Here is a 70889-nt window from a genome sequence, read left to right as displayed (position 1 = left end):
TTTCCAGATTATTGTTGCATGCTTCAAGCATATGTTTGCCCACACTTTCACTGGCACCTGGGATACAAGGAAAAACAAGAGAAGTTCAGAAACATATTTAACATGACAATAAATATAACTTTTCTAAATGAGCTTTATTTTGCATTTTATGCTTTTAAAAACACTTAAAATAATAGCTTAAAGATATTGATTGCCTTTCCTTTCTCTGAACAGTATCGAGGAATATGAGAATGAGAATACATAAATCCTAATGACAAGTAACACTACAGTACACTTCCTCTCCCCATTTGTAACCTATAGTCACATGAGGAAATGACCAGTCTTCCACAAATCCCTTTACCTGGGTGCCAGAGTCATAGTTATCCTGACACTCTTTCCTGCTTCTGGGTTGATCAGGATACATAATAGTGCAAACAGACAAATTCACATTAACTATGAATTACACATTACAAAGAATCCATGGAAGTTTCTTTATGTTGTAGCACAATATGGAGCTTCTAACTATATTAAGATTTAACAAACATTTTAATCTACATGTAAGCTGAAAATGGATTAGATGAAGGCTTTATATTTGCACTGTCTTTCATGTATACCTGCACTCTCTTTCCATCCCCACGTTCAAATTATGTATGATGAACATCAAATATGGCTAAATTTACCTAATTTTTAAAAAATCAAAAACTTTAAGCTGAATGAACATTGTGTACTTCTCTTAGCAGAAGTCTGGATAGACATGATATGTTGGATGGATACATTTACACAACTCAATTGCTAACTCTTCCTAGACAGGCTTTCCCTGACAATCTGAAGACAGGACATATGCTTCCTAAATGCTGAGAGAAAGCTCAGAGTCAATATTAAAGTATTTCCTAGCTGTGATTCAACTTTCATTAACAGATTTTATATCTTTAGTAAAAAAGAAAAGATGTAGAATTGTCTTCTGCCTTAATACCTGATAGAGATCAGCGGATTGTTTGGTATTAATTCAGGTATACCATGACTAATTGACCAGAAAGAGAAACCAAGCCTCAGGTCTATATGAAACTAGGAAAACCCTAGACTATGTAAAGAATTTTAGGATCAAATTGATCAACATGACTGATGGTAGCAGCATATAACTCATGATTTCCATGCTGAGAACCTAAGAGGTCTGTTGAAAAATGGCTAAAACTGTATCAGAGAGAAATGACACACTTTAACAGAGCAATCTGACAAAATTCAAAATGTGACATTTAAAAACTCTTTATTCTCCAACAGTGCTATCACAAGGTGATATGGGCATTTGCAGAGATTAAAACCAGGCAGAGAGCATGTGTGGTGTGGTAGTTAGGGTGCTGGACTGGGGACCTGCAAGATTGCTCATGGTTGCTGGTGTAAAGATAAAAGGGAACAGATAAAAACTTAGAAGAAAAGACAGGCAAAACAAAAGGAAGACAAATAAATATGCAACAAAAACAAAGGTAGTCACAAACTTTCATGAGAAAAAAGAATCTAAAATCTACATTTGTTATACCATTATTAGGACCAAGCAAAACTTTACAAGAAGCTCAAAAAAAAGCAGGCAATCAAGAAAACATAGAAGAACCAGTGTGGTGAACTGTGCACCTGGGACATCCAAATTATAGTCCCCACTCAATCATGAAGTTTGCTAGGTGACTTTGAGTTAGTGATTCTCAGCCTAGCCTATTTCACAGGAGTTTCTGTGAGGATAAAATAGAATAGGGGAATGTTATGGAAGCCAATGGAAAAGGGGGAAAAGAAGATTATAGATGAAGGGTAATAACAATAAAAGTCCAAACATTTGAACAGGTGTTGTGGGCAAGAGATCTGTAGCTAAGACAGACCCAGTCTCAAAATGGAGAATTTCCATCTGAATTAGTCATGGTAGATCTTTCATGGGGAGTCCTGCATATATCAGATTGTATTTAGCAATAGAGAAGCAACAGTTGCATTTAGAATTATTACAGCTCTGTCAAATCTCTGTACAAACTGAGATAAGACAGACATGAATTCACTAGATGTTCATAAGTAATCTTTCATTGGGGTCAAAATAAATTAAAGCCTTCTTTGTTATAATGAGGACACTCATTTTTAAAAATATTAGTGGTTGACAGACACATCAGAAAATTCTTTAAATGTGGCAGTATTAAGGCATCTGAATATGGCTTCTGAGACAATCTTCAGAGTCTGCAAACACCTTAAGCCATACCTTTTCTTTTCCTGTCTATAACCTTTAAAAATAAAGATTACAGAGTTAATGAAGCCACAAAGTAAAATGCAAAATAATTTCAATTAGACAATATCATTACACTGATTTTTTTTGTATGAACTTGACAACAAAATAATTTCATTTATTTATTTTTAGGTCACTTTTGAGGGTAGAACTCTTAAAGTTACAAAAGTATAGCCAATGGATGGAGATAATCAGAAATTTTAATTATATCAATTGAGCCAATGAAAGAGAATGAGTAAGTTATATTGATAAAGGGAATGCTCATTATGGTCTCTTAGGAGTTCTATCACCACTTTTCAAGGGAACATTGGCTTTGCTGGGGTAAATTGCAATGGCATTAAGAATTCAATCACTGGATTCACAAGATCAGCTAAGGAAGAAGTCACAGTGGCTTCTTTTCCCCACCCCATGCATGCCAGTAGTGTGCCATCTCATGCCTATGATTATCCATGCCAGGCCCTGGTTACTGGGTCATCCAAACCCTAAGAGGGTGGAGGGGGGGGGCTGTTTCCAAACCACTTCAGACCCCTAGAATAAGCCATGATTAGCAGGGTGGCTTGGAAGCCATTCCCACCACCCTCCTTGCTGAATTAAGACAACATGACTTGTACATGGCATGGGCATTTATGGAAATGAGGTGGTGCATGACCAGCATAGAAAAGGTGGGGAATTGTGCTAACTTAACTAACAACCCTATTTACATAACATATCAACCCATCTTGAGTAGCTAGCATGGGAGGTTGTTGTGTCTGCCAAAACTAGCAGCTTTTCTAGCTGTTATGTTTCAGTAACAGCTCATTAAACAATGGCTTTTTCTAGAAGCTGTTTGATCTATAATGAGTTGTTGAACCTGGGGAAACAATTTCATCATGGCTTCCAGGGAGCTGCTAGTAAGCCATGCTGCAAGAGTGGTGAAAACCTCTGCTGCTCACTGTGCCACTGCTGGTGACAGCCCCTCCAGTGATTCTCAAGCAGCATTTGAGTGATTGTCACTGCTCATTATTTATTTAACTCTTTCAATCCAGAAAATTGTGGAAATGGTGTTGCAGTTCTGGTTCCCTGACAGTTCTAACTCCCCTCACCACCAACCCCATTTACATTTACAAAACTATCAGGGAAACATAGTAACTATAGTAGTAAATGTTCAAACAAGGAACTGTGAAAAGGTGGGGAGTGGGGTTTTTTTCCTTACACTGCTAAATGGATAATACTGCCCTCCATTTTGTTTATCTACTTTCACCACTTTTTTCCCTTTACTAGTTCATTTAACTGACAACTAGTCAATTGCTCTCACACAATTGTGCATAAATTAACCAATATACCATCTCACCTTGTCAATTTCAATACAGGCTACCATTCCCAGTTCCATTTGACTGCTAAAAAGTCAAGGAAATTGACCAAGCAAGACCACACATATTGGACAACTGTATGAGTGCACTTGTGAAAGACAAAATAATTGTTGAATATTATGAACACATTTGTGCAATTTTCTTGGGTTGGAAAAAAAACCTGCCCAATCACATATATTTGAAGTTCCACATTTTGGGATTTAAGTGGTGAATGAAAAAAGGAAGTGATTGTGACAAAGAGGAGGAAAAAGGATAAAGTGAACAAAGCCACACTGGCCTGGATTGTCACTTAGGTGCACCATGGGTTGTTCCATGAACAATCCATGCTGAATAATTTACCTGCAGTGTGGCTTAGCATGTTATGCAAACCTGTCCAAAGCACAGACCAATTGAACTAGGGTGGGTTAACCTGTGTAATAAATTATTAAAATGAAAACAACTGTTAGTAACACCTACCACATGGTCAACAATTCATGTTTTGTGAATGGGATTCCTGGCTGGCTAGTTACCCCTGCTGCAATAAACAACCCAGGGCCTATGGGAATGGGGTGGTATATAGATTGTCATATAGTTTTAGCAATGGACTCATAATCTGGTTTGTTTGTTCCCCAACAAGCTAGAGCTCCCTATTCAGATATCATGATAAATAACCCAGGAATTAAATGTCCCAGGGTTGTTTATCACAGCAACACACTACTCATCTTCTCAACAAGCCACCATGTGTTAACCATGGTTGCATGAAGCAGGTCTATGCCTCCTTTAGCTGTTATCTGTGTGGAAAAGTCCCTAATATAGCCTCTTGTGGAAAAGACTTTAGATGCCATTTGTAAAAAGAGTAATCTGTTTCAGAACAGAAATGAATTGAATGAAAGTTAACAGGAAGAAAAATGGCATGGAAAAGGGGTTCTAAAATCTAGAATATAACAGCTTCTATTAGGAATAATTTCTCATAATACAAATTAAACTGCTCATTAATGCTTTACAGTGCAATTCAATCCATGTCTTTTCAGAAGTGGGTCCTTTAGAGATTGCTGGAATTTATTCCCAGATAAGTATGTATAGAACTGTAGCCTTAGTGAGTTAGGATTTTTTAAGAATAAGTAAAATCAAAGAACATTTTTAACACAAGAAAGAACTAAAAAGATTGTCTAGTTCAGGGTGGGGGACAGCTACAAATATGTTGTAATCTAAGAGAAATTTATGAAAGTATGAATTACATGGAAAGTGTTAATAGAGATAAATACTGTTCTCTCAAAAGCATGGTACTCAAGGTCATTCAACAAACTCACTTGGAATAGGTTTAGTAAGAACAGACTAAAATTAGCAGCTTTTCACATAATTAACTTATGAAATGCATTACAGAATAGTAACTAATAGTATGTGTAAATCATATATTAGTCTGTCTTTATTATCCAGGTTGCTCAGTTCATTCCATTATTTCACATTCCAGCATCAGCAGCCATTAGCAGATTCCCAGGAAGCCTTTATATCAAGTCAGACCTTTTGCTCACTGACTGGCAACAACTCACCAAGGTTTCAGATAGGGGTCTTTCCTAACTTTACCTGGATATGCTAGGAATTGAACTTGGAAATTTTTGTATCTGCTACACCACTGAAATCCATGTGACTGCAGCATATAAACATTACTCATACAAAACAGGCCAAAATCCAGTTTACCAACAGAAGAAATATTGCTGTGTTAGGAGAGATCCATGACCTTTTCCCATTGTGCAACCACAAGTAGACCACTTTAGAAACTGAAGACCTGCCACTTTCTCTGCAAGTGGAGCTTCTGTTGAATTCTCTCTTTGCATATACAGTAGATTCTGTAGAAACTAGTTTGTATTAACATTTATATTAACAGAATAATACTGCTAGAGACAACCTGTGGAGCCAACCTGAGTGAAGCATTTAAGAACTATTATACTGCACCATTAACAAGACATATTTTCACTAACGTTTAAAACAGAACAGTTAGATCCTCCATGAATGTGTTTATTAAGGACTAGTACTAATACATGAATCAAACTGTATTCAGAAACAATACACTTCAGAAAGAAGAAACAATGCATGGCCACCAACATTATAGTTTGCTTCTAAACTTCTGAATGGACTAAAGACCTTGCATGGAGCTGGTTACTGCTAGTGACAGGATGCTGGATTAGGTGGGCTTTGTCCTGTTCCAGCAAGAAAACCTTAGGCTAAGGAATTTTCTCTTTCAAGTACCCCAGTATGAAACACAGTTTTACACAAGTCTGCTAATTATAAATACTTCAGGAATACCTTCCTCCTTTATCTATCAATGATCTGTTCAATTAAAGTTGATCTTTGCTCTATTAAAGACTTTTCAAACGCTGTGCTCTCTGGATATGGAAATATATTCATATGTTCAACTTCATCCCCCATCGGTTGCAGCCAGCATAGCCAATAGGCAAGAATGCTGGGAGCTGCAGTCTAAAATACCTGGAGGGCATGGGAGTGGAAAAGGCTGTTTTACACATTAGTCAAAAGCTATTCAAGCTAGAACTTAAATTTGCATTACAGCAAACAAAGAGGGGTTAGGAAAGCTTTCCCCTCACATGTTTTTTAGAAGAAATGATAAGGATTTGCACTGACAGTTCCTGTACATCACTCCCACAGTCAACAATGCAGCCTCAAGCCCAACTCCTTCAGGATGTCACACTGCAGTCAGCTCAGCGTTCTTTCTCATTGTTTCTGCATACTGCGTGCCCATGTCACCCGCATCGCCCCGACCGCAACTCCACAAAGCAATTTCCCCTCAACTCTTCCTATACATCATACTTTCCCTTACCAGGTGTCCAGCAGTCACCCTCCACAAGCGACTCATTTTCAGCAAGGCACCCTCATGCACCCTTCCATCGACTCACCTAACGCTGCCTGCCGGAGCCTTCTCCTTTCTGCCTTCTGCCAACTCACTCACAGACATGACTCCTTCCTCCCTCTCCCTTCCCTTCCCCCCACCCTGGCCCCGATACCCCGCTTCACCCCCCTTTTCCATATGATTGAAACGGTCTCTCAGCCTCCTGAGCTTATTCCGGGTTTTCGCGCGCCTCACCCGTGATGGCGATGAATTGCTGGATTAACCCCTTCAACGCTGAGGCGGCAGCGGAGCCCCCGGGCGCCGCCATCTTGCCGCCTCTATCACCGAACAACAACACCCGCCACCTGCCGGTCCCAGTGCGCAGGCGCACAACCACCGCGCCCCAATTCCCCCTGCTCGCTTCCAATTTCAATATCAAGCTTTATTGAGAGCCCGACGTGAAAGAGGCCGGGAAGGGAAGAGGAAGTAGCGTAAGTCATCCTTCCTTTCCACATGACATCAGGAATGTCAGTAGCGCCCTCTAGCTGTCGGAGGAGGTTCTCCTAAGTTTGGTACAGAGGGGTGGCTGTTCATCTTACCTTTTGGGACTCCCGTGAGAGAGGAACCTGTTGTAATGTACGTATCTCCCAGTTCTGACACCACCTGTGGAACCTGTCTCCAGAAAAGACTAGAAGAAGTACAGCGGCATTGTTTGCCTCCCACAACTGGGAGATGTTCTTGAAAGCATTGCTCCATGGCGCCCATTAGGACCGTACAGGGTAGTAGGAATATAGGGAACTGCGTTATACTGAGTAGGACTACAGATCCATCCATCTCAGTATTGTGAATACCGATTGGCAGTGGCTCGCCAGACTTTCAAGCAGTGTTGCCAGTCCTACTAGGAGATGCAGGTAATGGAACCTGGCAGCCTCTCTGAGCTGTGGCTGCTTCTGGCAGATGGAAGCACCACCACCCCTGCTTCTATCAAGAAAGCTAATACATCAGGCCTTGCTTCTAACGTTATAGGACTAAAATGCAATGTCTACATGCATGAACATTGGACAACATTACAGGGAGGGAGGATGGATCCCAAATGGAACAAGCTAGGCGTAGTCACCATGGTGCTCTCCAGAGGTTTTAAACAACTCCCATAAGCCTCAGCAACCATGGCCAATAGAGATAAAAAGACTGATAAAACGTTTGCTAAAACCATGTTGCCTATCCCAGAATGATATATACTTAGAGTAATTTAGTATGGAACTTTCAAGTGTAGGAATCCTGTTAAGTAGATCAGTATTATTATCTATATGTTGCAGCTGAGGGAACTGAGGCTGATGAAAAGTGACTTACCTAAGATTTGAAAACTGGTTTTCCTAATTTTAGCTCAATCTCTTTAGCACACTGCACACAGTTTTCTTCTCTCTCCCCTTCCCTGCATTGCTCTTTAGAAAACGCCAATTGTATTTAGGGCTGCTGGCTTTCCTCCTAGCTGGATAATTTATCTGCCTCTTCACTATTATGCGACACACATACACGTGCACATTTTACTCTGGTTTTACTGCCCTGCTGAGAAAGAAGCACCAGTAGAATATCTGCCTCTCATAACAATTTACAACGCAGCTTCACAGAGCAAAAAGACTACAACTATCATTTGTCATAGCAGTTTACAATAAAATAGATATAATACAAATGGGAAATGTTCAGTACAACACGACAGCACCTTCCCAGCAAATAAACTAAGTATTCTATTTCTCTGTAATTAATTTTGAGAAAGACATAAAAATTATAAAAAACCCAAAGTTAGACTGGACAACCCTATTATGTTAGGAAAACCTCTCCAGGGAGCGCATTCCATAATCTGGGCGCCTCCGCAGAGAAGGCCCTACTTCAAGTAGATGCCTTGTTTACCTCCTTCAGGGAGGGTTCTTGGAGCAGGGCCTCCCTCACTGATTGTGAGGGGTGTGAGGGCATATATGGATATAAGCCACATCTGCTGTTCCCAGCTCTCATGGTGATAAGCTCCGTTTGTTTACTTTTCTGCATTCCAATGCTGTACCATCCTAATTAGCAAGCGGCTAGCCGGAGGGCCTGAGTATCCAAAGGTGAGGCCATAGTTAAGGTAGGAATCAAAGGGCAATTGTGTTACACCATGTATCTCCTCAGTATACAATAGTCTTCCGGCAACTTTCCTCTACAGTCCCCTCCATTTGTGCCATAAATTATGCTGTTTTGGTCCTAATTTCAGATATCCCACTTGTTCTCCAATCGGAATCGTAACCTTTTCTGCTTCCACTGCAGATTTCAGCTTATTAATATTTTTCATTTCCTCCCTAATGCTCTTCCAGTATTGTTCCTTTTCCTTCAATACCCCAAACAAGTTCATATTGTGTTCAATGTGAACATTGAAGTCATCTGGAAACCCTAAATTCATTTTGTCTCCAATATTCATGTGGGGCTATTCCTTATAGCCATTAGAACTTGTGGCAATTCTCCTGTCCAATCTTTCCCATTTTCCTTATATAATTTCCTCAACATATTTGGATTGTACCATGCCCACGTGGTTATTCTTACTCCATGAACTCCCATCTGTGAAGTACATGTTGTCACTGTCTTTATTAATGTCCTGATATTGTAAGTACTTCATCTTTTTCTTTTCACACAGGTTGTTACACACACGTGTATATCTGGAATCTTGTAGAATCCCCACCATTACATGTCTGGGTTCTTAATTGTTTGGAAATCTATTCCCTTCTGATTCAGCCACACTGTCCATTGTGCTAATTTTACAAAACTTACTGTGCGCAAATTCCCTGTCAGAATGTATTTTAACACTCCATGCGACAACTGTATCACCACTTTACTTAATCCTATCCAGTATTTCCACTCATATAAAGCCCACATGGTTGTTACAGTGGCTTTTTCACAATCATCGTTTTCTTCTTCTACAGATGTTAAATTCCTACTTGCATAGGCTATTGGTCTCAATTTACCTTCCTCATCCTTTTGATATAACCTCGCTGCTATAGTTTGATTTGTCCATTGAGAACAAATATAAAATAGCTCCCCTTTGCTTAGGCTGCCATAATTTTATAGCTCTCTGAATCCAGTTTTAACTGTTCCAAATTATTTTGATGTTCTTCGGTATGCTGCCACTGGTTTAACCTTTTTTAGCTTTTATTATGGCACGACTAGGTCTTGTCCCTAATGGAGAACCATCTGGGTTCTCTGGTCAAGTATAGAAATATATATTTGAGAAATATAGCCAAATACTTCTTGGAAAACAAACACCAGCACTTTAAGATCGTATTTTCCACCAAAGAACAAGAGTGCAGATACAGAATATAGTTCTATTAAGGAATAACAGGAAAAGCAAATGTCTATATTGTTGTTGTCACAAAGTCGTGCCCGACCCATCACAAACCCATGGACAACATTCCTCCAGGCCTTCCTGTTCTCCACCATCCCCCGGAGTCCACTTAAGCTCATGCCAACTGTTACAGTGACTCCATCTAGCCACCTCATTCTCTGCCATCCCCTTCTTCTTTTCCCATCAATTGTTCCCAGCATTAGGCTCTTCTCCAGGGAGTCCTTCCTTCTCATTAGGTGGCCAAAGTATTTGAGTTGCATCTTCACTATCTGGCTTTCTAAAGAGCAGTCAGGGTTGACCTCCTCTAGGATGGACTGGTTTGATCACCTTGCAGTCCAAGGCACTCACAGGAGTCTTCTCATGGACAGTGCCAAAAGGCAAAAAAAAAAAAAAAAAAAGTCTATATACAAATGCACTATAGTTTGGGATAGGTTTTTATAACCCAACTCTGGGTTATAAAAACTTTATCTCAGAATTGTTTTGAGAGCTTCTTCATGATGCTGTTGATGCTATGGACCTTCCAGAAACAGGTATAATTAAACAGGTATATTTAATCTCAAGTCTACAATAGCTGAGCAGGGCTGTCAAGGACAGGGCATTCTGGAGGGGATTTCTTGACAAGGTTGTCCTAAGTCAGAGGCAATTGAATAGCACATAACTACCACAACAGCAAACATTTCATCTCACATCATGTGGCACTGGAACTACCCACAAGTAGATTTCATTCAAATATTCACACTGTCTTTGGAGCCAGTGGGTTGCATGAGAGCTAATTTAGGCATATCACAGTGAAGGAGTTAAATGCTTATACAGCTAACAAGTACCAATTTGTTTTTGTATCACTTTTTTGCCACAATGAAAGTATTTTACGCCTTCACAATTTTGAGTATCTTGTGTATATCAAATGACAATGCCAAATTAAATTCATTTGAACTCCACATTGTAAGGCAACAAAACATGGAAATGTGTGTGATACTTTTGCAAGGCATTGTAGTTATAAAAGATGTCCAAGTGATGTACAGGATTCACCTTATATTTATGCACCACTACAGTATAACATTATCATATATACTAATTAATATGCAAAGGGTATGGGTATGAGTCTTTCTAGAACAATTTTATTTTTAGGCCACAGTTTTTGCCTAGCAAGATTAGGCGCTATAGGGCTTGTATCCGATCATTTGAAGAATTGAATGAAAAATTCAGGCATGCAATTGAGAAATGTGTATCTTGAAAAAATGCTTACTATAATTTTTGATAGTTCTTGTGGTTGGTGTTTAGAATTGTTCTCCCACATAATCTGTATTGTTATCCACTCTAGCATGGACATTGGCTGGAATCCAAAGGATGATGTGGGGAATGATAGGTGAGTTTCCCACACTGCTCCACAACTTGATTCTGGAGAGGTCTATGAGTAGTTAAACTGACCACGTTATTCAAATTCACAAGTTTTGGCAGAAGCACGCTGGTTAATAGACCAACCAAACATTATTAACTGGAGGGAGCAGAAATTCAGTTGTTAATTTCACAATACAAAACAACTGAATATAAATACAGAACAATCAATGGAAACTGGATTAGTGTTAAACTGGATTAAATTTATTCCCAGAGTAAAATCCTATTGCCCTTGTGGCAGATACACACATATAAACTTCTTAATTCAGAAGTATGAGCATCCAATAGGACTGAGGAATATGCCACTGCCACACCTTGCATTTTCTCTGGACAGCAATTTCCAGTACCTAGATTTAGTACTTGGGAGGGAAGGATGCTGGGGCTTGATTGGATGTTGAGAGGTCACTGGATTGTGTCCTAAAGTAACTTTTCATGGGAAAACTCATTCCAATTAAGAATATACAAGTGTAGAAACTCAGCTTTTATTTCAGCAATGACTTTTTTTAGTAATGAAAAACTATTGAAAAGATATTAAAATGATAAAAGGACTATGCTCAAAAATATATTATATTTCCAATGTTCATGTTTTGAGTCTTGTTATACATGTAGCCAAAATGGCACAAGAATCAATAGGCTTGGGGGACCCCGAGGTTGACATAAGTAAAAATTACATGCACGCACACTAAGAAGAAACCTCGCAAAGTAGCCCAGTGAGGACCAAGCTGTCTACAGAACACAAAACAAAATGGACTATCCTGGAAGAGCAGGTGCTTTGCTTGAACAGTTAATAGAAAGGCTCCACATGGCAACATTTTGTTTGTTGCAGGATCCATTTGCAAAGTAAGAAGTAAATGAGGCAAAGATTAAAAATGTTAGACATAGTATCATAAAAATATTTATGAATTGGTTTTTTTACTCTAAATCTTTTAAAAAATTTTTTATAAACTACACCAAAGCAGATAATCTGGATAAATGCAATATGGGACATGTTGGCATTGTTCTAAGCAAAAAGTAGACTTTATTTGGTGGCATTGCTGTGTAATATTTAAATATTCCAGAAGAGGGGAGTTTTTTGTGAATGAACCCTTCAAATACAAATTATTTCCCTGCAAATTGACATGAACATCTGATTAATATACCAGTTTCAGCAAAGCCTGCAAGAAAGCAGAAAACAATCAAGAGGCCTTCCTTAGAAGATTGAGAGGAAACATGAAGTAATTTTGATCTAGTTAAACTGACCTGTCAGGCTTAGTGAAGGCGTTCAAGCTGAAATTTTAATGTAATTGGAGCTAATGGATTGTTTGTATCAAACATTTTGCTCAAGAGAAAGCTGTTAAAAATATTACATTTTATATTATCTTATTCAATAAGCATATAGGTGATTTTAACAGGAACATTTTTTCTATGAAGTTTATTATTGTAATAGTGAATCGTGTACAGCTAATGAAAATGAAACCAATATATAGGCTCCATCTTCCAGCTGTGTCTTCAAATATTATTTCAAAATGTATCAAATTAATTTCCCTAGAGAACTGCAGAAAAAAATCCATTCAAGATAGGCTGGTTCACTCGTAACAGCTTTTTTAATTGACTGTTCTAAACAAATGCAAAATGTCAAGAAACAGAAAAACCTATTGACTTGGAAACAGTTTGATCTATCCTTACAATAGTCCAAATAGATTTTAAGGGAGGTATGAAAGATGTCACTTATTGTGCAATCCAGCTCAGAGTATAATCAACATTGTGGCATGATCATATCAATTTCTCTAGTATGATGGTCCAATTCAACTCAAAATCATCTGTCAACTTCTCATTCATACTTCTGCTGAGATAAGAGGAGAGAACCAGAAGGGAAGTAACTGAGAGCAGCTTTGATGACACTTTCTAACAAAATCATGAGGTGGAGTACATGATGATTTTAAAGAAATCTTTTTTGACAATGAATGACCCAAGAATTAAGATACAATGAGAAATGAAAGTAGAGGCATTTAGCAGGCATTTTTGGTCGCCAATCAAAAAGGACATTAATACTGAAAGCAACTGATCCCTGAACAGATAAATGTTTAACTCAGTCAACTTTTCAAGAATGTCCATTCTTTAATTGCCAGTTTCTTCACAAGGATTGTTAATCCACTAGTTTCTAGCCGACCTCTTAAACATCTGTAGGATTGTTTTTTGCTTCTTTGGCATCGATTCTCCATCCTTTGGATCGGAGCTATTGAGGACACAGTTCAAAACATTCCCTCCTTTTACAGATGCCTTTGTTTGGAGTTTATTACTGGGTTTACAGTTCTCATTGTAGGACCCTCTGCGTAGTTTTTGTTGGTCTATTTCAGTCTGGTGGTTTGGTGGCTTCAAGTTCTCTGACAGTCTGCAACGTTTCCTAACAGCTGGCGATTCTTTTGCTGACTGAGATGTTGAAGGTCGCAAATGATATTCATCTGGAGAACCTTTTTTGCGATTTAGTGTTTTCTGCTCTTTGTCTATTTCCCTTTGTAACTTCAAAGCTAGACGTCTGTCTTCCTCTTCTTGCTTATACCTTTCATACAGTTGCTTCTCTAAACTTATTTGCTTTTCTAGATCATTCATCTCCTCTTCTTCAGTTTGTGAGAAAGTTCTCTTTTTATCAGACAAATATGAATCTGCTGCTTCTTCAGATGTTTGAGATACTTTGTCTGGGATCTCTTTAGCAATCAAAAAGCCACTGTGGGGGGCTATTCCTATGGCACTGCTGCTTGTTATTTTTACTGGGTCACAGGCTGTAATGCTGCTCTCCTGCTGGTTACCAGGTGTAACAGAAATAAGTGTTTCTGGAGGAGTACTAATTTTTGCATATTTTGTCAAATGAATGTTTCCTGTAAAATTGTCATTTTTATAGTCATAAGAAGTTGTAGTTTTATTTGAAAAAGAACACTCGGGCTCACAATCTTCCCTTTGTGTCATGTCAGAAAGCTCATCAGCTAGTTCATTTACCAGATATCTGGAGGAACATGACATATCCAGGGTGAGTAGGCTGGACTTAGTTGGAGTACATATATCTAAATGTGGAATGGATGGCTCTAAAGTAGAATCTTTGGTATTTTTCACCTCATTGTTTGTCTGTGGTGACAGTGTGGGCATTTCATCTCTTTCTTCTTCTCCCAAGGAAAAGCTATTTTTAGTATTGTTACTTTCCTGCAAAAATCAGAACACAAAATAGTCAAACAGAGTTTATTCTTCCTATGAGATTTTGTATTTATTTACATTTATTAGAATTATTACTGGATACATGGATCATGCAAATGTACAAGACCTTAAAAATTAGGTAGCACGCATATACAACCAGGAGTCAACATTTTCAAACATATGGGTTTAGAAGTTTGTTCTAGATGTTAGAATTTAATCAGGTAAGATTCCATACATAATACAAAAACATTAAAATTCTTAACTTCTTTTCTTTTATACTATATAGGAATCCAAATATGTTTATATTACCCTGGAAAACAAGTCAATGCTTTCTTCCTCTAAGTTTCCAAAGAGCAACTTTGTAGGCAAGACACTGCAGGTCTTTGGAGACAAATACCTTAAGAGGGACAAAAACACAGTTTTATACTCTGTGAAGAACTAAGACTTAGAATGTACATTTAAACAAGGCCTACATATTTCTTAACTATGTCTTTTATTTCTGAGTAGACTGTGAAATAAAATGCTTCAAGCCTCAACTTGGTTTATCTTGGACAACTGCAAATGTTGAATATGACAAAACAAATAAAATATAAGGTTAAATGTAGATTTAAGGTGACGGTCTTAGACACACTGATGTGATCGGTACCAGACTTAACAGTTCTTACTTCTAAGCAGCTACCCTTTCCCTATCTCTCAGTGCTGCCATGAAGAGAAAATTAGATGCTTTTGCTTCCATTTTTGACAAACCAGTTTATCATTTATTAAATCCAGACAAATTGTAATTACAGTGGTACCTTGGCTCATGAACGCCTCAGTTCATAACCAAATTGGGTCGTGAACAAAAATTTCATAAAAATTTTGACTCAGGTCACAAACTCTGCATTGGGTGGCAACCGTGATTGGGGCCATCTCCCCACCCACCCAAGTGGGAGATGGCCACGATCATGCTGGGGGTGGGGGAGGAGATGGCCGGGGTGGGGGAGGAGATGGCTGATGGCCCGTCTTTCCTGCAGGAGTGTGCCTGTGATTGCACCCATCTTTCCTGCAGGAGGACAACCCACGATCTTGGCCATCTCCCCCACCCCCAGCACGATCATGCCCATCTGTCCTCCCCCAGCGCGCCCATGTTTGTGCCCATCTCTCCCCCCAGCACGCCCACAATTGCACCCCTCTCCCCCAAGTGCCCACGATCACACCCCTCTCTCCTCCCCAGCATGCTGGGATAATGGGTGAGTGCAGGATGACGGGTGCAATTGCGGTTGTGCTGGGAGATGGCTGCGCTCGTGCTCGGGGTGGGGTGGGGTGGGGGGAGATGGCTGCGATCTTTGTTGTTGTCACTTTGAATCACATTTTTCTGATTAAAAAAATAGTTACAGAATGGATTAACCTTAATTACACTGAACCTTATGGGGAAATTTAACTTGGCTCACAACCAATTTGGGTCATGACCAGAGTCCTGGAATGGATTAAGTTCTTGAGCCAAGGTACTACTGTAGTCTGATGTAATTTAGGGTTCAGATGCAAAGCTAAACTGCAATCAAAAAGCAAAGTAAAAGTTCCTAATCTCTCCCTTGTAGCTATACTCACGAGTAGAGGGTGCATTGATGAGAACAAGGCTTGCATGTGTTTGTTAGATTTACATCCCATCTTTTTTTCCTTTCAAGGAACTTCAAGTCAGCTTACAGAGTTCTCCTCTCAAACTTATCCTCACAACAACCCTGGGCAAAGAGTCTGTGATTTGCCCAAAGTCACCCAGGTGAATGGGGCCTAGAATCCAGATTTCCTGAGTCCCACTCTATATGTAACGCTAAACCTAGGATGATGAGCATAGATTGGTCCAGAGACCAGACTGCCACCCCCACACCAAGACAGCAGGCACATGGTATTAATGGACAAGCTTCTGTCCAAAATTCTTGCCCCTCCAAATATGTCATGCATGCCCCTGATTTAGTTTCCCTTCTCTGCACAAATGGACTTGGCAGGTGTTCATTGGGAAAGAATTTAGGAAGTGCACTGACTTCTTTGTGCACTGACCACAACCAAAGGAATTGGCAAGCAACTGTGGGGCCAACTACAGCAATTGCCTGCCAAGTCAATTTCCTTTGTGCACTGCTCACACTCTAATTGGGATAAGAATGAAATGCAAAGGAGGGATTCACTTTGCTATCTCCAATTTCATAGAATCATGGAATAGTGGGATCAGAAAGGGCCAAGAAGGATGCCAGTTACACCACTCAGATAACTGTCTATCTTCTTCTTGAATGTCTCTAGTGTGGAAGAGCACACAACTTCTCTTGGCAACTGGTTCTACTGTCGTATTGCTCTTACAGTTAGGAAATTCATCCTAGCGTCTTGCTCTGAATCCTCTCCAGATTATCAGCATCCTTCTTTAACCTGGGTACCCAAAACTGAACACTGTATTCCAGGTGAGGTCTGACTAATGCAGAGTAGAGGGGAATGAGCACTTCTTCTTCTGTAAGTGTTACTTCTATTTATGTAACTCAAAACAGAGTTTGTCTTTTTTGCAGCTGCATCACACTGCTGGCTCAAAGCTTGTTGTCTACAAAAACTCAAAGGTCCCTTCCACTTTCAGTACTGTTGGGCCAAATGTTCCCCATCTTTTATCATTATTTCTTTTTGCCTAGGTAGAGAACTTGGCATTTGCCCTAATCAATTACATTCAGGTGTTTTTTGCCCAACATTCAAGCTTATCTATGTCCCCCTGGATCTTCTTTTTGTCTTCCAGGTTGTTAGCTATTCCACCTAGTTTAGTATCATCCGCAAATGTTCTGCTACTGTTGATGATCACTCCCTGTGATCTATTTTGAATCCAGTTGTGGATCTGCCTAATAATAGTTCTCTCAAGCCTACATTTTGCTAATTTATTTATTAGGTGGTCGGGGGGGGTACTTTGTTAAAAACTTTGCTAAAATCTAAGTAAATCATGCCCACTGCATTTCCTCTGTCCATCTGGGTGGTGACCCAGTCAAAGAATGAGATTAGGTTGGTTTGGCAGGACTAATTTTTAAGAAATCTGTGTTGACTTCTGTTTATCCCTACATTTTCTTCAAGCTACACACAGACTGTTTTTAATTATTTCCTCCAGTAATTTCCCAGGGACTGCAGTTAGACTGACTGATCTGTAGTTCCCCAGTTCATCTTTCTTCCTTTTCTTGTAGATGGGGACATCAGCTCCTCTCCAGTCATTTGGCACTTCCCCTGTTCTCAAAGATTTCTCAATTATATGTACTGGCTCAGAAAGCTCTCGTGCCAGTTCCATTAATATGCTAGGATGGAGCCCCATCAGGTCCTGGAGATTTGAATGAATCTAGTTCTTCAAGGTGCTCCATGACCATTTGTCTGTTGATCTGTCATCCTTCCCTTTCACTTTGTATTTTCTCCTCTGTAGGCAGGTCACATTTTCTTTTGTGGGAAGAGACTGAGCTGAAGAAGGAGTTGAGCTCCTCTACCTTTTCCTTGTCATGTTATCTTTTTGTCATCCTTTATTTATTTAAAAAAATTGTAGGCCATCCATTACTGTTGTCTCTGGACGGCTTACAACTTTATTTCAATCTTCAATAAAATAAGTTAACTTTCACACTGAGCATTATTTAAAATAAATTAAATAAATCTTACACAATTAAAATTACTATATATTAAAATACTGGCCTTAAAAAAACATATAAGGATGGCGCCAGGTGGACCTCTCTAGGGAGCGCATTCCAAAATCGGGGCGCCACCTCAGAGAAGGCCCTCCTCCGAATACTCTGTCCCCTGACCTCTTTCAAAGAGGGTTCTCGGAGGAGGGCCTCTGCTGCCGATCTTAGGGGGTGAGAGGGCATGTAGGGATGAGCTGCTGTATGTAACTCTCTTTTGTTTGTCTTTTATTTTGAGCATAGCTATAGAGGACTTTCTTATTATTTTTAGTGTGCCTTGTGAGTCTCAGTTCATAACTCGCTTTAGCCTTCCTGATTCCATCCCTATAAGTCTTTGCTGTTGATACTCCTCCTTTGAGGCTTCACCTCCTTTATACTTCCTGTACATGTTCTTCTTAGCATTTGTCTCCTAACTTTTTGCAGAGCCATGAAGGGTTTTTTTGTAGTTTTCTATTCTTTTTCTTTATTGTGATTAGTTGCTGTGCTTTATGTATTTCTTTCCTTTTTTTAAGATTTCCCATCCCTCTTGGACTCCTCTGTACTTTAGGGTGAGTTGCCAAAGGATTTTACTTATCACTGCCTTGAATTTCTTAAAATTGGCCCTTCTGAAGTCAAGGATGCATGTTTGACTGCAGCAGCTACCTGCCATCCTCTTAATGGAGAATTCGGGAATGGTAGGGTCACTTTCCTCCAAGGAACCAGTGGTTGTTAATCTATCTCCACATCTTCTTTGTTGGTTAATATTAAGTCTAGTGTAGATATTTCCCTCATTCTTTCCTCCACTTTCTGTTGGAACTAGTTGTAGACTACACATGTGAGGAATCTCTTGGAGGGGCTATGTTTGACAGAATGTGTCTCCCAGAAAATAGCAGAGAAATTGCAATCACCCATGATTACCAAGTTTTGGCTTGTTGCCACACTGGCTACTTGTTTTTTGTCTTTGTCTTCTCTTAAATTTGGTGGGCTGTAGTAGATAAGAAATACAGTGCTTCCCCTGTGTATCACTTAAAGGGATTTTTCTTCCTACTTCCTTCTCAAGCCTCTGATGGTCACAAGGTCAGGGAGCTAGGCCTTGGGGAAGGGACCATGGCCAGTCCTCCACCATCTGGATAAAGAACCTTTCCAATGCACTTAGCATTACATCTGAACCAGGCCAATTTTTCCAAAACCTAAGGCAGCAGTAGCCCTGCTCAGGGGTTCATCCTGATAAAATCATTCAAGAGTTTTTTATGTTAGCACAAAACCCCCAAAGCTTTCATTTATGATTTCCAAACAAAGTACACTCTGAAGATGATAAACTCATTAGTGCTGGGATAAGTTTTTGAAAAGAAAAATTGTCGAAATAAATACATATTGCAAAACTTCTATCAGATTGGGAAACCATTCCCCCTGAACAGCATATTCAGTGTTGCACATTGTATTAATAAATCTTGAGTTGGGATCAATGGATTTTACTTACTTTTTAATGTCTCCAGAATTATTCGATTTGTTTTTTGATGTTTTACCAGAATCAGAAGGGGTTAGGGCAGGTGACAGATTGCTGTTTATGTTCTCCTCAGTAGAGCTGTTCTTCAGTGTCACCAAAAAAAAAGAAGCAAGCATGACTTTATTTCATTGATTAAGTGGCACTGAATTAACGGGTATCTCACCACAGAACTAAACTACCCAAGTGATTTAGCTAATTATTATTCAGGTATGATATATCCATACCATCTCCAGTACTAAGCATTTGTTAGTATTATGCATCACTCCCCAAAGTTTGAAACAAAATGTTATGATGATACAACCTCATCAAGAGGAAATAGATTCTAATCTTTACCTAATTTAATACAAGTGCCATTTTAACCAGACACACTTTTAGGTTAAATAAAATTCATAACAGCTATTAAATTCTTAGTTGTAAGCAATAATGTTAAAGAAAAGCACTCACATGGTATCCACAAATTTCCCCCCAAATTTATGGGCAGTAATTTATTGTAGTAATGCTAGAAATGCATATGCTACAATAATTTCAGAAGCTAGAACTCTGCCACAGAACAAGCTTAAGCTTTATTTTTAAATGCTTTCTATGTATTCCATTTTAACCAAACTTATTTTAAATGTAATAATTTGTTCAAATAATGTAAAAGGTATTGGTTCTGAATATAAGGAAAAAAGGATGCACTGAGAAGGTAGACCATGAAGGTAGACTACATTTCAATCACTAATTTTCAATATGTTAAAGCAATATCCCCATTATAGTGTTTTCCATTTGTGTTGGACTGCAGCCTTCTTAGTTCCTACCTAGCATGGACACTGGAAATACTGGTTGGGTGTTATGGCAGTTGCAGTCCAACACATCTGGACTGCACCATGTTGAGGAAATGTACCATATGTGCCCTACTGTTGTTTATACAACAGATATAACTTCTTTACATTGTAAGTAACATTGAGAAAGCATCTGATTATTTATACAATAGTTCTCAAATATCATTTTCAATGTTTCAAAGCATCATTTCAAAAAATGATTGATGAATGCAAGTTAAAAGACTATTTAAGTCTCACCTTGATCAAACTTACCAGACTGAAACTCAGTTCCCGTGCTAACATTTCATCTCGCAATAATTGTTCTTCCATCTGCCTTTTCCTCTCTTCTTCCTTCTTCTGCTGTTCTTCCTCTTCTGCTAGCAGTCTTTGAATATATTCTTCACTAGCTTTACTCTCTTCTTGTTCATGAGCACGTCGTTCTGCTTCTGCCTAATCAAGAATTCATCTTTTTAACTTTCTTGCCACATTATGGATTGTATACTTCAGCCCTTTACTGTAAAAGATGTGTTTCCTGGAGAGGAGTCCATATATTTTGGCATGGTCTACTAGCCAACTATTTTGTAGCAACCAGTAACCCTTGCTTTTCCTAGACCCATAGTTGATTGTAAGTATTTGTGCTCCCTTGGAAAAGTATTCATGTCCCCCACTCAACTTTCTAGATTTACCTTGGTTATCTCAGCCTCATATTCCTGTCTTAATTCTCCAGGCTTACTTAAGCGGTGTAGTGGTCTAGATATGCTTGCTATTCCAGAAAAAAAGAGATGGGAGAAAATAGTTATTATGAGGCAATTATGTTAAGATTGCAGTATTCATCTGAAAAGATATCAAGTTGTAATTCAATTTAATTAATATGTGACAGAATATTCTTAATGCTATGGTTAACCATTTTAAGTTGTTTCTTACTTTGCTAATATTGTAGGATTAAAGTAAAATGTCAATATAATCAAGGAAAAGGTTCTTTTTAATGCAATTCCTTGTTTCACCTTTAGATAGGATTTTCACTTTTTGATTTGACATCTCCAGTAATGAAACATTATTTGGACAGGATCCAAAAATGATACAACCACCTCTTTGAAATCTAAAGGACTTTACCTGCTATTAATACAGGAAAGATTAAAAAAGAATCGTGACATGGCATGAATGTCAAATGTTCAAAGTGAAAAGAATCATTTTTTAATCCATTGGGCTAGTGAAAGCCTTGTATATAAACTATTTCTGACCCTTTGGTTTTCTAATATCTTCAGCAAAGAATAAGCAGAGTATTTCAACTCTTAATGACTTAAATCTAACATTGCTCTAATGGAAACGTACTAGCACAAAAGCACTTTCTTCATGCTCTCCCTGCAAAACCCTGTGCCGCCTGAAAATCTGCTCTGAAGCAGATTCAGAGACAATGTGGGATGAGTAATCCCTCCCCTCCCAGTTCCACAGATGGAACTGGAACTGTTTCCATCAGTGGAACACCACAATTAATTCAATGATTAGTGTGCTTGAACTCTTATATTCCTTTGCAACTAAGCAAAAGGACAAATTACTATTCTTGTTCAAGACATAAAAGGACTGTAGCTTAAATAATTTTTCATTATTTTATTTTAAATCACACTGTTTTCTTTAGAAAAAGACAACAATTCAGGAGGAAAATGACAAAGGAAAAATGAATCCACAGCTGAACATCAGGAAAAACAAAAACGTAAAGGTCTCACTTTCAGGAATTGTTGCTGTTATACATTTTATTACTGTAATTTTGCAAATAATTCAGCATATTTGGTACCAACAAGTATTTATTTGATCACCTTTACTATTTGTAGCACATCAGTTGAAGTAAAAAATAAAAACCCTTTCTAAACCCTTTCCTCTTTGAACCTAGAAATTCATCCCTATTTAATCACTTAGAGCATGGGTCCTCAGACTATGGTCCGGGGGCCGGATCTGGCCCACCATGCCCATTTGGACCTGCTGCGTGCATGCCCACATGCGAGCCCGCTGCCACCCACCTCGCCCCACATGTGGGGAGGCAGCGGTTTGCTCGGAGGCAAGCTGCTGCCTTGTGCCCCCACCTGCCCCCCCCTTGCTGGACGCGTGTGCCTGCTCCTCCCCTCCCCTCACTTGCCCGCCCACGCCTCACCTCACTTTGCCTCACCATGCACCCTGCCCCCGCAATGGCCCACGCCACCTACACCACCTTTCTGGCCCATGCCCAGCACCTTTCAACTGGCCCCCTGGTGGAAAAGTTTGAGGACCCCTGCCTTAGAGGACATTCTTATTTATCAAAGACCATCTGATGGGTGCTGAATACAGGAATAGAGCATATTTGCTTTTTCTCCCTAGAACATTATACAAATGTTCTAAACATCACTGGCATACTTATACATGTAATGTCGACAGAGATACTATTTTACTCACTATCTTCTTCTAGGTCCTGTCCATTAATTCTGCGTTGGCATTCTGCTGGGAAATGTTTTTTTATCTTTTCCCATAATTCCCAATTAACAAGAGTGTTCTTGCGGACGTTGTATCGTGCCCAAGAAGAAACACGGCGGCGACAGAAAGGACAGCACAGGCTGGCCTTTTCTACTGTAAGCTGGAAACATGAGTTGCAGAGTGTGTGGTGGCATGGTAATGTGACTGGTTCCAGAAAGATGTCCATGCAAATATTGCAACGATAGTCAGACAAGGAAAGGACAGCCCCTGATTCTTTTGACATGTTCAGTCCGAGAAGATGGCTAGTACATCTGCAACCATAACATATTGTTTGCTCAGAATCATCAAAAATGCAGTATGAAACATATGTCTATTGGATCAGCTCTTTGGCTCACTTTACTCACGCATTTTAAAGTGAGCCAGTTAAAAAATATGTTGTAGTAGCATGTACAATAAAACCTTTTCAGTTAGAAGCCAGAGAAAATAAGTACATTTTAGCGCTCTCTTTAAAAACTGATAGAGGGATCCAGCTGTATATCTCTTGGAAGAGTGTTCCATAGTCACCACAGGCAAGGTCTTCTTCTCTAGCAGCTGTCAAACTTCTTTATCTTAGTGATTGGTCAGTGAAGACCACCTTCAAAAATGATACTTAAACATGGGCAAGTTCATACAGGTGTATGTGATTCTTCAAGTAACCTGGATCCAAACCTTATACAACTTTAAAGGTCAACATCCACACTTTGAATTTGGCCTGGAAATGCACTGGCAAACAGTGCCAGGGGGTCAGAATTGGTGTAATATAATCTGATCATCTAGTCCCAACAATGCTGATGACCGCATTTTGTACCAGCTAGTGTTTTCAAAGGCAGCACCACATACAATGGTCCAGTCTGAGTATTACTAGTGCACACATAATTGAGGTGAGGTCTGCATTCCCTAAATGTAGTAGGCATACATACCTACTACTGCTACCTCTACTTCCAGTCAGTACTGAATCCAAACTAGCAAATGAATGGCAGGTTTATCATTCCTGTATAGAGTAGCCCTATTGACTATGAGCTGGATTCTATATACCTAACTCTTATTATTATTATAGACTATCCACTGTCAATCTCCAGGCTTTCAGTTTTATAGATCTGCTGAAGTCTATTGCCAAAAATAAGCAAGGGAGCACAAAGGTAGCAAACTGGAAGGGTGGACACCAATTTTTATGTCCAAAAAATATAACTGGGAATGGGCAGTTTGTATAGCAGTAGAGTTACAGAATGGGCAGAGCAGACCTATTTGGAGTTTGAAATGTTACCATAGCAGCAGAAAAGGAACTACATTTAATGGTAAAATCAATACATGTATGAATTTTTTAAAAATGTCTAAACAAGCATAAGATTGTGCTCTTAAATCAAGGAAGACTTTGTTTATGCCACAAAACGATTAACGCAAGATGGAAAACATAGTATAACAATACTTGTTTAATTTTATTATTTTATTAACTTTTCTTGTTAGGCTAGGCTACAAAGTATAAGAAATGCCACCAGGTTGCAAGTTACTGATCAGAAGTGGCCAGAAATACTTCTTGCCACCCAGTTCAAAGATACACAGTGGACTGGTTCACATGATGACATCCCACTGTGAGTTATTTAACCTATGGTGAAGCTGTGATACAAACACAGCTTATCAATTCCCACTTAACAGTGTGTCATGTGAACCCAAAGAGCATGGATTATGCAAAAGTTAAATAGTCCTCATATAATCACAGCACAGATCATACTTGATGAGTTTGTTGGATAGGTAATGTGGTGTCTGCAGGGGTTGAGAGCTAGTATGGTGTAGTGGTTAAGAGTGTGAGACCGGGACTCAGCCAATCTGGGTTCTAGTCCCTACTTGGCCACGGAGCTAACAGAGTGACTTTGGACCAATCACAGACTCTCAGCCCAACCTACCTCATAGGATTGTTGTTATGAGGATAAGACTGAGAACAGGAGAATGATCTAAGCAGTTTTGAGTTCTTTGTAAGTAAAAAGTGGGATATAAATCTAATAGAAGTATAAATCACAAGTTTAATTACCCAGCACCAAACCAGGTCAGAGGTAAATCTTTAACACACACACCTCTTAAGTCTCTATATATGGAATTCCTCAGAACTGTCATTTATATGGAGTATAGCTTAGTGTTTAGATAACTTAGAAATGTAATTCCATAAAGAAATCTAGTTTGAAAAGCATTTGGCCTTACCTCCCTACATGTAAGGCAGCCTATCAGTTTAGTTACTGAAACAAACAGAACACCCTTAGACATAGTATATTGTTGACATACCAATTAAATGTTCCAATTAGCAGCATGTTCTGGATAAAAATTGTGTATGGAGGCTGGTGAAACTAACATAGCATAACCCGTTTATCTAAAACCTTAAACTCACCTGCATTCAATCACCCCAAATTTCTGTTCCTGGACTTTTTACATTATTTTTACACATCTAAGGAGTATGCCAGTTCGCTTGTGTGTGGGTCTGCGTGCATGCTCAGGAAGTAGTTTAGAAAAGTAGCATTCTTTGCGATCAATTTCTCTCCAAAAACAAGCGAAGAAACGGGGGGGGAGGGGGGGCAAGGGAAGAGGCCGACCGTTGTAGCAGTTGGCTCTGCTTCTTACATACTCCTTCGAGTGAAAAAGCCACCAAAGCCCTGTGACCTTTCCCGACAAGAATGAAGCTTCTCGACTTTCCAACCTCACAGCCCAAGAAAGCGGCAGGCCAGACAGCACACAAATATCCGTTTCAGGGGCCGCATTCGAATGGGAAAAGCGCAGCCCGGTTCTACATCATGAGACGGACGGAACCAGAGGATTGCCACGAGGTTTCCGTTATTGTGTAGTCCCCGCTCGCGACGTTGTTAGTGAGCACCAAATTCAGCACTCGGTTCCCTACCTTGCCCTGCCTGGCCCACTCCGAGGGGGATAAGGCGCGAAACGCCAATAGACCTGCCGACCTCCCCCTCCTCACGCGCGCAATAACTAACTACAACCAATCCCACAGCGCAGTACTGAGTAGCCACGCCTACTTCCGTCTCTGTGGCTCCGATCGCCCTTAAAGGCGTTCTGCTATAGGGTAGAAACGTTCGAGAATTGAAACGCATAGTGTTGCCTTTTCCAACCCGGCGCCCTCCCGCAACTGGGGTTGCTGGGAGTTGTAGTTTAATGCAGCTGGAGAGCACTAGATTGTAGGAAAGGCAGATAAAATGGTACAAGAAGTGGCGCTCGATGCAGATAATTTTAGTTACGACAATATACCCGTTGGCTGTTGTAATGGCACAGTATTGTATTTATTGGTGTTAATGGTTTGTAATATTACTACGTCTGCTTATTATTGAAAAGATAGTTCCAAATAGTAGCAATTGTACAGGATTGATTCCTTTCAGGCTTCCTTTATTTAGACGTGTGCGCTTCTGGGAAGATGCTCCCTATTTGCTAATTGTTTTATTATTTGTAATTTCTAATGTGCCTAAAATGAATGTTGAACCTGTTTCAGCCCTAGGGTCAAATCAAATTTAAAAGAAACTCTCAGAGCTTGAATTCCAGTGTGTATGGGATGGGATTTACATACCAACAAATTTTGCTTAAAAGCTCTTACTACCAGTGAGTCAGCCTTAGAAGCGGCATTTCAACCTTTAGAATGAGGAAAGAACACTCAAAAGCTGGGAAAGAGGGTCTGGCCGTTTGTCAAACCCTGGAGGATCATACTGGGATTCCAGGTTAACATCTGAACTTCCTTCGAGTGCTGCTGCTGAAAATATTCTTTCTTTTGTCAATCCCAAGCTTCCTGACTATAATGGAACACAGAGCAGGGCTTTGGATAATCATCAAAACTGATTGGTATGTTTACACAGAGAAGAAGATGATCCTTTAGTTATTGTGGCCCCAAGCAGTTTATTATAAGTAATACCAGCACCTTGAATTGGCTTTTTCTTAAAATCAGAACAGTACAGATGGCTTGGCATAATGTGTTCCAAATAACAGGAACAGAAAGTATTCCATTTTTCTCTAGTGTCAGTTTCTGGACATTCTTCAATGACAGCCCTATGTAGAACATATTACAAGAATCTAATATGGTTGTGATCAAGGCATGTATAATTATGCCAAATCCATCTTCAAGATGGGACATAACTTGGTGCACCAGCCAAAGCTGTGAAAAGGCATCCCTGTCTACAAGAGCTACTTGGATTTTCAGGTGAATTTGGTCCTACAGGGATTGCAATCTTACCCAGAACAGGACAAATCAGTTTCTCTGATGACCATTAGTACATATGTTCTTGTTGGGATAAATCTCAGGTTTAGCCCACATCCAAGCCATTCAAGACTGTCATGGACTCCTTAGTATTGACTAGAATGATATGGGATCTTATATACTAATGATCACTGAATCAAACTATAATCCTCCAACCACTGGAACACAGTTCCTCCTAAACAGACATTTCAGAAGGGTATCATTGTTGGCATTGCCAGTCACAGGGACATCCAGTGGAACCAACAGAGACACATTCACCCATTGATTCTGGTAAAGGTCATGTACCAAGGCCATTTCAGTCCCCCAACCAGGCCTGAACTCAAGAGTGGAAAGCTCAGAGCTCATTACCCACCACTCACTCTTAACATTTTGTTCAAAAAAGACTGGTCAATCATTACCCAAATTAATAGAACCAAGTGAGTACTGCCTTCTTCAGTATAGCAAGGATACAACCCTCCTCTAAGGAATATTTGCAATCTTCATCATCCACATCATTCATATTGTCATCACCCAAGGTGGACCTGGATCTAATGGTTGGCCTCAATCCTCCAAGCAATTTGTTCACATCTCAACCAAGCTGAAGAAGGAAAAGCAAAATCTTGTTTGCAGCCACCGATCTTGCTTTTAATATGGAGTCCAAGTCAGAATAAATATAAGTAACTTCATCAACAAAGTGCCCACAATCTGGCAACATGTGTTCCTTCCCACTGCCTTGGGGACTATGTTATAATCCCTTACCCTCAGAATAACTTTGCTGACTATGACTTTGCTCATGAAACAGTATTTATTTATTAGTTTTATATCCTGCCTTTTCTTCTTACAAAGAACTTAAAGCAGCTCAAGTCATTATCTTCCTTCTATTCTCATTCTTATCTTGACAACAACAAGCCTGTGAGGTAGGTTGGACTGAGAGTCTATGAGTGGCTCAAAGTCACCCAGCTGGCTCCATGGCTGAGCAGGGACTAGAACTCAGATTGCCTGACTCCCATGTTGCTAATCATTACACCACACTGGATCTCAGTGTAGTAGTAGAGCAATAATATTTCTTCTCCACCATCACTGCTATGGAAAACTCTAAAATGGGCTGTACCTATGTTCAGTTGCTTTTGCCTTGAGTTATCTTCTGCCTTCATTCTAGCTATCAAGTAGCTTAGGTGCTTCAAGCTACTTCGAAAAACAAGGAGTCCAGGTTCTACCAACTGGCAGTGATTCTTGTCAACCTGGCCCATTTGCTCATTCTAGAGATCAGCCAGAATCACCAGCTCTGATAGCAGGAAATGCCCCTGAGCATTCAAGAAACCTGCAGAAAAGGAAGGAAGACCATTTGAATAAGTTCTCCATTCCTGCAGACGTTAGGAACACAAGGAAATCAAAACCTTGTCAGAGAACTCCTCTACCCTCTGATCAGTCCTGCAAATGCAAAATTCAGAATAGTCTCTGAAACGTGCAGAGAAGATCCCACGGCTGTTATAGAAGGCATAGTGAAGTGTAACCAATGAGGAGGGCACAACATGCACACTGTAAATCCCCTAGTACATTCAGTCTGTGGGAGTCCAAGACATTCTCAGCCAGTTCATGTAGGGAGATGCTTGGGCCACAGGGAGAACAATACACTAGTCCTGTCTCTTGTCATCTCACTAGGTACACACACTCAAAAGTAGGAGATTGCTATGTAATAGGCATGCACATTCGGGAGCTTGCTGCTTCAGGCAAACTTTGATAGAGAAATCTGTGGCACAAGCCTTATCTTTGTTTGAGAAATGACAGAGTAAAACGAGCTGGCCCAGTGAGCTGTAGCCATTGCACAAACACCAAGACATGTGTTTGTAATAATACAATAATGTCTGCTATGCAAGCACTGGACCTATATTTCATATGAGAAACCCAACTAAGGACTTACAATTATAATTACTATACATCTATCTACTGTAGCAACTGAGGTAGGAATTCAAAGAGCATTATGAGATTATGAGCAACATGGAAATTGTCTAGCATGTGGGCTTGTTAAATAAAATTCAAAGAATCTCACATGAAATATTTTCATAATCTGTGCAACAGTTTTGTAAAGTAGGCCAGTACTATTCCAGTTACATAAGTGCAAGTCTCTTTCTACACTGGTTCCTGGGCTATAGTAAGGATAGTTTCTTGGAGTAAACTTCCCAGGAAAATTTGAATCAAAATTTTTCCATTGACAAGCAGCTTTAAACAACTTGGTTCTTGAGGAAAGGTATAATATGATGAAGTGTGCTTTTCGTTCTCTGAACACATTTTCAAGCGTTGCTATTTTCCACTACATGAACGGCACACAGCAGGCTGTGCTGGAGGAGCTGATTCTTCGCCACTTTCTTTATAAAAGAGCTGACGTCTTTGGCATACTCTTGTCTTTGGTTAGCAGAATAATAGCATGCTTCATAACTGTGTGTAATGAAAAATGCGCAAAGGGCTTTCACATCTCCTTCTTGCAGTCCCAGCATCTCCAGAGCTGACTCCCATGCCAACCTAATCCGTTGGTTTTTACCTTTTCGCCTCAGAATAGATGTGAGAGTAGGAAGGGCTCTTGCCAGATCTGGTAGCATTTTAACCACTTGAGAATGTAAACAATGAATAGTTTCACAGACGTAGCTGTAAAGAAGATTTACTTCCACGGAAGTGAATCTGCAAGAAGATGTGGAAATACAATCCAATTTTCAAATAATAACAGGCTCAATATTTATTCCCCTTCAGGTAAGAGGTGAGAGAATGATTGCATTCTAATAGCACAATCCTATGCTTCTTGATTCAGAGGTGAGCCCTACTGAATTCAGTGGGATTTTTCCTAGGTAAGTGTGTCTAGGATTGCAGCTTAAAGCTATAATCCTAACCACATTTACTAAAAGTTATGTTCTATTAAACTCAGTGGTGTGTTTGTTAATTTTAGATGCTGGACTTAAAGATCTTATGGGGCCCCTGTTTAAATAGTCATGTGTATTATTTCACTTTCAAACCTTCCAACTGTATCTTTCCTTACTGATATAACTGCTTATACATCCCTGATACATTAGAACAAGAGCAAGAAGAACAAAAACTATTTGCCAACCCTGATTTTAAAAACCAACTCCAACCTGTGTGCAGTTTTGTCTTCTAAACTCAGTTAAATTATAGCATCACCATGACTAGAAAAATCAAATGGCGCTTATTTCTGCTTCCCTTGTCACCTTCATGATCACCTAGGTGGTCATTTGGAGGGGCCCTGGATTTGGAATTTATGAGTCTAGAAAGCAACCTCAGAGAAGGGTAAAAGGGAACATTCCAGCAGAAAGAGAGGAGAGACTGGAGAGGACAGATTATGAACTATCCTGACTCCTGTCCAACCTCCTTCCCTCTCCTTCTGTAAACTTCCACCTCTGCATAGAATCAGCATAAACCTCTAAGTTTAGGAATGTATGGGCATTACCATTGGAATATTTCTTGTGAGCCACCCAGAGAGCCCTCAGGCTATGAAGCAGCATACAAATGCAATGCATACATAAATATGTACGTACATACATACAATTCTATGCATGTTCAAATAGAAAGAACCCCCAGAACTACCAGCATTACCCAACCAGCTATTCTGCCTTGGGGATGCTGGAAATTGAAGAGCTTTTTCTAGCTAAGCATGCATAGGATTGTGCCCCAGGTCAATGTTTATCTTCTTTGTTAAGAACATAAAGTTAGTATTGTTTTAATTTGCAAGGTTTAGTCAGACATCCTTAGATGAATTGTTTAGCACCAAAATTCCCACATCATAAATGAAGTATTACCCTCTTCTTTAAAAAGTTATGTTATACATAATTTAAAATCATCACACATTACAATCCAGTTTTGTGAACACAAATATGTAAAGCCAACCACCCTGAACCATTATCAGATAGGAATTACCACAAAGATAATATTATCAAAATACTTATATATCTTGTAACACTTAATTTTAGGTTTCTCACCTGTCCTCTAGCAGTGATGTCCACATTTCATCCTGGTCCATTTGATGCTCCAGGGCTGTAGTTCGAAATTCAAACTTCTCTGATAATTTCTGAATGTTGGAATCTAGCACAGTGAACTGAGCCTCTATATTTTGCAATTTGTTCTCCACCCTGTTAAGTTTTAAAAGCCAGAACAAGTTAGAATCAGGGGTCTCCATTTCTATAGCATGTATTTTAGTATAGTTTCCCCAATTTGACTTAAAAGTCCTCATATCCACAGGTGAATTGTAATTACTTGATGGATTTAATTGGCATAAAAGAGTTATTTCTAGTGCTATCAGTCAGAAAGCTCTGGGGCTATTCCATTAAAAAAAACCCCTCTGGGACATGAAACAGAAGTGGGAAAACATGGGAGGGCTGCAAGTGGAAGATGTCATTGCCTTGAACTATGCAAGATTCTGTGAATGAAGTAGGACAAGGGCAGTATAACACCTCGATTGAAAGCACCCAGATATTGTGGTTGGTTTCTATTAATTCCTTGCTGTCCACTTGGGAGGAATGATGGAGGAGTATAAAAACCATGCAGACCTGAAAACCATATCATTGTCTGAACTCAGAAACCAGGTGAGAAACCACTCTGGCAACCATGCATAGTAACAATTCAGTAAGCATGCAGCATGGTTTACCATTATGTGTGAACACCACCTATCATTGAACATGATGTTTCACAGAGTTGAATAAACATGAACAGTTTCCTGCTTCCAAAGAGCTTACAAGTTCAAGCAGGCTATGACCACAGTCAGACTGGCAAACACACAGACAGCTTTGGCTGGTCACTCACTCTCAGCATAACTTACTTACATGGCTGTTGCAAGGATAACATAGTGCTATGGAAGTTGCCTGGTATTCCTCACAAGAGGTAAAAAGGTAGATGGAAATGCAATGCAATAATAATAAATGTCAAGATAGAGTTGATCAGAGTACGGAGTTTTTAACTGAGTGGATGGAGAGGAGCAGGAAGAAGCAGCAAGACTTGGAAATTGGTTAGAGGTAGGGAACCAAGGGTAGAAAAAATCATAGATGAAATCACAACGGGGTGTTAGTGGATATGGTGAAAGAATAAAAAGTAAACAGGCTTAGGAGAAAAAATAAATAGTTTTGTCTTGGATATGTTGAATTTGAGAGAGTGATAAAACATCCTTCAAGGTATGAGTCCAAATGGAAAAGAGGACTGGAACAAAGTTGTGTATAGCAGAGATTACTGAAAGTCATGTGATTTGATGAGATCATTCTTCAGAAAGAGAAATCTAGGAGACTGGAGCAGATATGGGAAAGGCAGAGGGGAAAAACTGAATCTGAATAGAAATGTTGAACAATAATTTGACACTTTAATGGCGAACTAGCTAAGAACAGAACTACAGCCAGAAACAAAAGTCATACCAGAGGTCAACAGAGAGGTTACATTAGGGAAGACCCCTCAAGAGAGAGAGAGAGAGAGAGAGAGAGAGAGAGAGAGAGAGAGAGAGAGAGCACAGTGGGGGCAGAGGAGAGAAAACAATCACCTTCACCCATTGAAAGGTGTGGTTGGCAGAGAAAAAGGTCAAGATAACAAGGTGGTTCCAGTCATATTAAGAAATTATTCATTCTTTTCTTTCAGAATTTGAGTAATAAAAGATAACACAGAAAAACCGGGGAAGGTGATGAGTTGGTGATACTGTCCAGATACTCCATAATGTTCTTTGAATGAGGTGATGAGGTGATCTGGTAGCTCCCCAGGAACTAGAAACAAGAGGAATCAGTAAGAATGACTCATACAGGAGGAGAAGGGTTTAAGTCCTAACCCATAGATAGAAAGAAATCTTATAATTCCTAGCACACCTTCTGCTAAACTTAGTGACTAGGGCATGCTGGGAATTGTAGGATTTGTTCGCTATCTAAACCTGCATAGGATTGTGTCCTAAATTTTTGTTGCTTGTTTTCAAATTAAGCGAGTTGCTTGCATTTTTAAGCACAGGGAAAAGGAGCCCTAAGAAAGGGCAACATTGAAGGTGCAATGGAGAGGATGAGTTCAGCAGGTTAAGTGTTTAGAGGAGTGCAGGTAAGTGTTGCTTGCAGGTAAGTGTTTAGAGGAGTGCATTTAATTTACTTTTTCCATTGTATTCCATTACAGCGGAAAAAAAGCCTTGTGGCATATTTCAGTCTATAAGACATTTGTAGTAGTTAAGGTTCCACAGCTCTCCTTTTTAATATATTTTGGCTGTATTACCTTGCTTGGTCTAAGTACAGTTCTATTGCAGTGACAGCAACTATAGTACAAGACAGAGTTAAGTAAGCTTAGGGTGCAATCCTATGCATGTTGAGGCACAACTACATGTGCCTCTACAACTCAGCATTCTCCAACCAGCATGGTCTCCCGGGGCACTTTGGGATTTAGAGCACTTTTTCTGTCGAAACATGCATTGGATGGCACCTTGAAGCACACTGAAATCTTTGGATCCAAAGATGCACTTCCACATGTGTATTTTCCCTGTGGAAGAGACTTCTCATGGGGCACAGGAACTCCCTATACTGAGTTGGACTTTTGGTCCATCTAGCTCAATATTGTCAACACTGATTGGCAGCAGCTTTGCCATGTTTCAGGCAGGAGTTTTTCTGTTCCTATTTGGAAATGCTGGGAACTGAACTTGGGATTTTCTACATGCCAAGAATGTGCTGTACTACTGAGCTACAAGCCCCTCTCATTGGAGCATTGCACAAAATAGAAAAAAATGGAAAAGGTGAAGCTAAATCCAAAGATGCTCCATTGCTCAGTTTTTATTCACTCCCTCTTATAAAATTTATCAGAGAATGAGAACAAATGATACTCCTCCAATATCCAATGACCAGTTCTTTCATCAATCTCATAACATTAGATCCATTTAAAAAGGCCTTGTTTTATAGTTTCATTTATAGTTGCAAGTCTTGCATGCACAGACCTATTTAGGAAACCCCCCCCCAAAAAGTCTTGGGGTGCAGTTGCAGGTAATACAATCCAGATACTTAGTAAAATGGGAATATGTGGGGTTCAAAGCCTGCAAGGGTTTGTGAGCAACACAGAAAGCATGCCAGCACAGTCAAACTGGGTTTGATTTTAGGCATCCCAGCTTAAGTCATCTTGAGGTTAATTCTTTTCCCTAAGCATTCACCCTCCACCTATAGTCTGGAAACAATCACCTAACCTTGCAGGACTACATAGGTGAGAAATGCATATTGTGAACACAGGAACATTAATCCTAAAAACACATTCACCCAAAGGTCAGTCCATGGAAAGTTATATCCAAGTACATGTGCTTAAGATCAGAGCTCCAAAGTACTGGCATAACCCTAACCTAGCCCTAACCTTAAACTGTACAGCTAGATTTTAAAATGTTATATTCCAAGTAAAAAAGAAACAAGAATAACATTCTAAACACTGTAATGCAACTGGTTAATAATTTAATTCAATGTGTAATTTCTACAGAAATTAAAGATTGTCTAATAAAAGAAAGATTTAACAAGCTCTAAGACCTTACCAGTCCTCCAGAACTTTTATAAGTCACCACTGCATTAAAAAATAATCTTATTATGTATTTTCATAAAAGTCACCATGGAGACTTGTTCGGCCAAAAAAGATACCAATATTATAAATAAACTGCTAACATTTAAGGCATTCCACTCCAAATCGAAGTTAACTTTCCCACAACCTCTCCCCAACATAGCATATCTGCCTGTTGTTTCCCAATTTGTGACCTGTTTAATGTCTTGTTCAGAGCACACAGAGATATAGCCTCTCTGGTCATCTTCGGGAAGTAAAAAGGGAGGAAAGAATGAAGAATGTTGCTTTGCTTCTAGCTTGTAGCGGACAGCAACTGTAAACACAGGGTGTCCAACTTAAACTGAAGGTCAGTTTTCACTTTAAGCTTTTTATAGCAAGTACATCCAAGGATAGCTTATTAACACATGCCTACAAGCACATTATTTATTGAACTGCAACAGAGCAGCTGAGACAGTTTCTCTGATTATATAAATTTGAATTGCTTTCATGAAAAATAAAACACTGAAGTTACAATCCCATATATATTTATCTGAGGAAAAAGCCATACTGAACTCAGTGGAACACGTGTAGAAGGTTGTGCTGCAACTGTTGTTAGTACACCATTAATACTTAAACTTATATTTGTATTATGCTGCTTGTGAAAGGATCAGCAAGTTACTGCTTAAACTTTTTTGCTTTAAAATGTTAATGTTACCAACCTTGTTAAGCATTCCTCCTCCCACCTTAAAATAGAAATAACCAAGTGGGAAAGGATCTGTAGAAAGCAGCTATTTCTTAAAGGATGCATTGCTTGTATCTAATGATATATTTTATTCTCTGGCCATGTGTATGCATATGTATGTATATCAGACCCAGAAGCCAAAATATGTCTCAGGATAATATTCAGCTAGAAATTTTCATTCAGTTAGCATTTAGAGCAGGGCCTTTTCAGTAGCAGCCCCAAAATTGTGCAGCTGTTTGCTTTAGAATCATAGAATAATTAGAGCTGGAAGGGGCCTATAAAGCTACTGAGGCCAACCCCCTGATCAGTGCAGTATTCCAGGTTAAAGCATCTCTTATAGATGGCTGTCCAACTGTCTCTTGAATGCCTCCAGAGTGGTAGAGCCCATTACCTCCCTAGGCAGTTGGTTCCATTTTCATTCTGTTCTAACAGTTAGGAAGGTTTTCCTGATGCCCAGCTGGAATCTGGTTTTCAGGAACTTAAGCTCGTTATTCCATGTCCTGCACTCTGAAATGATTGAAAAGAGATCCTGGTCTTCCTCTGTGTTTCAGCCTTTCAAGTATCTGAAAAATGCTATCATTTCTCCATTCAGTCTTCTCTTCTCAAGGCTAAGCATGCCCAGTTCATTCACTCTCTCCTCAAAGGGCTTTGTTTCCAGTACCGAATATATTTTTTTACCCTCCTCTGAACTTTTTCCAGTTTGCCTGAATCTTCCGAAAATAAAACTGGGTCTTATATTGTTTGCTCCAAAAGCACTAGGGCTTATTTTCAGGTGATGTCTTATTTTTTTCTTATGAAAGCCATAAGATTCTTGCCCCTAGAGTCATCCACAACTCGATGGAATAGCTCTTTCTTTTTGCACCCATCTTGCATTTTACATCCACGCATTAAGCATGTCTGTTACAACACATAACATATTGATGTTATTCGTGCATTGTGTTTGTACTCTGATTGGACATTTGGTAATAAGTCTCACATTCATCTGTTTACATAGGCATTTACCTCTCGTTCAAAGGTGTCCACTTAATTTTAATGTATAATTTATTTTCAGTATTAATGTCAATAATATTATTTATTATTTGGAAAACTTATATGCCGCCCCATTCGCATAAGCCTCGGGGTGGCTTCCAATCCATAAATAAATACAATCAATAGAAATACATAAAATACTGGAGACATCCTGGCAAAAAAATTTAAAATCAATAAATAAAATCAACAATTAAAATAATGTTTAAATAAAAAGGTCTTGGCCTGGCCAGGTGGATCTCTCTTTAAATTTATTTATATTTAATATTATTCTTTTATAATTCAATACATCTATCATGTGATCTTAACTGGGGCTTATTTTTGGGGTAGGGCTTATTTTATGAGCATCCTGAAACATCATGCTAGGGCTTATTTTCCGGTTAGGCCTTATTTTCAGGGAAACACAGTAGTGCTGAATGGTTGTGAATCAGTACCTGATGTGATTTGGAAGCTATACTTATATTAATGCTTTTTTTGCAGCCACGTCACGGTATTGAGTCGTATTCAACTTGTGATCTACAATTCTGAGATCCTTCTTGCTTATAGTATTGTTGAGGCAAGTATCTCCCATCTTTTAACTATGTATTTGGTTTCCTTTTCCTAGGTGCAGAACGTTGTGTTTGTTCCTATTGAATTTAATTCTGTTGCTTTCAGTCCAGCACTCCAGCCTATCAAGATCACTCTGAACATTGCCTTTATCTTCCAGCTAATTCAATCAATTTTCCTGTACCTCTTTATCCAAAGCATTACCAAAAATGTTGAAGAACACTCATTGCAAATCTGAGCCTTACATTATCCCACTTATTACCTCCCCAGTCTGAAAAGATGCCACTGAAAAGCACTGTTTGAGTCTAATTCTGTACTCAGTTATGGATCTTTGTCAGAACAGAACTGATCTCCATAGGATTTTGAACATTATTGTACAACTTTTCCTTTCAGGAAAATGTTTTTGTTTATAGATTTTAGGACTTCATATGATGTATTATTGTTGCTTCTGCTTACTTATTCTGAGTATATCTACAATTTGAATGACTCTGAGTCTTATATTTGTACAAGTTTTAATTGTAAGCTACTTTGAGCAGCCCTTCTTTCTCTCCTTTATTTTAAAGACAAGGTATATTTTAAAAAGCAAGTGAAATTGAATGTTCCTCACTGGGACCTTTACAATATGCCCTGAAACATTTGTACTTTTACAGAATCAGAAGAAAATACTAATGTATATTAAATGCATTATAAATAGAATTTAAATGGAAATAAATGGAGCTTCCAGATAAGTGACAGAAAGATGACTGAGATTTCAGTTGTGCTGAGTGAATGCTTAACTTAAAAAACAATTAATACCCTGAATGGCTTAGTTCTGCCAATCCTCCAAACCCTAAGTTAAGTTTCTTCCTTCCTTACACTAGCCATAATTTGCTATGAAGTGCAGGTGAGCAAACCAAGTCTAGCTCTTATTCTAGCTCTTATTCTAAATGGAAATCTACTGGGGTTTCTAATTACAGTTAGCACCGTCCACAAAAAAAATGCTGATTTGGATATCTTTGGCAATGCCATTTTAGGATTATAGAATTGCATATACATACCTTCAGTTTCTCCTAATTTCAAACCTGACTTTTGTTTGAAATTCTGCAAAACACACTTTTTGCATTATCGAAAATGATCAGGCACAAGATAAATGATCAGGCTCATGGAAAAGATTTTTAGAGGGCACTCCTAGCTGTTTGATAGTGTCTGAGGGGCCATGGATAATTCAGATTCCTAGCTGTGATGTTGCAGACAGTGCTCAGATCTTGAGAGAGGAACCAGAGATCTGACTCCCTGCAGCTGGTATGGAAACAACTGTGCCAGCTGCTCTCCATGGTTGGAAAAGCAACCTCAGAGAGTAGAAGGTGCCATTTTACAGGGTGGGGAACATAATAGAGAAACCAGGGTATACACTATGCCACTGCCAGCTTCCTTCCCTCCCTCTTTGAGGTGCTTTTGCTAGATGGGCCAAAACACCCATCTAGCAATAATACAGAATAGGAGGATAAAGTGAAGATTCCCTCAGTAACATCTCTCTCTCTCTCTATCTGCATGGATAACCAGATGCTTCCGAGTTCAGGGCCTTAAAGCCATTGCCACTGGATTGTACCCTTAGTTACTTTTATAACCAAAAGTCTTATCAGTTGGTTATATTATGCTGCAAAAGTATGTAAAGATCAAGAAACCCAAGATTTTATAATAAGCTGTTACTCTTCCTTGTTATTCGATTGCACCTTAGGATTTATCACCTATGCTGAAGGCAGAAGGGTATGAGTGAGTCAAGAATCACTATGTCAAAAGAGAGAAATGTAACTTAGTTTCGTGACAGAAAGATACTTTTCATGGCAGGAATGTGAAAAGTTAGCATGTTTAACAAAATATTAAGCTAGTGGACTGCTTCTAATGCTGGGCATCTAAAAGTGAAAAAGGTTTTCCTCTCCCCTTCATATCTGCTCCTGTGCCCTGCTTCTGCTCTGGGGAGGCACAAGCAGATTAGGTGGGTGTGGGAGAAAGGAGGGCAAGAGAAATTCTAGGTTCACTCATATGCTGTTGAATATATCTTTTTCACAGCTTGTAGTAAGTAAATATGATAAAAATAATTGGATACTGAGTAGGATACAATTTATTGCAAAACTGCAACAAAACAAAAACAAAAACCCAAGAAAAGTCTCTAAAAACAGGGATATAATTTAGGAAGACATCAATTTTCTCAGCAACTGGCTGAGAAAATTAATTAGAAGCATCTGATAACTTTATGCACCAAGATGTTTTCTACAAGAAATCTGCATTTTCCTGAGCAATTTAAGATTCCATGATGCAGGGGACAGGGATATACCTACATTCACAATGGATCAAGTCAGAATTCCTCATGTATATATTGCATATAAAAGCTCAAATCCAAAGACCATTTTCACATTGTCCAATTGACTTAGAATTGTACTGGAGGTGCAAAATCAAATCAGTAGGGATACTTCAAAAGAGTTTAGCGTTGTTATACTGACATAATGCATAAAAATTGGGTTGAGCATAAAAGGAAAGGGGACTAAAGAACACCATGTGGACACACTCCTCCTATAATACAACCTTCAGGATTGTTTACTGGGATTCTGATTCAGAAGAAGAGAGGAAGAGGTAGGAATTCACAGTTGAAATGCCAAGGTCATTGGATCCAGAGTTAAGTCAAGCAGTCCCTGAGAAGCCGTTTGAAGTATGGTGGAAATTCTAGTGAGTAACTGAGATGGGCAGGAGCAGACTTAACATCATTAGGCCAATCATACAGAGTCAAGCTTAAAGAGTCAACCAATTGAGAAAAGTCCGATGTTCCAGAAGATTAGTACATAAGCAACATGATCCATTTTGAAGGTGGAGTCAGCTCTTGTTGGTTTAAAAGGGAGGAGAGCTTTTCAGTTTGGAATTAACTTTGTATCCTTAAGCCACATTTCTGTAATGGCCAGTATTCTAACTTTGCTTGTGCCTTTAGGTATTGACTTCTGCAACATTCTTCTTTTGTATCCCAAAGCCAGCCTGGCTGGCCAACTTTAACATAAAGTCTTTATTTAGAAAGTCTTTTGTCCTGATCTGTTTGGAAGGATGGTGAAAAGACCAGCAGAGCACATGAACTAAGTATCTGACTTAAAATGAGCAGCTTTGTTTTATAATTAATTTTCAAGTTGAATAGGGAGAATAAACAGATGTATTAAAATATTCTCACCCTTTTCTTATAGTATCGACTATCACCCATTTAGAACAGTTATAAAGCTTAGCATGATTTAACTATTTTATACAGGCTTGGCATCTGCAGCCAACATACAGAGCAAATGCCAAGACTCCCAGAAGGGCCACCACAGTTGATGCTTACTTTCATCGGGCACCACACTGAAAAGATGCTCCAAGCTGGGTGGCTGCAGGTACAGCCACTTCTTCTAGTACATCTCTCCTCAGCACTGAACTACTTACCACTGCCTACAGCTGTCCACTGTTACTGGCCTCCCTCCAACGCCACTGTCCAATCTTCCAAGCTCTGGAGAGGAAGTTGAGGGGCTGAGTGGAAAACACCATGCCTAGGGACCCCTTGAATTTTCCCTGATATCACATTGTAATCTTTTATCTTGATCGTAAGTTCAAATATTTTGAAATAAGTATCTTAATGTCTTAGGGAAAAAGCATATGCTATGATATGCTATTTTTATTTTTTCTTCTTGTTTTAGAATCAGAAATCTTTACAATCTTTACATTCACAATTCAGGATTTTTAGCAGTAAGAGCATATCAAATTTAACCCAAGATATGCCATTACTGATACAATGACATTTGTCAAGTGCCAAAATATATTTTTTTAGTAATGTATGGAAGGGCTGTAGGTGCTTTAATTAACTGGAGGTAATAAAGGTGATGTATTAAAAAAACACAGGTATCATGGAATCAATTACTTGCCAAGATAAGTATGCAGCTCAGCAATAGGATAGACTGATATACTGCTAGTCTGATCAGCAACCAGTATGTTCCTAGAACCTTTAATTTCTGCATATAAAATCCAGTTCACTTTCTCTCCATGTTCAATGGTTAATTTTGGTGAAATTGGCACACACTCATTTGCAAATTCTGCATTCATTCTGTCAACTTTCTGGGTGGTATTTGGTGTCTTAGTTTTCCTTCTGTGAATGGACTTGACTGGACTCTTCCGTTTTCCTATTTCATTGCTGACATCCCACAACAATACTCTGCCATCATTTCCTCCTGTAATTAACCAATAGGTGTCTGGTAAAAAGAAAACCTGTGATACTCCTAAGGAATGGCCCTTAAATGCCACTTCCTGTTCAAACTTGGTGCCTGTTACTTGGAAGATTCTTATTTTACCATCTTCAGCTCCACAGCTAAATACATTGCCACAAGGAGAAACAGACAAGGAATGAGCTAGGGGTGGATTAAAAAGTTGGCCAGCTGACTGCTCATTTGCTTCTTCCTCTTGCAAGTTCACAATCCACAGTGGACGAGCTTTCTGTAAGTTCCACATCATAACCTTGAAAAAGAACAATCCAGAATTATTTCACAGCACTATAAGCACATCATTTTTTGTTAATGTCTGTACATGTTGTCCCATTCCCAAAATCAGAAGCTGAGGCAGCTTTAACTCCCTGATAGTCTACTAATTAAACAGAAAAAAGCAATCTTACCTTCAGTGTATAGATCCATATCAAATAGCTCTCATATCACTATTAAATTTTATTTTTCCTACTGAACTTGTTTTTATATCATGCTTATGAAGGTGAACAGGGTATATTCTGCTGGAAGATCAGAGGTTCTCAAAGTCTTGCCTAGTGCTCTACCTAATTTGTGAAAATTTAGTTTGCATTCCTTATACAATAGACAGATCTGTATTTTATCTAATTGACAATGGCTAACAGAGGTAAATTGGCAAGCTTCATTATTTCTTAAAATTACAAGCCACAATGCAGAAAATAAGCACTAACTCTATATAACATAATTCACTTTACAAAGACTTTTAATATAGTTGACTCCTATTTAAAATATTTTCCTTTCTTCTTATCTCTTAGTCTTCAGCATTTTTCTGTCTCTCATCTTTCTCTGAATTCTACTCCTATCCTTGGAATAACCATCCTCTCTCTAAAAGAATTAGTTTTTCTGCATGCATTACTTTATCTTCTAGTGTTAATAATAATGTATTCTTTTAAAAAATAAAATTAGTTATGTGGGTCAGGACTCTCTGGCTCATTTCAGAAAGATTAGAAACTGGAAAGGAGGGAAGAATCTCTCCATGGGAGGAAGAAGAGAGCCAACACCACACTCTCATGGTCTGGAAACTGAACTGAGTCTGTACCTCTATATTTTGTTACACTTTTAGTTCTCCATTACTTATAAATGTGACTTCTATTAAAACCTCAAATTTCTCACACAATTTGAGTGAGATACTATCCACCTTCTATTTAAGAATGTAATTCTGGATGTCTCTAAAAAGAGAATTACCAAGGTTGTATCCAGTATAAAAACCATTTTTCCAGACTCAAAAATTATATCTACTAATCACATAATCATTGAGCTAGTCTGAACATCCTCAAAGATACTCTTTATGATATAACATGTTACAAGGCTAAACCACACATTAAACTTCTGCATTTGATTTAGCCATGTAGTTGAAACTAGGGCTCCCGGAGAGAACCACCATTGCTAGAGCTAATCCATTTTGTCTTAGTTGTTTTTGTTCTAATTTGACACAAATGCTATTCTTTTAAGTAGAATGTTCCGTCTCCTGAACAGTAAACTTGCAATAGTATAACTGGGCAAATTAATGGCAAGCAACACCACATGGTTTCCATGCTTCATTTTTTTTTTTTTTTTTTGCATGGATGAGCCCAACAGAAAATCAGGCTTATCATGCTAACTCTTCTCCCTGCTGCCATCCCCTTCCTTCTCAGTCTTCCAGATAGTATCTCAGGAGGCACGGGGGGAAGGAATAAGGCTTCTCTCTTTGACAGCCATGATTATGAGCTGAGCATGGCTTGTCACAGCTGTCATACAGTCTCTGTTATGCCAACTGGGCTAATGCCCTGTAGTGCAGCAGAGATGACAAGGAAGCTAATCAAGCACCCTTGTCTTCTGCTCCAGAGAGGATGGAGATCTATGCTCAGACAAAGGCAGAAAAATCAATCAGGTATCACTACTGAAAGGAGCTGCAGTCCCCTCTGCATGCACCTGAGGGCACTGCTATCCAACTGCCACCCTGCTCATGCACAAGAATGGAGGCAGAGGGTAACCTGCTGGGGCATACAGCCCCCATCTGGGTGCCACTGCCCAAACAATTCTCATCCCTCCTGCTCATGGAGGATGGGTGCCAGGGGAATCAACTGAGAAGCAGTGCTCTTCTCCTAGCACCGAACAACTGATCCCCTCTTTGGTTCCTGCCCTAAAGAAGGTCTTTAGTGCAGAAGGCAGGTGGATGGCAGACACCTCTGATGGCTGCATGAAACAGCAGCTGTCAGTGGCACTCTCTGTTGCCACTCTTGCCAAGTGGCTCTATGGGGCTGACCTTGGTAGCACAATGAGTTGTGTTTTCTCATTCAGATGAGACAACAAACCATCATGGTAGCAGGTAACCATAAAATAGACCATTGTTTCTGTTCATGGTTTTAAAAGTCAAATGTACCATGCTGAAATGCCACAGTGGGTCTCAGATAACACAACAGACCAACCTGTGTTAAAAACAAAGACAACCGCCCCGCCCCCATTATTTCCCTTAGTCATGGAGCCAATTAGGTGACTTTGGGCCAGTCCCAGACACTCAGCCCAACCTACCTCACAGGGTTATTGTTGTAAGGATAAGATTGAGAGCAGGAGGAGAATTATGTAAGCCACTTTGAGTTCACATAAAAAGTGGGACAGAATATTAATTAATTAATAGTAAGTATCTGCCTTTCCTCCACTGGTACAATGAGGCTCACAGATAGACTGACATAAGAAAACAGGGAAAATCTGGGGGCCACAATGTAATACAAAAAAAACTTTTCTTCTGCTGCTAATCACCTTCATATCCAGACCACATGAAAGAAGACTTTGAGGTCTTTCAGGCCGAAACACAGCAGATGCACAAATATTTGAATGTCGTTTCAGGCAGCGGCTTAACTTCTTCCTTTCCAAATCAATTATCTTGATTGCTCCAGAGTCATCTGCAGCAGCTAAGAAGCTGTCCGTTTCATTTACCGAAAGACAATTGATCTCTTCTTCATTTACATGGAAACATTCAATAGGTTCCTTGAGACATCTGGTATCCAGCATACTAATAGTCTCCCCATGGGAAGCATAAAGTCTACTAGGATGGATGGGAGAAAATACAACACTAGTAACATCATCAGCTTTCTGTATCTGTACATGTTCTAATGGACTCCCTTTCTCATTCCAGATAGTTAGTTCCCCTCCTTCAGCTCCTGAAGCCAGCATACCATCTTTGCTTACATTCAAACATAATATTGAAGAGGAATGTCCATTGGTCCACTTTTGAGCCATAGTATTTCAAATGAGACTGAAAAAACAAATATACAAACACTGATTAGTAGAGTAAAAATTGTATCTGATATAACTTGAAGCAGCCTCAATGGACAGATGCCATTTGATGCATTTGAGATATTAGTTTTCTCGATAAGACTATGAATTCCAGATATAGTGGCCTGTCATAAGAACTAACAGAAACATGTTTAGAAGAATTCCTCTTACAATTACTAACATCTGTCATATTTTAGTACCTAAAGTGTGGGTGTGCTCACCCAATATAGTCAGCTCACTCAAAGGGTCTAGCAACCTACAAAACATAATTAAAATAAACAACACAGCAGCTAGACAGATATCAGCTAGAAATGCTCGGGATTTCTTGCATTGGCCTAGAAAGCAAGTAAGGGACTATCCTTCACTAATTCTTCCTTGCCCACTTTTTCTGGATTAAGAGAAAGCAATAAAATGGGCTAAACTTACAATGAGGAGGTTATAGATGTATAGATACACAAACCTTTTGCAGTCTTAATATTACTTTGCCCATCTACACTGGACCGGTTGAAGATATAATTGAATTCTATCACTTAACAGAAAATCACAAACCAAGCCTCCAAACACACTGAAGACTTGTTCAAGATATCCTAGAGAGCTGTATAACACAGATTTCTCTATTCCATATTACTTAAGTTTTCACAGTCCACACTGTTCCTAATATATTGCAAGAACTAGGAATCTTCTGTGATGTGCTCCTGATGACTGAATGTTATGCATTTCCATATGGCAAGGCTGGTAACAAGCATTAGACACTGTCATGCCACTTGAAGACACAATTTATAGTTCTAGAACAAAGAGTATTAAAGCATCAATCTGGTTTTGTTTCAGACGAGAAGCCATTTGTTTAGGCAATAACTGTCTAATTATACATTACACTACATTAGCATATATTTGTGCATGGCATGAACACAAAGATTAATGGCAGATTATGTTTGGGAAAGTCAAATCATTGATAGTAGAATTATCAATAGTAAAGAAAGTAAACCCAAACATATCTATTATTCAGAGTAGAGTGTTTGAAAATGCAAAAATAAACAAACCAGTAGGAAACTCTACTGAATTTCCTTGAACTGACTTTGGCATAAATACAGTTATGATCACACTGTGTGGTTTACAAGACACACATGGGCAACTACATGGCACCAAAGTGAAAACTGGAGCCAGAGTAAGTGAGAAGATTGTTTGGTGATGGATACTAGCTCAGGCAAGTGTCATCAAAGAGAGAAGGCAAACACCATATGTGGATTAATAAAGCCCTTTTATTATATTTATATCCCAGCTTTCTTCCATTGTGGAACTAAAGGTGGCTGCATGCAGTTCTCAGATGCTCTCTCCTCCAAGCGCACGCCATCCCCCAGACCTGTTTTGCTTAAACATAATGGATGTCTTATGTGCCTTCAGAGCATTCTCTAGGCACTTAGTGAAGGGTGCATAAACATAAAAAATGAACCAAGGCAAAAGCAGAAGGCAAGATGGCAATTAAACAAGAAATGGCAAAACCAACCTAAGAGCTAAAATGAGCTAATGAGACAAAAACTTACCCTATCCTAAGCGTTTTTTATCGGAAATGAGTCCACAGCTCCTATGAAACTACTCCTAAATGAATATGCCAACCCAACGCACCACTTTATCAACCAGACTTGCGTTACCGCAAACCAAACGAAGAGCCTAACCTCTCCATGTAGGAATTTTCTCTTCCGGCGAAGAGAAATTACGTCACTCCTTCTTTGACAGTTGAAGTTGTTGCGCGCATGTATTTATAGAGGGTTTTCCGAAGCGCACAGGGATGGCTCTGCCCTCGCCAAATATGGCCGGTAGGCCTTCAAGGCCTAGCAACTTACGAAACAAATTTGAAATAAGCAACGGCGTTTCCTGAGAGGCAAGTGTCGGAAGCCTAGACTATTCTGGTTTCTGCTCCAGCCGCAAATCTGAGGGGAGAGAGCGGCAATTCCCAATGGACCCGTAAGCTGAACCGCACGCAGGCTGCTCGCTATCATTTCCGCCCGCCCTTACCGGCAACGGGTGGGGAGGACGTTGAGCGTCCGGCCCTCCTTCTTTCCTAGCCGACGGCGCGAGCCGGATTGGTTCGTGGGCTGGCTGGTGTCCTCGCGGCCTCGCACCGCCTTCGCCCGGGTCCGTTTGGACGGTGCGCGCGCGCGCGCGCGCGCGCAAGAATCGGTGGTCGGTCGCCTGAGGCTATGGCGGCGGCTGCTGCCAGCGGCGGGGTGCCGAGTTCGGCGGCCGCCGCCGCCGCTGCTGCTGCGGGGAGCTGGCGGCTTCCTGGGCGGGTGCTGGAATTCGTCTTCTCCTACCTAGACCTGCGGGAGCTGCGAAGCTGCGCGCTGGTGTGTAAGCTGTGGTACCGCGTCCTGCACGGCGACGAGAACAGCGAGGTGTGGCGCAGCCTGGCGGCTCGCAGCCTGGCCGAGGAGGCGCTGCGCACCGACATCCTCTGCAACGTGCCCACTTACAAGGGCAAGGTCAGGATCACTGTTCCGCTCCCTTTGCGCGCGTAAGCCAATGGATGAGGAACGCAGGGCTGGAGGGAAAAGGCGGTGGCGGCGGCACCCCACAGAAACTCTGCTCCATCTAGTCGTCCTCTAGCTTTGTTGGACTACAACTCCCAACAACCCCCAGCGTGTATGGCCGTGCTGCTTGAGTGGTGGTTTTCCGAAGTTGTTGTCCAACAAATCTGCAAGGCACCTTGTTGGGGAAGTAGCGCTCGTCTCATGCACACCTTCCCGTTAGATGTACTTAATGCTAGTTTGTTTAGGAGTAATCCTTTTTGTGAATTCAATGTCGTTTCCTTTAAATCTATACATGTGGGAAAGGGCTAGAGTAAGTGAGGAGTGGATATTTCTGTACATCCTCAAAGGCACTGTATATTTCTTATTTGGTTCGTAAGAAGAATTCTGGCATTCAAAACTGATTCTGGTGCTGTTTTTTCTCTCTCGAAAGAATAACTGCTTTATATCAGTGGTGTGGAAAGTTCCCACAAAAGCATGTTATGTAGATGTGGGTTCTTCAGCTGCTGGTTATGGGTCAGATGCCTTTTCTGTTAAAAGTTGTCATCTAAAGAAGGGCAGCTATACTGATAAATTGTGGCAACCGTTCCACAAAGAAAGGAAGCAAGACCACTCCATTGGGTCTACTGAAATATTAGCCTATTTCATGGTTTAAATTCCCCCTCCCCCCACCCCATATCTAACTTATACCTGGAATTTTTAAGGCTCAATTCTTGTTGCAGTGGTACAAAAAAAGGTCTTGCTTAGGTTGAGGAGCAGAGGTAGAGGAACAACTAATAAATCTATGTTATTACAAAATGCACTTATTATTTGCATACTTTGCAATCTTATGTAGTTTTACAATCTTATCTCAGATCTCTTATTTAAACTCCCTCTGTTTTAGGTACGTGCCTTTCAGCATGCTTTCAGCACCAATGATTGTTCTAGGAATGTCTACATTAAGAAAAATGGATTTACTTTGCACCGGAATCCCATTGCTCAGAGTACGGATGGAGCAAGGACCAAGATTGGCTTCAGTGAAGGCCGTCATGCCTGGGAAGTTTGGTGGGAAGGTCCTCTCGGCACCGTGGCAGTAATTGGAATTGCTACAAAACGTGCTCCCATGCAGTGTCAGGGCTATGTGGCCCTCCTAGGCAGTGATGACCAGAGCTGGGGTTGGAATTTGGTGGACAATAACTTGCTACATAATGGAGAAGTCAATGGCAGTTTTCCCCAGTGCAACAATGCCCCAAAATATCAAGTGAGTGTAATCTAGTATATACTCAGAACTCTGCTGGATCTGTAAAACTCTGTGTCTTCAACAGTTTTTGTCCAGTAGATTGTGATGTGTTTTAAGTTCTGAACTTGTATTTCTGTGTGCATCATCTTTGAAATAAGTCCTGCTAATTCAGTGGAACTTACTCCCAAGTAAGTGAGCCTACGATTGAAGCAATTTGTACTTAAACAGAGAGGTCATTTAAGGGACAATCTTATGCATATTTAAACAGGAAAAAGTCCTACAGCTTCAAGCTTTTCCAGGCAGCATGGCTGACTGGTGAATGCTGGGAGTTGGAGGACCTTGTCTCTATTCAAATATACATAGGATTGTGCCCTTGGAGTCCTTTGTGTGACACTAACTTTACCAGTGATCAATAGAAAACCTTTTCAAAGGTTCTATCACTGAAGTAATTATATGTATATTTTTCTCCCAAGCAAGTGTTCTATTTCTACTATCTATTTGCTATTTTTTGTCACTTCATTTTCATTTTTTCACTCTTTTCTTTTTTTAAACAGATAGGTGAGAGAATTCGTGTCATCCTGGACATGGAAGATAAGACATTGGCATTCGAGCGAGGCTATGAGTTCCTAGGAGTTGCATTTCGGGGACTGCCAAAGACATGTCTGTATCCAGCAGTGTCTGCCGTGTATGGCAACACTGAGGTGACGTTAGTTTATTTGGGAAAGCCTTTAGATGGATGACGCTTTTGTTTTTTAACTGGGACATGAAAATCAAGTTCACGATATGGAAAAACTTGCATGTTGGTTAATAGGAAAGCATGAGTGAAATATGTGGATGAGTGTCCAAGAAACATCTAGGAAAACCAAAACTTGTGATCTAGAAGACCAGCTATACTGAAGATAATACATTCACATTTCCTTTTTCTGCCGGACCAGAAAAATCCTCAGGGGGTTACAGTTGGTTGAATGGGCAGTTAACCACATGCATGTTGCCTAAGTTCTTGTTGCAAAGATGGCAATGTGGAATCTTGTACATATTTAAGGAAGTGTTTAAGGGACATGGTTGAGGAAGTTACCTGAGATGTGTGTGTAGTGCTTTTTGTGTAAAAGATTTCCATTTTTAAAGTCATTTGTTCTCTCCCTGCCTCTGATCCAGTGTGTTTTACCAAAGGTAACAAACTGGTTGCATTTTATTTAATATATTTTAAATGTGTACCGAGAAGCATAATCTCAGGACAGCACTTCTCCAGAGTTGAATAATGTGCAGCTACACTGATGTGTATTTTAAAGACTGTTTCTGTGTAACACTTAAATTAGAACAAAACCAGTGGTTGCTTTGGCTCTATTTGGGATGTAAATTCTTAACCTACTGCTCCCCACTAAACTTCAGTTGTCAGCTTCTTTCTTTGGAACAGATAACATAAAGTATATTTATTTTGTTTTGTTATACAGCACCTCTTGTGGTAAAAGGAGCCATGTATGCTTATTGTAAAATGGACATGACTAAAAGCTACAAGTGTGTTTGTCAGTGCGTGTAAGGGTAAAGTCCATTTCTAATAGTGTTTTGAAAAAGGTTTCCAAAGTACTCCCCAAATATTTACTGTTTTAAAATTCCTTGGAAGAATTTATCTTCAAACATTTAAACCATTAGCTTACATACATTGAAACCTAAACAGTAATCAAATATTCTAACTTTCAAGTTTCAGGTATGGAGTCTGTTCTTAGCTTGTATTAAAACTTATTGTGTTGGCAGAGAAATCTTTCTGCAAAGCTAATGAGTTGTGTACAAAGGAAGCATTGCAGATGAAGTGTCAACCTTTCCCCAAAGCAATTTTCCCTACAGGGTTCTAGAACTCTCTGGAATAGTTTCTGCACAGCTTATGTCTTAACCTTGTAAATTCACAGGCAGGCTCTTGCTAGTATGATGTATTGTTTTGTCTTAAACATTATTTATTTAAGGGCAAGTAATAAAACATTTTCAGTCCAATCCTATGAATGTTTCTTTAAAAGTAAGACTTCCTGCATTCAGTGGAGCTTACTGTCAGGAAAATATGCATAGGATTGTGGTCTTTGGAGTGAAAGAGGTATTGTTTACATTATTTACTATATAATTTGAATTATGCAGTCATCTGATAGTTTCTTAGGTGCTCAAAAGACAAAACTTCTCTTTAGGGATTTATATTCTCAGTTAAGCCAGAGAAAGCTGAGTTCTGTGGACGCTGCTAAACACTAGGTTTGTACTTTTAGTGAAAGATATTTAACCTCCAGGGGTCACTGCATGAACGGCTTAAAATGGTAACTCTTAAGCCAGTATCTCTAGCATCAATGTTTAACAGTTGCTTCAGTGCTCATTCTGCCACCTCCCCACCAACCTAACTGGCTTGTTCCCTGTGGCACCACTGAAGAATAGGGCAATCCTGTACATGCTTACTTGGAAACATGCTCTATTACAGTGAGACTTACTCCCAAGTATATGTGTAAAGGATTGCAGCCGATAACATCTAGCTTGAATCTTATTTTTAAAGCACTGCTATTGCCTCCTTGTAGTTGTTGCAGAAGAAAGTCATGGTTGGATATTGGTTTTGGACTGTGAATCTCCTTTCTATGCACAGTTTTTGGTTGAATGTATAGCATGGCACACTGATACTAATAACATTAAAATATTCTGGAAGAGTTTTCTTTCACAGGCTGCTATAAAACAAAATAGAGAGGTTTTTGTTTTTTTTGTTTTTTAAAGAAAAGACAGGACTGACTTTGCTGAGGGAGTCATACGTTTGCATGTTCTCAACTGCTCAGGCTTGACTTATTCCCAGGCCTTTACCTTAGTTTCCTTCCATCCTTCGTTTCCAATACTACAAAACTGCATCTGGAGGCTGCATGTATGACAAGTTCATTCCTCGTCTGTTTCTGAAATGAAGTTAAATCAAAGCAAATGAATACCATTCAACATATGGTACTAAAAAGTAGTGGATGAATTGGGAAAGATGTATAATTTCTAGAAAAAATGTTGACCTTATACAATGCTGTTAAATATATCACTACAAAGTTCTTATGTCATGAGCAAAAATAAAAGAGTTTGTTACAGTCATACAGTGTCCCTGTGCAGTCTGGGATAGTTTACCCTCTGCATTTATTTATGGATGTTAAGGAGAGAGAGCTTGTCATAAGAACTGTACCAGGGAATTTTATTGTACCAGAGATTTTATTTTCATTTATATAGGATGTGCTGCCTTTCTCCATTCATGAGGCATAGCAGTCTGGTTTTGCCATTGATCCAAAATTCCTTGAGGCACAGGGGACACATTTGTGTATATAAACCTGTTATAACTTATTACCTGAAGACCAACTGTAAACTGTACAAAATACTGAAATAAATTACTAAAACAATAAAATGCTACTTTGTAGTATTGTGTTTTATAGTTGAGTGTGTTCGTGGATTAGAGTGTGAAATTGCCACTTTTCCTGGAAGCAATGCATTGCTTGATTGTGTGCACACACATGTGCGTACCCTGCCTCTTTCTCACACATACACGAGAGATGGCGGGGGGGGGGGGGAGAAGAAAGGGCTGAGCTTACTGTCCTATAGGGCGTTCACTAGTTACTTGTGTAGTACAGTAGCCTAAAATTCCAGACTTGCTAATCTTCCACTATCATGCATATAACATTCAGGGAATCTCAAGAGTGTTGATCCTCATTCCAGGTTATTTACTGGGTGGGGAGGACACATAAGATCCAGGCTTGCTCTTCTCCTTGTTCATTGCTTGAGTTGCCTATGTGTCTGGGTTTTGTGTGAACTGGAGGTCAAATGAATTGGTGGTCAAATCTTTTTCACTTTATCATGTAAATAACAGTGATTGAAAGTGATAGCTCAAAGAAGGGTATAAGTTGATACTAGGGCTCCTATGTCTTTGCCAAAGATAAATGAATACGCAGTTCTTCACAGCAACAGAAGAACATAAAGCTGCTACACTTCTTTACTGGTGTTAATTCCCTTGTATGCCTCTCCTGGCGCACTTCCATTAGCAAGTAGAACTATGCTGTGGGATAAAATTGGGTTGGATCTAGGGATTGATCAGATAGGCCAGGAGGTACATAGTCTTTTCTCTTGGGGCATTTAAACCTGCACCATCCTATGCACACACATTACAGTCTCACATAGTTAAGCTACTTGCTGCATTGAACCCTGCCTGCCATTCTTCCTTGGGGAAAGGAATAGGAGACATGAGAGAGAGAAGCAGTCAGTGGGTGCATGCAGAGGTAAGGCAGGTAGAATATATCTAAAAAAAACACTAGAGGCTGGGGGATGCTGGAAAGGGAAAGACCATGGAGAGTTGGGAGCAAGTTTAAGCTTTCCTTCCCTGAAAAGGGGGGGAGATTAGGGCATAATTGTTTTCTTGTGTGTGAAAATGCTAGCACTAGCCTTGGGTGATGGATGGGGAGTGTGCATTTAAGAGGATAGATGAATGGTATAGGCTGAGGTGTGGGGAGTTTATGTGAAAAAGATGAATGGATATTGGAATGAGAAAGAAGTGTTGCTTCCTACCAAATTATTTCAATTCTATACTGCCTAGTAGCCAAAGTCATTTGGACAGTTTATAAAAATTCATAAGCTACAATCCATAAATATAATAAAATAGTATACAATATTTTTCCAGGAGACAAAATTTTAAAACAACAGCTAGATTGATTCTAGTACAACTATTATACCTTAAATATCCTGAAATGCTATTAAATACCTGGTAGAAATGAGTAGTGTAAAGGTGGTGCTGAAAAATGAAGAGTCATATATGTTTGATACATGTGTCTACTGCATTCATGTGTTTTAGATGCATACCTAAAACATCTTGGCAGGGCATTTAGAAAATACACCCAATTACTCTCAAGAGGCCACAAATCTTGCTCTCTAGGTAAAAGTGCCTTGATCCAGTGTGGTGGGGGTGGGGGTGGGGGTGGGGGGGGAGCACATTGTATTCTTAACAGCTATTTAGTATGACACTTTAAGCAGAACCTACTTGAGGTGGATGACAGGATAGGAAAATCCCTGAAAGAGGCAGTCTGACTGAAGCTACAGTTCGGTGATCACAGCTGTTCCAGTTTGCTTCTACAGGCTTTTGTGTAAAGGGGCATGGTCCCCACTGAAAGGCAGGGCTTCAAGTTCCTAATTTCTGAAGGTTGTCCGTGAAGCAGTTTAAGGGCATGAGGTTGTTGTACGTGCGGTTGTCATGCTACAGTTGCTGGTCTCTTCCTTCCTCTTTCACTCACATGTGAGGTTTATACTTTTGCACAGATGGACCAGGAAAATGATTTGGACTTGCCTTGACGCAGAGGTCTGAGAGTGTATTTTGACCAAATTGCTGAGGATTACATCTGTCTGATGCCTTTCTTTTAAACTGCTGCCTTCCCCACTAGAACATAAAACAGGGAAGTAGAACTCCTGTTTGGCATCTGAGTACAGAAACTTTTGTCGTGGATCCTTATATGCATATCAAAAAGGTCAGTCACATTTGCTTTCCCGCTTGTCTTATTGTTGATATGAATTAATGTTTGTTCAACATATCCGTTCACATTTCAAAGTTTTGTCTGATCCAGCATGGCTTTTCTATGTTTCTATTATCAGAGTGAGTGGGGAGCTTGGCAGGCACCAAGAGACGTATTGGCAGGCATGTTGGTGCCCATAGGCACCATGCTGGGGACCCTCGCCACAGTGTGTATAAAAAGTCTGAGGGGTGGATACAGCCTGGACTAGTGACATCCTCGCATTATATGGTGATGGCACAGGCTGCCAGTACTCCCTGCATGCATTTAGAAATTGATTTTGTTGTCCCTTCATAGCCTGCAGCTGTTGGGCAAAATGATGCACATGACTCCTTTTACAAGCTTCTGAATAGATTACTCCTCTAGATTCATGTATATTTCTTGAAGTGCATGGTTGTTCCAAAGACTCTACATTCTCTGTGATACAGTGGGTTGTGTGAAGAGTATTCGTATATATTCATTTCTGCTAACTGTACCAACGTCCTAAAGTGAACATGAGCGTAGGAATGTGGATGGCTGACTCACATGCAGATCAAAGTTGCTATTTGCTTAAATCTTTAGATCAGTGGTATTTAGGAGGGCTGAAATATTTTTGGTCAGAGAGAAGTATCTGTTGGTCAATGGGCCATACCAAAATGCAAACATTTTGTTTGTTTCTTCCCCTTCAAACCCTTGCCAAAATGTGAGGGAGGCTAAGTGACCTAGAGTGTGTGCGGCTGGATGACATAAGCAAGCGGGTTTCATGAGATTTCTGGTGCTAGGAATACATTTTCTAATTGCTAAAATAGAGTACAGTTTCTCTTCAACCCTGCCCATGATTTTTAAATCCAAGCTGCATGATCAGCAGACTTCTATGATACATCTGTAGCAGAAATGAACTTTTTTACATGACAGGTAGAAGATTGCATGTTAGATGCCCCACCATATAAAAATCCCCTGCCTTTAGCATGGTGGGCTGTGGAGTTCTGGGCCAGCTTTCTTCCCAGATGTGCTAGTTCTGTAAGCATAGGGGTTTTCTGAAAGACCATTTTAACCAAAAGCAGTTTAAACTTAAATTAACTCTGGTGAAGTTGCAAGCTGCTAAGTGTAAATTGTTTTGCTGATAATTTAACATGGGATTTTGGACATTGATTCTGTATCATAGCAAGAAGCTTTGTGTCTCCTTCCTCTGATTGGTCTACCCAGGAAGTATAGAATCAGTATACACAGGTAATATGATGGGAATAAAGGTTCCGTGCAAGTTAAGGATCATATATCCTGGGAGTATATTGGACTATAGATCAACCATACTGCACTCAAAAGAGAATGAAGAAGTCACTGCAAGTTCACTGTGTGATGCTTAGGCAACATAGTTGGCCTCATTGTGGTGTTTAGGCCTTAGCTGGTCTAATTAATGTTCAAAGCTGTGGCTCACCTTCTCTTGCCTTCCTCCACTTTTAAAAAACTTCAGGAAATTGTGAATTGCAAATTTTGCATAGCTTTGCTAGAAAAACTAACCCATAATCAGATAAGAGAAGATAAGGTTTTTTTTCTTTTTTTTTTTGCATACATTGGATGCTGAGGTTGGAACATTGCTACAGCTGTGTTCTCCTCAGTGTTTCCTATGCTGATAATGTCAAAAGTTATTAATTAGACCTCTAGGATATTGCTAAGCTTAACTAGGAGTTTGGACTAAAAATGAAACAATGTTTTGAAAAGTATTTCGAAACTTGACCATTAATTGTAGCAAATGTCTTGCTTGTGATGGAGCTCCGTCGGTATACTGTGGATTTCCCTGGTGTGGCTCAGATGTAAAGTTAAATCATGGTTTGGCACATTGCAAATAAATCATGAGCTTGCATCTGAAGCAACAGTTTGCCTAGAATACCAGGACTATAATTCAGGGTTTGATCTTGGATAAGCACAAATCATAATTGGCCAGTTTAGCTGTAACAGCATATGATGGTTTGTTTATAAAACTGGACAGAAAGGAGATAATAGCTGCAGAGAGAGAAAGCAGTTTGTAAGGCAGAACTCTGTTCTAAGCTCACTTACATAATTTTATTTTTTACAACTACAAAGGACTAATAATAATAAAATCCATGAACAAGCTAACAGAATTAGATAGAACCAAAATAGAACTTATAAAATACTAAATTCTCTCTCTATATCTATCTATCTATCTATCTATCTATTGCGCCAAAAATAGAACACAAACCATTAACATTAGTAAATAAATAACTCACAGTTAAAATCATGTTATGCCATGACACAGTTTGGTATATATTGAGCTGAAGCCTTGGATAAGTAGTTCATGTCATGGTTGTGATATGTTTCATACAGTGAATGGAAAACCCCATATTTCCAGATTCTAGAGAATCTAGATTCTCTTTCCTTTGACTTCCTGTTTAAATTGCTGCTTAAATTATGTTGTTAAGCAGCCTGTTTCATTTGAAAATGTAAGAGGAACGAGGAAGGAACGAGGAAGGAGTTTCCAGTAACATGCTTGTATTACATGATCACGGATCCAGAAATCTGCATTCAGATTATCAATTTAGGGTTGCTTATTATCTCACACCAGTTAGTTTTCCTATGCCATATTTCTTTGGATAAGGAATTCCATAGTGCTTTCATTTATATGCATAGTCTAGTAAAGATACAGGGCAAAAAGTGAATGAGGGCAAAAGTGCTTTCCATTCAGAAATGATAACATGAAAATATTGAAAACCTGCCAAAATCAAAGCACTGGAACATTTTCCATTTCAAAATAGCGGGCATCTGCTAATCATTAATTAAGTGTAATTTCTCCTTAAGCTTTTAATATTCAGTTTTGTAATGTTCTGGTGAATACTTATTAATTGTGAAATATATATTCTAAGAGATATGTGGGTCCAGGAACATGGCCAAACTGTATTTTTCCTAGACCAAAATAACTTTTGTATTTATGGTGACTTTTGAATTTCATGTAGCTCTGCAAAGCAGAAATTGCTATGGTATTTTAACCTACTCTGAGCCTTCAGGAAAGGGTATGCTCAGTCATATGGACAAAGATAAGGGTTTGGTTTGAGCTTTGGTTCACTGGACCCTTAGCATTTTTTCCATCCAATAGTGTAGAATGTTGACACAATTGAAACCAAAGCTGGTTCACTGAGAAAGAAAAGGAGGTTATTGGCATGCTTAAGGGAGGAGCCCTGAAAGTTGACAAAGAAACACCTAACTGCATCTAAGGGGCCACCCTTCCAAAAAAAGCCCTACAGATCTGAGTTTACTCAGTAATCATGGGGTACTGAATGCCCCTTGAAACAAAAAGAACAGGGGTGCGGGTGGAATGGCTTGCTGGAGGAGGGCATGCATGGATGGGTGGCTGGAACGCTGAAAGGGGTACACCCAAAGTAAACAGTTTGGAACAAATTGCAACATTTTTTTGTAGTTCCGCTTGTTGTAACCTATGGTTCAGTCCTGGAAATGTGCAGGAATAAACTTTTTTGACACTTGCAAGGTACCTCTCACTGTTATGTAATGGTTATCACAACTGGTCTCCTTTAGGGAAGCAGCCTTTTGATGCAATTGCCAGCCCAGATGAGATGGTGGTGGTGGGTAATCTGTAAGAGCCACTCAGGCTACCTGGACCATATTGCACTTCAGCTACATAGCATCATGCAAGCAAAAAGGGGGGCACAGCAGGCTGCAGAGCCTTAGAGAAGCCTACAAAAACCTTAGGAACTGGCAATAGAACTTTATTTTTGTACAGGTAAGTCTACAACTGTTGAATAGGTACTTTAGTGTATGCCTGGAGCATGATGCTAAAGGATTTATTGGAGTTACTGCCATAGGAAGTTAAGTAATATTGTTTAATTATGGTTTATGTGTTGTTAGTATGTGGCTTAGCTTTTTCTGTATAATAAAGGAAATACCAGTTCACTTATAAAGGCACTGTTATGCTATCCTTGTTTCCGAGATACTAGAACACCTGGAAGTGGATTGTAGCAACCATTTCACTACTTAGGTGCTCAAAAAGGTATGTATTGTGCTGGCAATACCTTTATCATTCCATACCCCATACCATCCTCAGTCTTCTAGTCATGCAGAATGCATAAATGGCACCATAAAATAATGGTTTGGCCAAAGACGACATAGGCCACAAAATGGAAATGATCAAATGCATTGTCAATAGTTCTGGTGCAAATCCAAACACAAAACTTTTGTAAAGTTTCCTTTTTTTTTTGAATAATATTTGGTAGGAAAATAATACAATAATAATCAAAATGCAATAATACGACTGGCAACTGAGGAATTGGGAGAACTTCAAAATGCATAATTAAAAGGCTTAATTAAAACTTTGTCCAGTTCTCACCAACAGGTGAAGGCAGCATTGAGTAACATGCCATACCAGACAGGTGTCTAAGCATATGGCAAAAGAAAAGCGTTGTGCCCAATTGAGAAGGTCCATTCCAAGTCTGGGCACCAGCTATGCCAGTGAAAGACATCATGGATTCAGATATCACATAGGAAGAAAGACTGGAAATGGAGCTGATTAGACACTGGAAACTTGAAACTCTTGTTAACATAAGAACAAGCTTGCCTGACCAGGAAAAGGACTAGCTTAAGCTGATAAAATCACTAGAAAACCAAGTTAGGCCAAAATGTGTCCATTTGCTTGATGATTTATACTGTCAAAGCATCCATTAGAATGATACATGATCTCCAAACAAGAATAAAAAGAAAACATCAAATAAAAATAGCAAATAGACTGACTTTAATCTATCCTTCAACTAAAAAAGAGGGGTTTTGTTACAATACCAACAGCATTGCAGTTCTGATTGTTCTGGTTTTGTTGTAAAGAAACTTTCCATAACTTTAAGAAACTATAAGAAATTAGTCAGAAAAAGATAGCTGAGATAGTGACGCATAACATTGCAAGTGTTAGTATCTGGAGATAGTTACCAAGGACAGAATGGATTTAAACCATGTTTAAAGGACTGATGGATGGAAGCCCATTTTTCTATGTCCTGCACTCTGGGATGACTGAGAAGAGATCGTGGCCCTCTACTCTGTGACAGCTTTTCAAATATTTAAAAAGTGCTATCATATTTTCCTTCAGTCTTCTCTTTCTAAGGCTAAACATGTCCAGCTCTTTCAATCTCTCCTCAAAGGGCTTTGTTTCCAGTCCCCTGAACATCGTTTTTGCCATCCTCTGAACTTTTTCTAGTTTGTCTGTTTAAGTGTGAATATCTGAATTGAAAGAGTGAGTGTGCCACTGATGATAATCCTGAAAGAAGAAAAAGATAGTAGAAGTACATTAGAATAATTATTATTTTTTCCAAGGGGAAAAAAGGAGGGATTGTTGGCAAAGACGGTATCACCTTTGTTCTTACAGATGCAGTGTCAAAGAGAAAACTTGTGTGTATGTAGCTGTGGGAGAACGGCTACTAGATAACAAGAGAGAGCAAGAAGAAATCCGGCTAAGGATGAGTGTTTGAGCTGCATCTTGAAAAGGTGGTCCTTAGGATAGGCATGAACAGAGGGAGGGGACCTATGAGAGAGTTGTCAGAGGAAGAGGTGAAAACTATTAAAGCATTTTTCTAATTAAGTACTGCCTTACAAGGTGTTCTGCCTTACATGTGTAACAATATGTCAACAGACTTGCGTGCCATATTCTTAATAAATATTTCTAGTTTGCTTTTCTTGAATCTATTTGGCCCATTTCATGAAGGATCTGACACTATCTTATACTCTCTCTGGGCAGCTGTAGCCAGCCTCAGTACTCTCCCATACAATCTTAGCCCACTTAGGCAGCAATCTCATTTGCCTTGTTGTGCAGAAGACGTGGTGTGTGACAGTAACTGGAAGCCAAGGACTGGCCAGGTAGGATGGCTGTTTATGAATTGCCAAAAGGAGGACATAGATTTCCATAACATTTACATACACCCATGTATGAATTTGAATTTAGAAAGCAATATTATAATTTATATTGTAGTTTTATAATATTATAATTTAAATACAGTGCATATCACTGTAAAGTGGGAAGCTGTGAACAGATGACCTGCTCAGTCTGTTGTCCTGGTGTTGCTGCTGAGCAATGCCAAGGCCCATTTTAGTAGCACCCCCAAAGCTTATAAGGGTATTGCAGCCCTTTAAGACTAACACATTCATGGTGGCATCAACTTACATGGACAAGTGTCCAGTTGCATCTGCTGAAATGGACCCTGTAGTTCTTGCAGGCTTATGCCCTAATAATTTTGTTAGGCCTTCTAGCATGTGCTAGGAGAAGCTTTTCTTTTGTGAGAAAGGGAAAGGAAAGTTCTTGGTAACTAAGCATTTACAGGCAGCAGTCACCCAAGGTTCAGTGAATGACTTCTGCATTGTTTCCTTCCTCTCATTTCCCTTCTCAGCTCCTTCTCATTTTCAAGTGACTTGCATTTGTGTAAACTTGCTGTGTGCAACTGTTGAGCTCAGGGTGGAGCTGGCTAGCTGAAGCAGTTTGCAACTCACTCTGTCATCCATGTGACTACAGTTTCCGTTAGTTCCTTCCGCAAGTTCTAAATTAATCTGAAGTTAAGCGAGCACAAAACAGCTACTTGTATTATTTATCCGTTTGTTTTGTTTTGTTCTTCAGAGATCAGAAGACAAGTGATCACTGGTGCAGAATGAATCTCCTAGGGAAGAGTGTGTTGCTCCAAGAGGTCAGTAACAAGTCCAGAACGTTTCAGTGTTCTTCACTTTAAGTTGGGGTGCTGATGATAATGAAAGTGGGCAATGCAGCAGCTATTGGTCCATGCCTAATTCCCTACACAGCAAAAGGCATTTCTCATCTTGTAGTGTGGTGGAGTTCACTGAGAATCTGTATTGGTTCCACACAGTGGGGTGGTTCTTGGAATACACGATATAGTATTTTGTGATGGAAAGGTGTCCTGAATGATATCTGGAGATGAGACATGGTAAAGGTAGATTATTGACAATTGGGAAATGCTAAATTTAATTTGAAAGAGAATTTATTCTGGGGGCTAGCTGTTCAGCATTTTTCTCATAGCCAAGTGAAGAAGGCAAGGCATGTGGTGGTTGATGGCTAAAACACAGAGCTATAATGGCAAAGAAAAAAGATAGAAAATAGCAGGAACTGGCAGACAGAGATCGATAGGGGAGGAGAAAAAGCCTTTGACTCCTGCCTTGATGGTCAAGAAGCCCCCCTTGCTGAACAACACTTACTTTGCTGTTGTTATTTTTAAAGACTGGGTTCCGTCACCTTTAAATCTTAAATACTCACATGGGACCACAAAATCAATCTGATCAGCTGGTGACTTTTATTTTCCCCTTCTAGGGCCAACAGCATCCCAGTAAATTCAGGAACAGGATGGTTTTGACTGGGGAAATGGTGTAGTGGGATTCTTTTTAAATCTCTCCTTTGCATACCGTTGCTCTGGCTCCAACAATCCACGTTCAACACAAGTTCAGTCCTTGAGTATGAATGATGGTGCTGTCTGAACCCACACATATGTCAAATGCAATCATGGGTCTCTCGCATTATGCATAGTTTGGCCTGAAGCTTGAGACCTGAGTGGAAACCTTTTTTGGAGAACTAAGGGATCATAATGCATATCTTACTCTTGCCTCCAGTAAATTGGGTTTGCAACTGTGTTTGATAGAGGTGACAACAGGGCAAAATCTCTATGTGTAAGCTGGAAAAAGAAATTTACCTCAAATTACCTTTTTCTTTCATAAAATGATTGTCTGCCTCTAGCCTCAAGTTGCTAATAAAGAAGAGCTCAGTCTTATTTATTCATTTAAAATATTTTAGTTCTCCTTTCAGAGTGGTGTAACAAGATGGCTTAAAAATTTATAGAACACATGGAAAAATCATTACAATGAGAACATTTACAGCAACAGATTAAAGAAAAATTAACATATTTTAAAGCCAACAATGATGAGGCCATATGTATCTCCCTATGAAGGAAGTTCCAAAAGTGAGGACCATCACTAAATAAGTCCTGTTCCTAGGATCCATTCGCCTAATTACTCTTGCCGGTGGTTCAGACAGCACAGGGCCCTTTAGCACCAATCTTGGGGCAGTTTTAAGGAAGGGAGCTCTTTCTTTCTGTATTACGAAATTCAAGAAGCTCTAAATAAACAAAACAAAACAAAAAACTTAATCCTTTTTCTGCTTTCTTTCTCTTTGTAGGAGTCCTGATGTTGAAATGGCGTTAATAGCTCTGACGATCTTCTTGTGTATAGCTTTCCTAGATACAGGATGGGGAAGCAAACCTGCAGCCTATCACAGGCTTTGCAAATTAGTGAGTCATTTGGAAATTCTAAATGTCATCTTTCTGCATTGGGACTTTAAATTTCAGACTTTAATTTACTTAATTATTTTCATTCACTTTAAAGATATAAATGTGAGGTAGTGACTGAATAACTGTGGCTACACTCGTATTTTCATGTTATTGTGGGTTTGAGTCCAAGTATTACCAAATTCTGAAATATAGAGGCTTAAAAAATATACTTAAATTTTAAGCACTGGTTTCCTTTGGAACTATGTAACAAATGGTGAGAGGAACACAAAATTTCAGTAAAGAACAGGTAGAGGTATCTTCCCAGGACAAGTGGGAAGATGTAGATGGTTTAAATGACCCCAGGAAGAGAGTTCTTATTAATTCATTATCCTATTTCCCCTATCATCCCAGTCTGATTTGGGAAGAGCTACTGCTGCTTTATTAGAAAGGTGTGTACCTATGTGAGATTACAAGTGGCGATTCTGACATCAGGGTGGACACATTCAGGCACCTTCTGAGGGTCTCTGTTACAGCAGGGGCCCACTAACACAAGCCCCTGGAGTTGCAGCACCTCTTCATCCTAGCAACCTGATTGTTAACCTGCTGTTTGCTCTGACCAAGACAGTGTTGGTGAGAAGAGAAGCAAGAACTGCCCCTGCCTACTTGCTCACTGTCAAGTAAACAGGTGGCAGCAATGATGAGGAAGGGAAATGAGGAGACATAGTTGCATGTATGGGGCGGGGGGGGGGGGGCTTTTGTGGACATCTTGTCCAAGGGCCCTCCCAAGTTGGGTCTGACACTGACTGATGAGAGCAGTTAGGCTTTCTAATGATAGCGGTGGGTGAACGGCGCTGGTTGAGTTACAGCAGGAGGGGAGGTGCAGAGGAGGCTGTGTTAGCCAATGCATGCTCCCTCTGCCTTCTAAAACAGTACCAGTGGGAGGGTGGGTGTGCCCCAACCTAGCAGCAGGTTAGGGTATCTGCTTGCTTTGCTGCAGAACAGTGGATAGGTGCTCATTTGGGGAGCCCACAAGGTAGAGTAGGTGTAAAAGGTGACTGCAAGTCCAAACGGCAAGTCCAAAGGCATATGATTTTCAGGAAGTTTTGACTTCAGAATGATCAAGCAAAAGAAGACAAAATCAAATCCTAAGCTTCATGATTTTTGTTTTACTAATTATATTTATATCAGCTTTTTATATAACACAGCTTACATAATCCCCCCTCCCCCAGTTTCTTCTTACAACAATCTATAAGTCAGGTTAGACTGAGAACCAGGGGCTGGCTGAAAGTCACCCAGTCAGCTTAATAAGGGCTAGAACCTGGATGTCCCAAGTCCTGGTTCAGCATACCATTATGTCACACTGACTTGGTCAGGTTTCCCTGAGTTTCTCCCGCATAGGAAGGGCTCCTTTATGTAGTGCATTTCCCCTACCTAGGTGTATTGGGGTCCTCCATGTATATGGAGACTGCCTGTATTTCGTTCATTGCATTTATGCTGGCTCAGAAATGTGCATATGAAGCAGAGACATGTGTGCAGTCTTGACACATGGTGGTATGCTCTTTGCTCATTCTCCACTGGTGTATTAACCATGATATGTGATGTGGTTTGATTTTTCCCCTAAAAAGTGATTCAATTCCAGTATATGGAGCAGTTGGGGAATTGCTTTTACCAGTGAGAATTGATGATAGCATTGTTTTCATTTTCATTTAAAAGCAGTCAAATGTATTTGTTAAAAATAATTCATCAACGGGAATTGTGGTGATTTTATGTTCATGTGAATTTCAAGGCTTTACGAGACTTTACAGATTTAGGCCCATGACACGAGTATATAGGCAGTTGAAAATATGGACAAGGAAATGCCTATAATTACCAACTAATGCCTATATTAAGTAGACACCATCAGAAGAAACTGCAAACCTCTGGCTGAATTTTCATCTGATTTCAGCTGCTTCAGTAGCAAAGAGGGAAAGGTCTGTGGGTGCAAATTCAGCATAAGTTGTTAAATAAATAAATTGGTATCGGCACAGTAATTTTTCCATATCATTCAGACTCCCATGGTTATTCAGAATGAGGGACAAATGTCATTCCTTGCTGGTACAGAGTTTGTAACAGAGGAGCTTATGTCCTTATAGTACCTGCCGTGTTGGAGGAGTGATGGCTTTCAATACCAGTTGCTAAGGGACAAGAGTAGGAGGGCGCTGTTGCCCTCACGTCCTGCCTCTGGGCTCCCTATTGCCATCTGGTTGGCCACTGTGGGAAGAGAATGCTAAAGGAGACCTTTGCCTTGATCCACTGCGGCACTCTTTTTTAATGACAATATCCTCTGTGGCAGATTGTCCACAGACAAAAATGTGGACCTCATGGAACCGTACGCTTCATCCATGCATTATTCACATGTACAGGATTCATGTGAAGAAGAAGAGTGGGCCTATCCTGCTGGTCCCCAGCATTAACATCCCCAAGCTACACATGCCCTCACCCATCCTGCACAGAATCCCCTGCCTGTGAGAACTACTTGTGGAGAGAGGCTCCATGTGGTCAGGGTCAGATTAAGCCATTTGCCTGCACACTGCTGTGTGGTTCTAGCAGTCGGCCCCTCATTTTCCTATTCCTATTCTATCCATTTCTTTTTGCAGGTAGGGGCAACTGCATATTGCAATGGGAGGAAACTGAGCTCTGTCCTGGAAGACTTGCCTGATGAAACAGAGGAACTCTTCCTGGATGCCAATGTTATACAGGCTCTAAAGAATGCATCTTTAGCACAGTTTCATGTCCTGCAGAGCCTCAGCCTGTGCGAGAATGGGTTGAAACTCATTGAACCTGGAGCCTTCCTGGGAACCAGAAGTCTTAGTATTCTTTCTGTGGCCAACAATGCCCTTTCCACAAACTATTCTGTGACAGCAGCTGCTCTTTGCACGTTGCCTGTGTTGAAGAAGCTAGACCTCTCAGGAAACCAGCTCACTGAAGCTATGATGGCCACTCTGGTACAGCACCTGTCCTCTCTGGAGTACTTGTCTTTAGCCAGGAATGCCATCATGAGGCTGGATGATTCTCACTTCAGAAACCTTCCCAATCTGCAGTACCTAGATTTGCAGCAGAACTACATCTTTGAGATTGAGGTTGGTGCCTTCAAAGTTGTAAGAGGGCTGCAGCACCTTAATCTGGCCTACAACTACATTCCTTGCATTGTGCAGTTTGATCTGACCCAACTACGGATGCTAAATGTCAGCAACAACCATATTGAATGGTTCTTGGCTGCAGAGAGTGATGTTACCTTTGAATTAGAAACACTAGATCTTTCCCACAACCACCTCCTGTTCTTCCCATTGTTGCCCAGGGAAAACAAACTGCGAACTCTGCTGCTGGCACACAATCAATTGAACTTCTATGGGAATTTCTCCAATAATAGTTCAGAGAGCTTAGTGCAACTGCTGTTCCTGGATGGTAATATTACCAACATCACCACCCATGATCTCTGGGGAGAAAGCACCCATAGCAACCTCTCTTACCTAACCTTTCTAGACTTGAGCTGGAACCAGCTCTGGTACCTTCCAGACAGGTTTTTTGAAGGGATTGTTTCCCTTGCTTATCTGAATCTTAGTCACAACTGCTTAAAAATGGTACACTTGCAGGAGAGGGGATTGTTCAACACACTTATTGACTTGGATCTCAGCTACAACCAGCTTTTGGATCTACAGATAAACCTGGGTCTTGGAAGCAGCTTATCCAGCCTTGAGAGGTTAAATCTAAGCAACAACAGACTGCATGGCTTGCCAGCTAAAATATTTTCTCAAACACCAAAGATCACTACAGTTGACTTTAGTAAGAACCCGATAAAGATTTGTGCCCCATATGGTGAAAATTCTAGTTGTGTAGATCTCAGTAATATTGGCTCCATGAGGAACCTTTACTTGGCTGCTTGTGACCTTGAAATGCTGAGCAGCCACATGTTAAAGGGGACATCCCTTGCATGCTTAGACCTTTCTAACAATCCCAGGTTGCTGCTCTTGGGCTTGGGACCTCTGCAAGAGGTTGCACAGTCTTTGCAGGTGCTTTCTCTCAGGCAAACAGGTCTCTCTGCTACAGGCACAAAGTTGGATTTTTCAGCTTTTCAGAAGCTGGTAAGCCTAGATTTGTCTGAAAACTCTCTGGACATCTTCCCTGAATCTTTAACAAGCTTGCATCTGCACACTCTCAATCTCAGGAGAAATAGCCTCCACACCCTACCTCAGCACATCACACAAACGCAACTTGGAAGGAGCTTGCACGTGATCTACCTCAGCCAAAATCCCTATGACTGCTGCAGAATGAGTTGGTGGGATACCCTGCATAGCCTTGGCACTATATCCATTGCAGATAGGAGTCAAGTCACTTGCAACTACTCCTCCAGGTTCTTCAGTGTAGTCCGCTTACCTGAATCAATCCTTCAGGTTTGCAAATGGCAAACAGCAGATATGACATTGCTGTATCTTGTTCTTATTCTTCCAACCTGTTTGACCCTGCTGGTTGCTTCCGTCATCATCTCTCTGACTTTCAGGCAACATATTCTTCGAATAGTAAAGAGCAGGTACACAACATCCAGCCCATATTGACTCTGGGGTGTCAGGAAGGAAGGATGTGAGCCACTGAGCCTCTAGGAATGGGCTCAAGCAGGATTGGAAGGCTGGGAGTTACCCTCTCAGGTATTGTAGCCACAGTGTCTGGCAGTGTTTTTTGAGGAGCTGCCCAACTAGTGTAATAAAATGTCCTTTTTATGTACTTGGCAAAGATGGCACAGCAAGTTCTGAGTAGAGAGTTACAAGTTAAATGTACAGATAATGTACCATTGAAAAAGAGGCCTTTAAGAAAGACAAGTTTATGCAACTTTTGTTGGGAATCAAGCATGGGTTTTGTGTATGTGTGTTTGTATAAATGTACCTCCAATTTAGATGTAACTTGCTTTTTAATTCTAGGAGGAGCATGCTTCCTTACCACACCTCATTTGCAGCCTTGTCCATGTACTAAATGAAAGACTCATTGCAAAGCTCTTTCTAACATGGGAAGGAGGAGTGAAATCACAGGATTATACACTGTATGCTTTAAATTGGGAACTGTATGCTAAAAAGAGTCAAGTTACAACGTAGATATGAACAGTATGAGGCAGATTGCACGAGCCAGTTAGCCACTGACACTCATCCACTACAAAACAAATCTTTACTTTTCTGAGGACATGGTGGAAGTGCATCTGTGCTCCGAGACAGCTGCTAGATCAGGCTTGCCCAATTCAGTGTCCTCTGGATGTGTTGGACTGTAATTCCCATCATGCTTGGCCTGGGCATAATGGCTGCATATGATGGGAGCTGCAGTCTAACACTTCTGGAGGGCACCAGATTGAGGATGGCTGTATTTGAACATAGGCTAGACTTTTCAGGGAAACATGAAAAGGAATGCATGAGAGACAGGAATAAAATCTGGATTCCTCCATTGCCTAACTCTGCTGCCTGCTGCTTTTTCCAAGTGGTTTCTCCCAATATTTGTTTCCGGGACTAGATGAAAAGGCAAGGAGGAAATACCTCTAAGCTACACTGTGCAGTGAGATAAGATAGTGGCTGGGTTCAGACAAGTCATGGTGGAAACTGTGCTGGCGTGAATTGTCATTATGTCTGAACGTGTTGTGAGCTAGGCGTCCCCTCTCAAACAAGACAGACACTTCAGCAATGATTGGAAGAGTCTTTATTCCATACAGAAGTCTACTTATTCACAAGCCTCGAAACACACACACAGTGGAAAGTTGACCCCTCGCTCTGCCCCCCTGCACCCAAAGCTTTGCTTATGAACGCTTCAGCGCCAGTCACTGGAGGGAGGTGCACTATGGAAGTGGGTGCGCCGAGTTTCTTCCCATTGAGCCCCCAGTCAGTCTAGCCGGTGGGTGCATTGACGGGCCGTTGTTTCCATGTCTCCTGGGGTGTCAAGTTCTCCTCCCAAGAACCCCCTCCCCCAGCCTGCTGCCCCCCAGCCTGGCTGCTTCCCCACAATCAGGAGGGGGGGGCAGGTCTGTGGTTGTCCTTGAAGTTCTTTGATCCAGAGCTGGCTTGACGGGCTCACCGGGAGAGTTTGGGCAGCTGGGGCCTTGCTAGTCTCAACAACTCCAATATCAGAGTGATAACTCTGAGCCAGGGCTGGTTCAGCTCTCCACTCCCCCTCCTCTGAGTCTGAACTGCCATTCCCACCAAAGCCCTCCATCTCTCATGCACGCCTGGGAATCTCATCCGAGTGCACACGCATGACAGAATGCATCATTACCATGATGAAGCATGGTAATGATGGTCTCTGTGCAAACACACAGAGAAACAATGATCTGCTCTGTGGTTTCCATGCGTCACCATGTTTCCATGCTTGTTTTTGCATCTGAACCCAGAAACCACATTTCTGCCCGGTCTCCAAGTTTCTTCCATAGAGTGCTGTCAAAGGGTGGCTGTGACTGCAGCAGATCCTCCTGCCTGGGCTCATCATTGGCCAGGGCTTCCTAGCAGCTGCTGACTTGCAGCCAGCAGTGCTCTGATTGCTGCTCTGTGCTCCCCGCTTTTTTATTTTGCCTTTTTCTGCACACTGCCTAAGTCTGCCCCCCTGCAGCTTTGGAATTTTGGTGCCAGCAGGCATTGCCCTGCCACCTCCAGCAGTAGCAACAGTAGAGACAGCCATGCCTGGCACTCCTGCCAGGCTGCTCCACTGTACTGGAGTGGCACTTGGTTAGAGCTCTGCCTTTGCTCTGCACACAGCAGTGCTGGTCTCCTCTTGGGAAAGCTGCCCTGCATGCAAGGAGCACACAGGCAGTGCGCTGGATGTCACCAATAGGGTGAGTGAGAACAGCTGAAGACTTTCCCAGGCAGGCGCGCACATGTGCTTTTGTCCAGCAGGATGTGTTTGCACAGGTGCTTGCACCGATGTCCTTTGTGAGCCTGGCTGCAGTGGGGAGGCAGCCCCTGGCAGTGTGTGCAAGCCTTGCACATGGAGGAACCTGGACATATGTGCAGCGTCAGGAGGAGAGAAGTGTGTGCGTGCATGTGTGAGCCTGTCATTAGCACAGAGCAAGGCAGCAGTGGGGAGTGCTACTCTAGAGCAACAGTATTGCTGTAGTGACTAAGCCGTCGCTTTGTGGAGCAGCAGAAAACCAAACCAAAAAGGTAGCTCCTGAGGCCACACCCATGGGAGTGTGTAGGCCAATGAGGGAGAGGCAGGACATGCAGGCAGATGCAGTGCATGCTGGGGTTTATTGTCAGTGGCAGGGGCTGATGGGAGACATGCCACCATTAGGAGGAAAGATGGAGGTGAGAGGAAATCATACATGGAACCCATGTGCTTGTCTGAACCCTGGCCCCAAGGTATAATACCACACCATCCAGTTTCTGTACAGCATAGCTTAGTGTTACCTGTGAATGCAGCCCATGGGAAGGGTGCTTGGTTTTGCTTGTTTTCTTACATGCTCTTTTTTGTGTAAAGAGTTGACCTACCCAAGGTTCTATCAGTGAGCAAGACAAACACATATTTATTGGCTTCTCTGTATGTTTAGTTTGGCTTTCAGAATGAAACTCAGATTGGCTATGATAATACATATTCTGAAAGATAGTCAGAAACTCATTCTTATTTTTTAACAAGCAGAGTTTGAAGCTTACTCCAGTCCCTTGCTGGGAAGTGTGGAGGGGAAAATGAAACAGTATCATCTGCTAAAGTGCTGGAAATGACCAGAGTTGCCGAACTGCCAATTTCAAAGTAGGATTCTCAGCTCAACATTCAATTTCTACCCTGTTTGCCGTGTATGAATGGTTCTTTCATGGTTAGCAAAGGTGGAGTAATCCCAGCTAGTGGAAGTCAAAAATTCAGGCTCTTATTATTGTTTTCACTCCTTAATTGTGTCCAAGCTGATATTGTAAAAGAAAGATACAGACAAGTGTATATGAGGCAACTGCCAAGAAATTTTACCAATTTATTGGCTAGAATCTGTCGTAGGTGCATGTGTGTATTTATTTGTGTCCTAATGATAAATATATGAACAGTTCAAGTGAATTATCCATTCTGTCTGATGTGGGGGTGTAAAATGTCACCTTTTACTAGCTGCTCTAATAAAAATCATAATTAATTAAATAAAAAAACCTTTATTTCTGACATAAAGAACTTAAAAAGAAAGTTTTGGGCACTTTAAAAACTGTGCTCATGATGAGTACAAATATTTTCAATAAAAATTAGGCATACTTGTACAACTGCAGAGGTGCATGGTTCGGAGAGTGCACATATTGGAAAACCTAGTGGGGCAGTGTCCTGGGGAATACCCTCTGTCACATGGTAACCGGTAACCGGTACCAACCCCGAACGTTGACTCAAAAGAGTCTCCAAATAGGTTTTTTCTCTTCACATGACTCTTTCACACTGAGATCCTTTTACTTTTTCTGCTGTGACTGCCCTCAGGGCACTACACACTTGCACCTTTCCTTAAAAACAGATCTGCTCACAAAAACGTGCATCCCACTCCATTTTTGGAGAAAATAGATTTTGACAGCCAACTGCCAAAACACTGAGTCCCCTTTAAAATGGGTTTTTCACAGGGCACTAAGTGTTTTTTGCCCAGGTTAGACAGGTGTATATGTCACAGTCAAAAAACTTTGGACCTTTCTTTCCCAAAAGGAGTTCTCTCTGTATGAGCATTTGCCTGAGGATTCTTTATATTTCAGTGTTCTCCTTCTCATGCCTTTTCCTCCTACAATGACCTCCCTTGTATTTTAATAAAGGATGCAAAAGCTGCTTTAAAATTGGATTTTAAGTTATATGATGAGCTAACTCACATTAGCCTTATGCAGACTGTTATGTGGTAAGAAAAAAAGGATGGAAAAATTAAGAGGGAGATCCCTTGCAGTTATTGTTGGAAACAATCCCGTTTTCCTGACATTTTCAGGAGCACAAAGCTGGAAAACTGGGATGGAGAGGAAGGGGCAAATTTGGCTGGGCTGCTTCCTGGGCAGGCAGAGCCAACATGCTGCCCCTACTCACAGATGACATCATTT

The 70889-nt window shown here is 40.2% G+C and overlaps 5 protein-coding genes across 22 annotated transcripts in view; 2 read left to right on the top strand and 3 right to left on the bottom strand.

The window, feature by feature from the left end:
• Nucleotides 1–6867, bottom strand: part of UBXN7 (UBX domain protein 7) — a 33668-nt gene extending 26801 nt beyond the window's left edge. Inside the window, exons 1-2 of one of the 3 annotated variants that reach the window (XM_044432948.1) lie at nt 6659–6867; nt 1–57 (exon numbers count right to left, since the gene is read on the bottom strand). The exon at nt 1–57 is cut by the window's left edge and continues 91 nt beyond it. In XM_044432948.1, the coding sequence (XP_044288883.1) occupies nt 1–57; nt 6659–6731 (130 nt within the window). In that variant the 5' untranslated portion in view covers nt 6732–6867. The other 2 variants (XM_044432949.1, XM_044432950.1) reach the window with 2 other exon arrangements.
• A 5287-nt stretch (nt 6868–12154) lies between these two features.
• RNF168 (ring finger protein 168) lies at nt 12155–40275 on the bottom strand. Of its 13 annotated transcripts, none has more exons than XM_044432814.1 (8): nt 40234–40275; nt 30953–32710; nt 22697–23025; nt 20959–21035; nt 20546–20722; nt 19446–19555; nt 14640–14727; nt 12155–14339 (listed from the first exon to the last, which is right to left on the bottom strand). In XM_044432814.1, exons 2-8 carry the CDS (start codon nt 31201–31203, stop codon nt 13299–13301), a joined length of 2073 nt encoding a protein of 690 aa, XP_044288749.1. In that variant the 5' UTR covers nt 31204–32710; nt 40234–40275; the 3' UTR covers nt 12155–13298. The 13 variants fall into 13 exon arrangements, with proteins under 13 accessions (XP_044288749.1, XP_044288751.1, XP_044288750.1 ...); XM_044432816.1 differs by having other exon boundaries at nt 30953–31102; nt 40234–40267; XM_044432815.1 differs by lacking the exon at nt 40234–40275 and adding an exon at nt 39361–39430 and having other exon boundaries at nt 30953–31102.
• WDR53 (WD repeat domain 53) lies at nt 38882–46415 on the bottom strand. 3 transcript variants are annotated; one of them, XM_044432826.1, is made up of 3 exons: nt 46344–46415; nt 43815–44310; nt 38882–41295 (listed from the first exon to the last, which is right to left on the bottom strand). In XM_044432826.1, the coding sequence occupies exons 2-3, from the start codon at nt 44292–44294 to the stop codon at nt 40702–40704; spliced, it is 1074 nt and encodes a 357-aa protein (XP_044288761.1). In that variant the 5' UTR covers nt 44295–44310; nt 46344–46415; the 3' UTR covers nt 38882–40701. The 3 variants fall into 3 exon arrangements, with proteins under 3 accessions (XP_044288761.1, XP_044288762.1, XP_044288760.1); XM_044432827.1 differs by lacking the exon at nt 46344–46415 and adding an exon at nt 46004–46238; XM_044432825.1 differs by lacking the exon at nt 46344–46415 and adding an exon at nt 45872–46232.
• A 113-nt stretch (nt 46416–46528) lies between these two features.
• On the top strand, nt 46529–51470 carry FBXO45 (F-box protein 45). Its single transcript, XM_044432730.1, has 3 exons — nt 46529–46810; nt 47739–48095; nt 48629–51470. The coding sequence occupies exons 1-3, from the start codon at nt 46529–46531 to the stop codon at nt 48812–48814; spliced, it is 825 nt and encodes a 274-aa protein (XP_044288665.1). The 3' UTR covers nt 48815–51470.
• Nucleotides 51471–53305: 1835 nt separating this feature from the next.
• On the top strand, nt 53306–67927 carry NRROS (negative regulator of reactive oxygen species). 2 transcript variants are annotated; one of them, XM_044433010.1, is made up of 4 exons: nt 53306–53566; nt 60204–60270; nt 61764–61875; nt 64491–67927. In XM_044433010.1, exons 3-4 carry the CDS (start codon nt 61780–61782, stop codon nt 66444–66446), a joined length of 2052 nt encoding a protein of 683 aa, XP_044288945.1. In that variant the 5' UTR covers nt 53306–53566; nt 60204–60270; nt 61764–61779; the 3' UTR covers nt 66447–67927. The 2 variants fall into 2 exon arrangements, with proteins under 2 accessions (XP_044288945.1, XP_044288946.1); XM_044433011.1 differs by lacking the exon at nt 53306–53566 and having other exon boundaries at nt 60150–60270.
• Nucleotides 67928–70889: the final 2962 nt, after the last annotated feature.

This window comes from Varanus komodoensis, unplaced genomic scaffold (genome assembly GCF_004798865.1).
Source record: "Varanus komodoensis strain SLA01 unplaced genomic scaffold, ASM479886v1 scaffold25, whole genome shotgun sequence".
In the NCBI taxonomy this organism is placed as follows: domain Eukaryota; kingdom Metazoa; phylum Chordata; class Lepidosauria; order Squamata; family Varanidae; genus Varanus; species Varanus komodoensis.
The sequence above is the reverse complement of the archived record's forward strand: the minus strand, read 5'-3'. Positions and strand labels throughout refer to the sequence as shown.

Excerpts from the sequence above, each read along its gene's own strand:
- RNF168 (XM_044432814.1), bottom strand. The coding sequence starts at position 31,203 with ATGAGGACTTTTAAGTCAAATTGGGGAAACTATACTAAAATACATGCT. Across the intron at positions 21,036-22,696 it reads ACAGGACCTAGAAGAAGATA|CAAGCATATCTAGACCACTA; the intron begins GTGAGTAAAATA and ends TTTCTGGAATAG. Across the intron at positions 20,723-20,958 it reads ATGAGGCTGAGATAACCAAG|GCAGAAGCAGAACGACGTGC; the intron begins GTAAATCTAGAA and ends ATTCTTGATTAG.
- WDR53 (XM_044432826.1), bottom strand. The coding sequence starts at position 44,294 with ATGGCTCAAAAGTGGACCAATGGACATTCCTCTTCAATATTATGTTTG. Across the intron at positions 41,296-43,814 it reads CATGTGGTCTGGATATGAAG|GTTATGATGTGGAACTTACA; the intron begins GTGATTAGCAGC and ends TTCTTTTTCAAG.
- FBXO45 (XM_044432730.1), top strand. The coding sequence starts at position 46,529 with ATGGCGGCGGCTGCTGCCAGCGGCGGGGTGCCGAGTTCGGCGGCCGCC. Across the intron at positions 46,811-47,738 it reads TGCCCACTTACAAGGGCAAG|GTACGTGCCTTTCAGCATGC; the intron begins GTCAGGATCACT and ends CCTCTGTTTTAG. Across the intron at positions 48,096-48,628 it reads ACAATGCCCCAAAATATCAA|ATAGGTGAGAGAATTCGTGT; the intron begins GTGAGTGTAATC and ends TTTTTTAAACAG.
- NRROS (XM_044433010.1), top strand. The coding sequence starts at position 61,780 with ATGGCGTTAATAGCTCTGACGATCTTCTTGTGTATAGCTTTCCTAGAT. Across the intron at positions 61,876-64,490 it reads ATCACAGGCTTTGCAAATTA|GTAGGGGCAACTGCATATTG; the intron begins GTGAGTCATTTG and ends TTCTTTTTGCAG.